This window comes from Notamacropus eugenii, chromosome 3 (genome assembly GCF_028372415.1).
Source record: "Notamacropus eugenii isolate mMacEug1 chromosome 3, mMacEug1.pri_v2, whole genome shotgun sequence".
Taxonomy (NCBI): Eukaryota; Metazoa; Chordata; class Mammalia; order Diprotodontia; family Macropodidae; genus Notamacropus; species Notamacropus eugenii.
Genome location: NC_092874.1, coordinates 358,424,917 through 358,497,005, shown reverse-complemented (window position 1 = coordinate 358,497,005; position 72,089 = coordinate 358,424,917). Strand labels below are relative to the sequence as shown.

General features: G+C 35.7%; 1 pseudogene; it reads right to left on the bottom strand.

Moving 5' to 3' along the window:
* Positions 1–14,764: 14,764 nt before the first annotated feature.
* On the bottom strand, positions 14,765–58,289 carry LOC140532187 (putative deoxyribonuclease TATDN2 pseudogene; annotated as a pseudogene).
* Positions 58,290–72,089: the final 13,800 nt, after the last annotated feature.

Below are 72,089 nucleotides of genomic sequence, written 5' to 3'. Positions count from 1 at the left end.
TCATGATGTTTGCTGAGTGTTGTAGCTTCTGGTACTTTCAGTCAGAAGGTAAAGAACTTTGTGTTGAGCTGATGTGTGTAGGAACTAAAAGCAGGTTTTTGTTTTTTGTTTCCCAGATCAACCCTGGGGTTAGCTTGTTAGGTGTGTGGGAGGGGTGGTCTGGTCACAGGAGATCTCCTCAGCTGACTGAAGTTTAGTCTTCAGGCTGAAGGTTTCCAGGGCTGCTGCGCTGATATCTGGCTCTCAGTGGTTCTCATCGGCTCGGTTTGGCTGGTCTCCTGCTCTGCTGGTTCCGCCCTCCACTCTCGGGCTTCTCAGGTCCCTTCTGCCTTGCTGCGCTGACCACGCTGCGCTGTGCACTGGGGCTCACCCCCGCGGAACAGATCCTTCCCGCGGACCTTCCAGTCTAACCTGGGCTCCGAATCTGTCAAAGTCTGTCACCCACTGGGTTCCTCACCTCCAAAGTTTAGTCAGATTCTCCTTTCAGAGATATCCAGAGGAGTTTGTCCAGGAGCTTAGGTGGGTCGTTGCTTTCACTCCACCATCTTTGCTCCGCCCCCTACAACTGTTTTTTATTATCTTGCTCACGGAAGTCTTTTAGTATCAAATGAGATGCCTAAATGATTAAATAGCCAGTGTCATATAATGGGAAGATTATTAAAATTGAAGTTAGGCAACATACTTCCTATCTTCCCTACTTGTTATCTCTGTGTTGGGGGCAAGTAAATTAACCATTCAGCCTTGATTTCCTAATATACGGTATGGAGGGATTGACATTTAACTTACATAACATAAATAGCTTTTATCTGTCAATCTCAAGTTGTCATAAATATGAGAATAATTATAATAAGAATAGGGTATAAAATATAATATAAATATGCTATCAATGTTTATGTTTTCAATATAGAGACATAGAAACAGGGATGCTGAAATTAAAAGAGACAGAAAGTTCCTAAGCCCTCATTATCTTGTCTTTATTTTATACCCAGTTTCCATGTCCCAAACCTCTGGTACTTTGAGTTTTTTCTTTTATGGCTGCAAATAATGTGACAAAAATCGATATGGATTGTAGAATACAAAAGTAAAAAATTGAAAGAAAATCTTCCAGTGTTTCTCATGAAATATAGTTTGTTCTTAGTTTTGTTCTTTGTGCATCCTTCTCTAGTTTTCTTTTTCTGTCTCCTGATATCTCCATCATCACTTCTTTCTTTATTTCTACCTCTAAATTTTTAATTTTTAAAAATTGTTATAAGGATATGATGTGAGTCCCTGAGATACATACTAATTTTTAGATGTTCCTCTCACTCTGCTTCAGTTGGTGGTCTTTTCTAAGTTGACTTTAACATTATTGTGTCCCTGTCATCTGTAAATCTGAGATATGAGAGTAACTTTGCTATACATAACCAAATGAAAACACCATTTTTCTCCATTCTTATTAACCTATGTTAAAATAATTGAGTTAAAGCTAGCTAATAAATTTAAAATATACTAATTGCTATAGATAAACATAGTTTTTCATTTAAATTATCAACAGAAACCTCAAACCTATCCCTTCAGAAGGAAACTTTTTTATGTGAAGGCTGGATGCCAGCCATAGATGCAATATAAATTAATGCCAAGAAAGATCGTTTAAGTGCTATTATTAAGGAGACCATGATTGATGGAGTTTGTAGCTGGTAATGTGATTCCCCTTTGGCTGCTCTGTGAATATAGGCAACAGATCAATATCTCATCTGCATGAGATTACAGCCACTTTTGACAGTAGCAATAAGAGGAGATTTAAAAAACAAAGACCAACACATTGAGCTGCAAATTATAATTGCTATTGTTATTTTAAATGTAATGCAAATAAATAATTATTTTCTTTGAGGAAAATGATCTGAACAAATTTCTTTTTCTGTTTCATTATTGATCAGAATGCTAATTTTTCTCTCTCCTTTTGTTCATTTTTCTAACTATTAAAGAACAGTAACCAGGAACTGGGATGATGACTGCAGTCCATAAAAAAATCACAGCTGGCTCCATGAGAAAGGTATATGATTTTCACTATTTTGTATTTGGAATGGCCTTTGAAGTTCACTTTAGAAAGCCTTGAGGGCTTGCCAGGTTGCAGAAATCCTATTTTAACTATTCCCTGCCTTATTTAGAGATTTTCTGTTTTAAATCAGAGTTGGATTAAATAGAAGTTGCTTAGAGTTAGTTCGTCAAATGTCTTTTCCTTCTCTTCCTGTCAGCAAGGCTCCAACATCCTGAATTTGGATTTAAGCAATGATGAGAGTGAGCTTAAAAGGAAAACTAGATAATTTCATCATCTTCTGCCTCCTTATCATTTTGATTCACAAAAAGTAAAGAAAAACATTTTTTTTAGAAGTTATCATACTGAAATCAAATAAACCCCAAACTATGTTTGATACAGAGAAAAGTCTGCTACCAGTGTTGCCCCAAAATGTATTCCATGAGTTTAAAGAAGATGAACTTGAATTTCATGAGTTTTAGTTAGTTGCAAAAATCAATTTTTTTTTCTCTTACCTGTTCAGTAGTCTACCAAACATTAAACATAAAGAACAGTGGTAAAATGGAGGTATGTACCTAGCTGAATTCTATCAAACAAAAATCCTGACAATAATGAAACAACAATAATGTTAGATAATAATTGGGAAAATATATTAATTTACTTCAGTTCAACAAACTTTTAAGCAATTGGTATGTGCATAGCATCTTGAAAAGTGTTAGGGATGTAAAGAAGAAAAGAAAATGTATTGTTCCTGCTCTAAAGGAGAGGGTTTTGGTGGGAAAAAACAAACAAACAAACAAAAAACCTTCAAGATAAGTAAGTATAATTTGTGACCTAAGAGACCTTTGCCCAAAATGGCTCCTGCACTCCAGGGTTTAGCATAGTACCTGGCACATATAAGTTGCTTAACAAATGTTTGTTGATTGATCCTGGTTTCCTATGCATTTGGGGGAAGGCTTACCCTCAAAGAAAGTGAAGTAATATGAATTTTAACATATATTTTGGTTTATTATGATCCAAACCATGAGTATAAATTCAGGGAAAACCTCTACAACAAGGCTTAGGTATGGTTCATACCTAGTCTTCTCAAGAGTGGTAAACAAGATCTTTTCCAGAAAAAAAAAATGGTACAATGAACAACAAAGAAAAAATCAGGTATAAAATATCTATTTCACTTCTCTTCTCCACAAAATGTTTAAAATAAATCAGAAAAGCTACAAAAATGTGCATTATCAAATATAGTCATTTAAAATTCAATATTATCTTTGTAATTTCCAAAAAAGATAGAAGCACTTCATGGTCCTGCGGAACAAATATTTCACTTTCACTTTTGTTATGCACTTTCTAAACATAAAATCCAAATCTCCTGACAGTCAGGCCAGTCTCGTAAGGTTCAGGATGATATGGTTAATGAATGGTGATATTCTCCTTCCTTATGCACTGATGTTGCAGAAAGCATCTCCTGCTATACATTTGGACCTCACTCAGAAAGAAATGAGTTCTGAATCTCAATAAGTAATCCCAAAGGTTAGAAATACCCAACTCAGTATCACTAGTTGCTGGCTACAGACCTATGTGCAGGGGAAACAAAACTTTAAAACAAAAACACCAAAGAATAAAGCCATGACTCAGGCTTAAGTAGGCAAGGAAATGTTATTACTCCCATGTGTTAAAGCTTTTAGCCATTATGGCACTAGGGGTGGTGGGGGCAGTATAAACATTCCTCTTTTCACTAGAAGAGTCCCAAAGCAACACATTCAAAAGAGAGATGAAGCCTTTAATTTCATGTCTTTTTATTGCTTTTGGAGAGAGTAGTTTTTCTTGTTCAGTTGTCCGTAATCATCACCAAAATCCCAGGGACCAGCAATGAGTTTCTGCACAATTCAATTACTTATAAAAAAGCCTGAGCACATGTTGTGAGGAAATGTTCCAGGAGATCCCAGTTGCCTAAGTATTGTAACTCAGAATATGATAGATGAAAAATATGATAGAGGTAATTAAGTGATGTTATGGATAAGAGCACTGTATATAGAGACAGGAAGATCTGAGTTCAAATTCTGCCTCAGACATTAACTGCCTATGTGACCCTGGGCAGGTCACTTAGCTTTTTTCTTGACTTAGGAACTTCATCTGTAAAATATGTATGATAATAAGACCTACCACCTACTCATCACATTGTAAGGATAAAATGAGATATCTATAACCTACTTTACAAAACTTAAAGTTTACATACACACACACACACACACACACACACACACACACACACACGCTTGCATGTGGTAGCTTACTGCAATGACTATTATGGAGACACCAAAGTGCTATTGAAAAAATATGAAGAGGCAGAGATGACAAATACTCTTGCTTGATTCTTACAATAACTCTGTTAAATCTAACAGAGCCATTATTATACTTTTATGGGTGGAGAACCTGAGATTTAGGTAAAGCAACTTCCCCAGGATTCTATAAGTAATACATACCACATGATGGGAGAGGGGGACAAAACAATGTTTATTTTTTTTACGTTTCCCCCCTCTAACATGAGGGCTTCTTAAAAGAACTCTTCCCTCTAACTTCCTTCATTTTACATGAGAAAGTCTTTAACTTTATGTCAACAGATTTTTTATCTAAACTTTTTTTTCTGTTTTTATGTTAGTTAATCTTTTCTTTCATTCATGTTGTATGTGTGAAAGGCAGCATGTTCTTAGTACCAATATCACTGTAATTGTGTTCTGACTCTAAGCATCCTCTTTTAGGAATTAAGTGGAAGTAACAAGGTTGTCTGAAAAACAAAAACAAAAGCTACTTAACATGATCAGTGTGACAAATGGAAACTCTAATACAGCTCATGAAAGAAGTATAGAACCTCATGGGAATATGTTTCCAAGTCCTCAAGTTAGCTATTAATGAGCATTTTTATAAGTGATTTCAAGTCATTGGTTTAAAAACAGGATTTTTATTTGGATGAGCCTTTAAATAATGCATTTCAAACTAATTATCAAAAGCAGTAAATTATTCTTCCTCATGAAAATTATATTGGATTATCTCCCTGTGCTGTAGTATTATATGACTTTAAATTGGCTAAAACTTTACTCAGCTTCATTCACTTCTGTGGACTATTTATTTTGATGCAATAAGCTCTTAAATTCCTGGCAAAACAAGTAGAATTGAAAAGAAGGGATTATGAAGGCATAAAGCTTAGCAAGAATAAGGTTCAGAACATGATCAGGAAATTCATTTCGAGAAAAAGATTTACTTATTAATATCAAATAACTTTCAAGCAGTTTCTTAAATAACATAATGAACTTTTAAGTGAAATTCACAGTTAAATGGTAAGGTTTTCTATTTTCTTTGGAAAAAAATTTTTTTTTTCAAAATCTCCAGACACATATCTGAATTCATTTATAAAGAATTAGTGACCCAGCATTAAATTGAAATTGTAAATCATATTTTGCCCTCTGGAAATTTTAGCTTCAGACTGTGATTTGCAAATTGAGAATTGGAAGGACTTGTTAATGTATCTATTCCTGAATATTAATGAACTGAATGAAAAGATACCTTGCTGAGGACTCATTAGCCAATTAAAGTATCACCTATCTTTTTGTGTACTGGCCAATAATTTCTGATGAGTTTTTAAGAAGAAAGGAAGGTTTATTATATATGGGATATATATTGTACTCCATCTCCATAGATTATATGGATATAGAAATATACACTTATATATATGTATATATGTGTATATATATATAGTACATGTATTTATGTGTCTGCATAAATACTTGTATAGATATATATTATATGCCTATAAAATATTTTTGTGGGAAGGAGAATAATAGTGTCCAGGAGAAAAACATTATCTGAAGAGTAAAACTATTTACAATATATAACACATCTGTCTAAAGAAAGTAAAAATCAATGACATTTGTCAAGAATTAGAGGCACAATTTAAATCTTTCTTGTTGTAAAACCGTCTTTCTTAAGCATAAGGATTTTGTTATAATTTTTTTTGTTTGTGAATAACCTAAGTTTTTTTTTAAATTATTCATTTATTTATTTGAGGGTTACATTTCTTGGAAATTAGTCAAAGATTTCAGTTTGATAAGGTGTTGTTGATTCTCTTGATTGCTTTCTGGCATTAGTGCCCTTTTGCTTTCAACTGGCCCATTCCTTTGAATTTGCCCTCCTATTTTAAAAACCTGTACTTGAAAAGTCCTTTCTATTGATTTTAATGCTTTACTTGCTAAGAAAAAATAACATTCCTAATTGGGGAAACTAGCACAATACGGAGTATATGTTTTCTGGTCTCTTTGACACCTGCAGGGAGCATTATCATTTTACTGTATTTTATTTCATGAATAGTAGGTAGCCAAAATCCATTTAAGAGTCCAGTTAACTTTTGAATAAAACTTAAGCTGAAATGAATTCTCTAGGAATTTGAGTCTCACTAATGAGTTTTAAATTTGCCTGATAAATCCTTTTACAAAATTAACTTCGGTATATCCTTTAGTTTAACTATATTTTAATAAGCTAAATTAATTTTTCTCTATGACATTTTAAAATACCATATTATTTTCTTAACGTGTAAATGCCTTCACAGTTTTATGTGGGATGTTTGTACCAAGTGTTTGACAAAAATGCAAAAATGAATTCCTATCGAGGAATCTCCCTTTATCAGCGCAGTTCAGATGCCACCTCCTCTGCAACTTCTAATCTCAAAGATTTGCCTGGAATTGCTAAGAGGTTGTTAAAAGTCCACGTTCATTTAGTATCAAAGGCAGAACTTCTACCCACTCCATCCTCCGTTAAAGTACGAGTTTGTATCCACTATATTGGACATGCAGCCTCTCTGAATCTTTGTATTAGTTTTGGGAAAAGTAATACTATTTGGATTATTGAATCGAGTGAGCTTTCTCATATATTTTGTCAAAATCTCCTAGTTAGCTTTTTACTTCTTGATTTACTTTTCTTCCTTTTCCTAAAAGGAATATTTTTTTTTTTTATCAAAAAGGAGTTCATGAAAAATTTTCAGTTTGAAAATTTGCATTGTTTTTGCATTATTGTCATTTTTGTTAAAAAGAGTTTTATCGTGCTTTAGTGAAAATAGCAAACTTTGTATATCACTTTATGGTTTGTGAATTACTGCATGTGTCATTTCATTTGATACTCACTACAATCCTTTGATGAACGTGTATTCTTATGTCCATTTTTCAGATGAAGAGTCTGAGACCATGAGTGGGGTTAAGTGATTTGTTCAGCGTCATACAGTTATTAAGTGTCTGAAGCAGGATTTAAATGCAAATCTTCCTGATGCCAAGTCAATACAATTAACCATCTGACTTTTCTCATAACTTTTTGAGCGAGTACAAAATTAAAATCCCAATTTTGCAAATAAAGCATTTGAAGCTGAGACAGGATAGTGACTCTCCTATGGCCACATAATCATTATGCTTCAGAACCAAACTTCAGACTCAGGTCTTTTGCTCCTAATACTGGGCTCTTTCCATTATGCTATGTTGTCTATTTGATCTGTAAGATTTTAACTGTCCTCATCCCCAAATCATCCCCAAATCATACTCCTCCTTATACAACTAAATGAAAAGCATAAATATCCCCTATCAGAAATTATACTAAACAAGAGTGAAATGAGCAAAACCAAAAGAACATCATTTATAGCTACAGCAGTTTTAAAAACAACTTAATAGGAATGTTTGTATAGAACCTATATAAAATTGTATGCAGACTCAGGGTGGGAGAGGGGAGGTAGGACAGGGGAAGGACTGGGAAAAATTTAAGTTATATGGAAGTGATTGTAGAACTCTGAAAACAAATAAAATAATAACAACAAAAAAAAAAAACAACTTTGAGCAACTAAGTCATTTAGACTACTATAAATACCCAAATCAATCTAAAAGATCCCATGAAAGAAGATGCTGTTTGAATCCAGAATGGAATATTTCTGCAATGTAAGAAATGATAAGTTGGTTGATTTAGAACAAAAATGGAAAGGGTTGAACTTATGAAGGAAGATGTTCTCCACCTTCAGAGAAACAAATGATAGAATGAAATAAGCATAGTATGGTCTTACATATATGAATATTACTGTGTCTCTGAATATATCTCTATGTTTATAGATATCTATGTATAATATCTAAATATCCACACTTAATCATAGCCTCCTTTAGGATGGAGAAGGGAAGAAAGGGGAAATAAGTTAAGTGTGGTGCTTTAAAGAAAGTGCTTTCTTTAAAAGAAAGCCAACAAGGAAAGCAAAGAAAAGCTGGGAAGCTTTGAAAAAAAATATGTAGTATTTCTTACATAGGTTTTCTAGAAATGGAAATTTATTGTTTTATATTGAATCCCTTTGTATGATCTGCTGTGAACACGGCAATGTTTTTTTTTCCTTTTTCTCATTTTTAACGGTATGATAAAAAATTGCAAATATATATGTTCATTTGATAATATATATATTCTCTTGCCAATGAAGTAAGTCTGGCCAATTTAATTTTTTCCAGTAAATTAAACCTTACCCATATGCTTTCAGCCCAACTTGATTTGTTTTATGCTTTTAACACTTGCACCAGGACTTCTTTTAATTATCTCAAAGGTGTGGAAGTAGAGTGGTAGATATAGAATGAGACATAAAGGGGCGGTAGAACAATGTTCTTCACTACAACATGATTAATTATAGAGGAAATAGAGACTGCATCTGAGATTTCATTGCACAGGGTGCATTTGAGTTAAAAAAAAAAACCCTCTAAAAACACAGGATAACATCTTTAATAACCTATAGGCTTACAGTACTATTTAGACAACAGAGAGAGCAGGTGACTTGCCTGAGATCACATAGACAAGATGTGTCAGAGGCAGAATTTGAACACAGATGTACTGATTTAAAAGTTGATGATTATGCTATGATGCTTCTCAGTGATGTATTATCATGTCTCGAAACAGCTGAATCACATATTTCTCTGAGAGAAACATGCTACTAGCTTCATTTTATTTTTTGCACAAAGGTTTTCACTCTCAGGTTTACAAATACAAGATATAGTTTTAGTTTTGATGCCATGTCTCAAGACTGTATGGATTTTGTGCAATTCCTTATTCAATTTTTCCAACACTTGGACAGCTTTTCCTTGTCAAAGCAAACAGGAGATCTTGCATTTCAGTGTTTATCAGAACAATTCTTTAGTTTGAGATTTTCACAAATGGTTGCTTAAAAAGTATTATTAATCTGTTTCTCTATGTACTTATTCTCATGACAGAAAGAGGTGAAATAAGCTTACAGTATAAAAGTGTTCCATGCATTTTAGCGCATTATGGTTCCAGGAATCAAAGTATTACAACAATTGATTTATATTTTTTTTCAAATCCCATTGCATCAGTAGTTTTGTCTGACAATTCACCTTCCTTTTCCTTTAGTTCATGTATTTTAGGAAAGAAAGTAAAAAGCAACAACCTCTGCTTTCTCAAATAAGAGAGTGAGGATTTCTGAGGTTTTAAAAAGTACAAGAATATGAAAAATATTAGAGGTAGGAAAAATTATTTCATGGTACAATGTGAATGTAGCAATGCTTGTTAATGTGATGAACAGATTTAATGACTTTGTGTTCCAACTACTACATTTTCTATCACCTGAGTACTATGCAAACGTCCCCTGTTAGACCTCCAGTCACAGCAGGAAAGAAGATATTGATGCAGTCTAGTTTAAATGAATATTTCAGTGATTTCCATATATAGGGATTAGTTTCAATAAGACTGTATTCTTGAAATGACAGATAAAACTTATGTATCATTGAATAAATTATTCTCAATGGAAAATTCAAGATGAAATTCAAAAAAAAAAAATAGCCACAAGATTGACAATACAGATTTAACTGGTAGTTCACTTTTCCAGGACAGTGATAAGTCTAGAAAATTTAAGAAACATGTGAAACGTGTGGCTATCATTAATTGCTCAATATTTTCATGGCAGAATGGAAAGGTTAATAGATGTAGAACCAGATATGTGAGCACTTAACCTTAACGTAGATCTCAATTTTCTCAACTGGAAGATGTCATTTGGATTAGACAGTCCCTTCAGCTTCTAAATCTGTGATAATCTAATGACCAATTTCTTAGATTCTAAGAGATTCTTACTTGAAAAGTATTTGTCATGACCAGAGGTAGACAGGCAGAGGTAGACTGCTATTTATATTTTGTTCTTGAAGAGAACCATGATATTAGGGAGGTGATGCTTTGACACGAAAATGAATTGGATTTAAGTGAGGGAGCACTTTGCAAAGTTACCAGCCTCACTTTCTCCTCAGGAGCCAACTGGAGCCAGAAGAGATCTACATCAATGAGAGACCTTGACCTTTTCAATCTAAGGCCTGTAACAGGATTCAGTTTGACTGAGGCAACACTCATTCAGTAAGTAAGTAGATAGGAAAAAGAATGAATAATTAGGAGAAAAAAATAGATAATTAAGGAGTAAAATAGATTAACCTAGCATTTCTTTGCCTCGTAGCCCCCAACCCGTAGTCACAGATTTGGCACATTGCAAAGTGACTACCTAAACTTCAAAATAATCTGTGGGTCCATTTCCCCAAAATTACAGGTCATAAGACCTCACTAGTATGTTTACTTTACTTCTATTCATCTAGCAGGTCTCCTTAAATTTTTTCCACTCTTCCTCCCCTTCAGCACTTCTTAAATTGTGATTCATGACCCCATCATGACCCAGAGTTTATGAAGTATTGTATTCCAGGCTATACATTTAGTTCAAAGATAAGACATGCAGGAATGCCATAGTAAAGCAGGGACAGTAAAACATCTCTTCCATTAATATAATTTTGCATACAGCTTCACTTATGAAGTTCATAATAATCTACAGAAACACATCATCTTGCAAAATAACATCAGCCTTGAAACTCAAATTTTGCCCTAGTTCACTTAAATGTGAACATCAGAGGACTCTTCTCAAATCTTCCTTTTAAGGAAAAGACTGAGGGCATATGTCTCATCGTTTTCTATCAGATTGTACTCTGGCCCAACCTACACCTGACCCCTGCTTTTCAATTTCTTTATGTTATCTTTTACAACTATGAGCTCCTTCAGGGCAAGCACTGTCTTTTGCCTTTCCTGGTATCCCTGGTATGGAGCACAGTGCTTGCTACAGAAGCTATTTAATAAATATTTATTGACTGACTGAGCTGAGAGTTCACTTTCCCACAAATACACATAGCTTCATTGGAAAAAAAAAATGAGCACACCTCAAGTTCCTTATTGAGAAGCTACACACATACACAACTTGTGTGACCTTAGAAAATGTAGAGGCAGCTCACACCTCAAAAGTTTCAAGGCTGCAGGACCAAGAATGTCTTCCTGGCAGGTTTCTTATTCCCTTCTACAACTGGCCTTCATGAATGCTGATCTGATTTATGCTTTTATCTCAGCTTGTCTTTAATGACCACTGCCTCTAGCTTCGGACTCAGCTGAAATTCCATCCCAGAATATTGATTGACACTTTCAGAAAGGAGCAGGGAAGAAAACTCTTCATCAGCAAGGAATCTCAGCCCTTGGTATGCAAATTTCTTAGGTAAGATTCTAACTCTAAATGTCTTGCTCTTTTCTCCTCTTGGTATCTCAGTCTAACTCCATGGCTAGAGATGAGTCTCATATGATGTTGGCCAAAATGTCATTGCCAACGGAAGTTTGCACAAAAGAAAAAAGTCCCCTTTCTACTTTGTTTCACTCCTTAAGCAAACAAAAAAGCTATAAAGAAGGCACCCAGTGTAACAATAGGCACTCTGACATAAAGAGGGGCCTGGTATTACAGGATGTTTGATCTGCCTTTCTCAAAGGAAAGGCAAGTTTTGAGGGGTCAACAATAACTTTAATCAAACAAATACATCATTCACTTAGTTCAGGGGAAAAAGTCAACACTGAACTCCAGAGAAAATACAGAGAAATTAAGATCAACAGACAGTGCTTCCAGTTGCCTGACATATCAACAGACAGATACAACTGTCTGACTGTATACATAGTTATCAGGAGAGAAGCACCAAAATCTGGATTTTCAAAGCCAGGGGTCTTCTTAGCAGTTGTTCAAAGTCTCATCTGGCCAAACAAAACATTTTCAATCAGTGAGCCTCAAAGTAAAACCTCACTTCAATCTTTATATACTTTTTAGAGTCAGTAGGCATCACAACCCTTAAGAACCAGTACCTCATTAACAAACAGTGTGGGACTTACTAGAAATCTTCCCAGGCCCATTAGTGGGTCTGGAAGATCTTCTTCAGTAACATTATTCAATCAGAGTCACTTGATTATACTAACACACACAAAAGTATTATCAATACACCCAGGAAATGAGTTCTTTAATAAATCTATCTTTTTTAACTTGACTGCACAGTTGAATTGCTATCATATTTGCATCCTCTGATTTGAAACTCCCAGTCAATATAATTTACCCACACCTTTTAATATGTGGAGAGAAGGGCACTGAAATGAGACTATAGTCTTTTTTGAACCCACAGAATGGATTCTTTGACTTTACTTATACAAAGAGGTCACTCTGTGTCTCTAACCTTTTACTGGGTGCCTCTTGACATCAGAAACATTCTCATCCTTAAATCTCATTTTCTCTATTACCTGGTACTTTCACATAAAGACATTTCATTAAGTGCGTACAGCAGGCTCCTAAAGATTAACACATCCATTTTCTACACACATTCACAATGAATTAATGCATGAATGAATGAATGAATGAATGACTCTAGCCATTTGAAATTTAATGAAGACATTTTATTGGTTTTTAAATCCTTGATCATAGGAAATCAGAATTTTCTGACTCTCAGCTTCATTGTGAACTGAGGAAGAAGAATAGGGAAGGACAAGAAGGAATCTGAATTTAAAAGTAAGCCATGTTCTAAACCAAAGCATCACAGTGTTCCTCAGAATCTCAGGAGAAAATTCAAAGTAATCCAAACACTATATATGCATAAAAACAATAATAAAGTCAATTTTCTCAGTGGAAAAAAAAAACTGCCGATAAAATTGCATTTGTGTGCATGGATAAGTTTAGTTCACTGGATTTTTTTTTTCATTTTGGAAATTAGTTTGGTTTTTTTTTTTTCAAGATTGTACAGGTGTGATCTTACTTTAAAAAAATCTTAACACTTAATAACAAAGTGATATTTCTTCACTACCTCATTATTCTAGTGCTTGAATCATAAATAGTATCGTAAGAAGTAATAATAATCCTTTATATTCTTGCCATATATTGATATATGATAAACTCATGGCAACAGTCTAGCCTTATAACTACACTTTGTGGAATAACGCAATTTTCATAAAAGTTTTAGGTGGACCTCCACAGGATCACGTCTCTGTAAATTCACAAGTTAAGAGAAGAATTATTGTCTATGTTCTAGCCCTGAGTGATGATGAAGTTTCATCGTGTGATGAAGTTATCATGGCCTTATAGAATTGAGTGAGTATAGATAGTAGATGAACTAGGAAACAAGACAACTAAGATCTTAAAAACTTATTTGGTTTCCAATACTACCTTCATAGTGTCCTTGCTATGTCTGTTCTTAAGTTTATGATCCGATGCAATCCAATTCTACTCTTGACATTATTTCTTCTACCTTCTACCTTATTTCTATGTATCTTCTCTGCTAGATTATCATCTGCATCCTAAATATGAGAGTGCTCCAAAATTTCCTCCTAAATCCTCTTTTCTTCAAATCTGTACTCACTCTCTTCTTGACTTTATTAATTCCTATGGTTTCAATAACCAATATATAAATAATTTTCAGATCTGTATATCTAGCAACAGTGTTTGTCCTTATCCTTGGTCACACATCACCAACTGCTTCTTGGACCTTTAAAACTGCATTTCCTCTTGGCAACTCAAGCTCAACATATTTGAAACAATACTCATTATTTTTTTTCTACCATCCAAACACATCCCTTTCTCAAATTCACCATCTCTATTAAATATATTACCATTCTTCCTCTCACCCATTTTCAAAATCTCTGTGCCATTCTTCACTCCTCTCTTTTCTACACTCCTACTATACAGCAAGTTGCAAGATTTTGTAGATTCTATCTCTACATCCTTGGTGTTTGTCCTTTTCTCTATTCGCATCATAAATACTACTATACTGACAAATAAATTTCTCATTATTTCACAGCTTCATAGGTCTCTCCTCTCCAACCCATTCTTAACATAACTGTTACAGTTATTTTCCTTTTTTTTCCAACATAGGAAGATGACTTCATTGAAAAACTTTATGCTGCTTAAACACAGATTACATTTTGTGGAGATTCAGTTCAGCAACCTTCTCTGTACCTTCAGGGACCCCGCCTTCCTCCTCCCCTCAGGCATGTTTCAACTAGCTAGCTAGTTTCCTCTTTGCCCTCTGAATAAATTTTCCTTCTATACAGGAGCTGAGGGTCTGTGCAGGGACTTCTAAGAAAACTTCCCTCCCTCCTTTACAATCTGGGTACTACTTCCACAGTCAAGGTACACCTTATGATGGGGAAAGGCAGCAAGACTTGTATGTGCCCCGTGGCTGGGTCTCCTGGAAAGAGACTAGAGAAAGAGGAGGATGATTGTAAGCCACCAAAAGTTCACTCAAGGCAAAGTTGACTTAAAGGATAATTCTAAGTTTACATTCTCTGGACTGGAATAGAATGCAGTCAGAATTTTAGAAAATAGAGTTTGGTGTAGATTTATGAAAACCCTAACCTCCCCTGCTTCCCTTAAAGACTGTAAAGGTGGCTGGTTTTTTGTTGTAAGATGGCCAAGGTCTGGGAGAGTGGCTCATCTCTGACCTTAGCAATCTCTCGAATTGTATGGAGGGCCAGACCTGGGTGGGCACACTGGCAAAGGTTTTTGGACACCTGACGAGGGAGGAAGTAGGGAGCGTCGATTTCCACATTGATCCTCTCCAAGGGAATCTGTCTCAATGCTTCCCTGGGTTCCCAGGCAGAAGAATAGATCACAAGGGCTGTGAATCCCACAGAAAGATTGGGAAAGTGCTTCAACAAAGGTTCAATGATGGAACACCTGCCAGTGAAGCAGTGCCAATAGATTTTAAAGTTTGTAGGCACAAATTTCTTCATGATTGAGAGTAAATCTTCATCTGCTTGTTGGCAGTGTATAGCCAAGGGTTTCTTCACAGCCACAGCTAACTGCAATTGTCTTTCAAATACCTTTCACTGATCAGAGACAGGAGAAATACATTTATAAGAATAGTCCAGTCCCATTTCTCTAAATGCAACAGTCTTGAGATGCCTCAGAGACTGAGGGAGGTTTCTTTCTTGACTTTCATTGTAGTATTGGGAAAAATGAGGGTGACAACCAAATGCCCCCCACACAAGGTTCTCTTTCAGTAGATCCTCCAATAGCTAATCTATCAGGGTACTAGGGTCACAGAAGTCAGCGATGCAACTCTGGAATTCCTTTGGGAAGGAGCTGCTACAAATCTTCCTAAACATTGAAAAAGTACCTTGGAATAACAGCTTGGAATAAGACATGTCCAAATGACAGTGGATATCAATGAAGCCCACTGAACCTTGGCTCCCCCTGCTTCCCTGGTAGGAGGAACTTGTGTGCACTTGAGAAAAATGAGGAACCTCTTCAAGCAATGTTCTTTTCTTCCTCACCTTTTCATCTTCCCAAATCTGAGAAGAATGAAGTGAAGAGGATGTGAGGGTCTTGCCTTCTGCCACGTCCAAGTCCTTGAATGTATTCCTGTGTTTGCTGTTAGCAATTTCAGCAGAGTCATCCTTGGACTGGCTCATATTCCCATTATTTTTGAAGCATCACCAATGCTGTTGTTGGAGAGATAACAGAAAGGCATAAGACTACCAGCTCAGTAGCTGGCATAGTAATACCAAAGGCTGCCATACAAGTGAACTGGGTACATGACAAAATCAGGAGTGGAGGATTCCACCACTCTGGTTCCTGACACTACAAAGATGTTCAGAAAAACAGAATTTCCTTGGGAGAACCTGAGGGTGGAAATACCTTCCATATTCTCTGTATATGACCAGTAACTTTTTCTGAAGGTGGCTATCACCACCTCCCTCTCTTTAGACTTCTGTCCTTCTGACTGGGATTCTGTACTTTTTTCCATTACTGTCCTCAGGTTACCAGGTGGCTTTTCACTTGCGTTGCCTTGAGAGTCCCTAACCATCCTTATGTTAGGGAAGTTTCCTCTGGCTGCTTTAACTTCCTCCTGGCTGCTTTCTGGCAGGTGCTGCTGCTTTTCCTTAACTGGAAAGGAAACCACAACACTATTCTTGCCAGGTTCTTCTCTGCTCCCAGGGCTGGAGTCATCATTTTGTTCTGGCTCCCAGTCTCTTTCTTTTTCTTTCTTGGTATGGATTTCCCCAGAATGCCCTGGAGAGTCTTCAGGTAGATCACTGTGGACCCTCGGTCCTTCCCTCTCCTCTTTAGCTTCTAGATTACCCCTGCTTCCTGCACAGAATGACTTTGACTCTCAGCCTCTGCTACAAACTTGGAGGCGTAAGATTCATCCTTGGGTCCAATCTTACAGTGAGGGCTTGGTCCTGTAAGGTGCACATCTCTTTGGTGGAGGGGCCACTGGACGGGGGAGAGTTTTCTAGGGGAGACATGAAGCCTTCAGTCCTCAGGAGCAGCAGGGAGTGGCTACTGGTCCCCACCCGCCCCTGGGAATCACAACAGCCAGGGGTGACAGCTGGGGGTCCCCTCTTCCTTGACTAGGACCTCTGGGCTGGGCAGGGGGGAGGGTCTCCCAAGGGTGGGCGGGGCCCGGCAGGAGGGTGAGGTCTGTCATCCGAGGAGGCTCAGGACGCCCTGGAGGAGGAGGGGGCACAGGGGACAGCAGCCCGAGGCTTGGGCCCCAGCAGCTGCACTTGCTCAGGAAGCAGTCAGAGCCGCTGCCTCCAGGGTACTTGACCTTGTGCAGCCAGCTGGACGCCACGAAAGTTTAGCATGGGACCAACAGGTTAACCCTGGCTCAGGTCCCCTGGCGGCTGGAGGATCGGCCCAGGGTCCTCCCAGCAGGAAGGCTGCCCCTCGGGGCAGAGGGTGGCTGGGGAGAGTGGTGAGCCCCGTGGGAGAAGCCGCCTCCCTCCACCTGGGTTCCAGGGTCCCACTCTCCCTATAGTTATTATCCTAAAGCACATCTGACCATGTCATTCTCCTGCCTAGCTTAATATTTTCTGTCCAATCCCTACATTCAAGTGTAAATACCTTTTACCAACTGACATTTCATTATTCATTATCATTCATTATTCACATTACTCCCCTTAACACACTCCATGGTGCAGTGAAATTGTCCTTTGTGCTGTTCCTCACATACACGATACTCTGTCTTCCATTCCTGTGCATTATTCCTCTATCTGGAATGTATTTCCACCTGACTTTTATGTCTTAGAATCCCTAGTTTTCATCAACACTCAGCTCAAATGTGATTTTCTTTGTAAAAGTTCTTTTGATCCAGATCTGCTGGTGAAACACAAATCTCCACTTACATTTTTTAATCAATTATGTATTTCAAGTATAAGTATGTACATTTATTTTCCTCAGATATATTTTAAAGATTTTTGTTTGTTTGTTTTTATTTATTTTGACCTATGTAACCCTAGAGCCTAACAGAGTACTAGATACATAATGATTAATGCTAGTTAATTGTTTGAATTCAAGAATCATATATCAAGTACCTAGTCTGAGAAGTATTAAAGAAACATAGACAATAATCAAATAGTCTCAGTCCTCAAGTAGCTTGCATTTCATCTTGAAGAAGCACCATTTATATAGGAATCTAAGTTCAAAAAATACACATTGTGCTTTCTGGGGTGACAGTAGTTCAGATATTGGGAAGACAGAATGACTTTAAAAACGAAAACAAAACAAACTAAAGCAGGAATTTATATTTGGTCCTACAAACAAAATAGAGAAACTTAAGTTTCTTGATCAGGGAAATGACTCAGTCAGATCTGTGTATTAGAAATACTGTTTTAAATGTTATGTGGAAGAAGGTTTCGAAGACGGGAAAGCCTGGAATTAAGGAAGAACAAATTACATGACTCTTTCCTTCTGAAGTAGTCCTTGGGTCAAACAATATTTTACATGATTAAAATATTATTTAAATGGTTTAGAAGGATCTAAAGTTGTATCATCATCTTACCAAACTTCTGATATTAGCATTATATGTAAATATCTCCTGACAATTTCTTTATGATCTTACAGTTAGAATAAGCTTGATTCTTGGTGCATAGATCAGCCAGTCAAGGGTTAACGTGGAGCCTGTATGAATTTGGGAGTTAAGTGATAGACCAACATTGTGTTCATTTTCTGACAGTACACCAATCATTCGTTGCAAAGACATAGAAATACGAACATATCTAATTACGAATTCAAATGCATTTATATGAATGTTCAAACTCATATGAATGTGAAAACATTTAAATAAATGCATCAAGTTTATTTGAATTTTAGACCACACTATACATGTTTATTTGAATATGTGATGTTCAATCAATCAAATAAATGCACTGAATGGGTTTGTTTCATTCCACGATTGCACATTCAAATAAATGTCTAGAGCATTTATAGGAATGTAAAAAGTGTCAACAAACAAGACTTTTTTTCCATTTTTCTAAACACCTAAAAAGGCCAAATCTTCTGACTCTAGGGGTATGTGCGTGACCTGACTACAAACTCATGAAAGGAATTTCCATAAACCACTGCTGAAAGTAAGTTTTAGTACCTAATGGAAACACTACATATATAATCAAGACAAATACGTCACAGGTAAGGCAATCTATTCATTTTGCCCTGTTTAAAAATGAGTATTGATCTACAATGTGACTTCAGCAATAAGTATAAGTTCTGTACATAGCTGTATTGGAAATGGAAATGTGGTCATTAAGATCATACATTGTCATGAATAGTTGTGCCTAAAACATAACTAGATAGCAAGATAGATAGATAGCAAGATAGATAGATAGCAGGATGGATAGACAGATAGATAGATAGATGATAGAGAGAGAGAGAGAGAGAGAGAGAGAGAGAGAGAGAGAGAGAGAGAGAGAGAGAGATAGACAGATGATAGATATGTGTGTGTGTTTGTCCTTTGTTGATGAAGAAGACCATGCCATCAGAGAAATAATGACCTGACTTGCACTTGACTTTGTTTTGAGTGAAACAGGACTGTGCAGGTCAACAGTCTCTCTCCTCCCCGAGAGCCATCTGCATCCAGTGACCAGATATTCATCAGGATGACTGAAAATAACTCAGGACAAGGATATTGGGGTGACTAGCCCAAGGTCATGCAGCCAGTGAGTATCACGTGTCTGAGGTGAGATTTGAACCAGGTCCTCCTGACTCCTGCACTGGTGCTCTATCCACTGCACCACCAGAGAGAGAGAGAGAGAGAGAGAGAGAGAGAGAGAGAGAGAGAGAGAGAGAGAGAGAGAGAGAGAGAGAGAGAGAGAGAGAGAGATCTTTATCCTATGGGATTGGAGATTTCCCTTGGCTAAGCTTTTCAAGTCAGTAATCTAAATCTTATCATTTTGAACTTCCTTTTCTGCAAACCCTACCCCTGTTCCAATTCAGAAGCCTGAACCACACTTAATTATTGGTATGAATCCTCAGAAATAATATTTCTGAAATATGTTTGTAAACCTCAAATTCCACTTTGAAAGGAAATTTTACTGTATGGACAACTTAAATAGTCTTGAAGAGGTATATCTTCTATTGTCTCATGGCTAGGTCAATCTAAATTACTCTGTATTAAATGGGATAGTCTCCAAGATATTTTTTATTATATTTTATGACTCTCTCTAAGTACCATCTAGATGGCTTCATGGTATTGTAATATACAATTACTATTCTTTAAATTTGTATAGTACTTTACAAAATAGATACAGACATCTTCATGTATTCCATACAACATATACACACATATAAATTTAGATAACTATACATACACATATTTATATGTATATGTATTTATATGTATATTTGTTTGCTTGCCTGTTAGTTTTCCCCTTTGATGTTAAGCTTAACTTTACCTCTTTCTAATTTTATAATGTAATTCCTGGTTCTGTCATCTGAAGATGAACAGAACAAGTGTAATGCATATGCAACAGGGCAGACCTTCAAATTCTTGAAAACTATTATTGTGCCTTCACTGAGTCTTCTCTCATTCAAGCAAGAATTCTAAGTTCCTTAGAGTGGTGAAATGTTTTACCTAAATTCACATGACTAGATACTAGATGGTGGATTCATGATCATTTTCATTCTTGTTGTGATGTTGATTCACTTCCTGCTCTCCCCATATTCTAATCTACAATGTCTTCGTGATGGTAATTAAATGTTTAACTGGAACTTGCCCATCCATTTCATTGAATAATAATCAGACAGAAATAGCATAATGGAGTGTTTTTCATTTTAAACACAAAATGTTAAGACGGTAGAGTGAAAGCAACTACCAACCTAAGCTCTAGGACAAACTCCTTCAGGTAACCCTAAAAAGAGAATCTAAACAAAATTTGGAGTGATGCAAACCAGTGAGAGACAGACTGTGGCAGATTTCCAACCAAGGACTCGCTGGAAGGTTGATAGGAAGGATCTGTTGCATGAGAATGGAAGAGTGCACAGTGCACAAGGCACAGGCTGCACCAGCATGGACCCTGCTATAGCAAAGCTGAGAAGAAAGCCTCGGGTGCATTGGAGCAGCATCAGCGTGATTTCTAAAATATATCAGCCCAGAATGGGAGTCGAGTGGAACTGAGCTAGAGAGAACTGCAGAATCCCAAGTGACATCAACAGCCACTCCTTAGACTATCAGCCCTCAAATTAAATGTCTGTAAGTCACCTACGTAAACTTTTGGGAGCCAAGATAGCACAGTGATTAGTAATTGCTTCCCCCTCTCTTTGTTGACCTAGAAAACCCAGAGACTATTTCTACAGGAAAAGTCTTAGAACAGTGGTATCAGCTGAATGGGTGAACGGTCTCTTACTCATGAGGCTAGGAAAATTGCAAAGGGTGGTCCCGCTTGCTGTATCTTGCTGTATCTGAAAGGGACAAGTACAGGATCAGAGCTATCCCAGACAGCCCCACCTCAGTGAACCAGGAGGAGATCCTGAGCCCTAGGGGAGTGGAGCTTGCAATCATCAACACCAGGACCCCAGGTGTGTCTCAACACCCCAGGGGTCTAGGGAAGACACTAGTGCAAACAGAGTTCACCAAACACTGAGCCTGCCTCTGCTCAAGAGAGGAGACCTCCTGTGGCCAGACCACCCCTCCTGCATACTTAACAAAGCTAGCTGCAGGGAAACTCAGAAAAACTTCACCTGGCTTCTGCTTTGGCACATTAGCCAGCCCAGCACCAAGTAAGTTACACCATTCTAGTTTCTAGCTGAAAGAACCAGAGGCTACAATACACAAAGCCTCAAGTTCTAAGGACAAGACAGGTGAGACAGAGAGCCCTGTGCCACAGAAGCAAAGATCCACTTTAAAAGACAGGAAAAGTTTGATCACCATGAGCAGGAAGGAAACCAGAAAAGCTAAGACCATAGAATCTTTCTCAGGGCACAAAGACCAAAGCACAAATACTGAAGAGGGCAGCATTGAGACTATACTCACATCTGAAATTTCAGAATGGAATACGAACTGATCTCAACTCCAAAGAGCATACTTGAAAGGGCTCAAGAAGGATTTTAAAAGCCAAATTAGGAAAGGAGAAGAAAAACTGGCAAATGGTTTTAAAACTATGAAAAAAGAAATCAAAGAAGAAATTAAAAGGACAATTGGATAAATGGGAAAGGAAGTGCAATACCTAAGAGGAGAAAATAACTCCTTAAAAGGAACAATTGGACAAACAGAAAAGGAGATGCAAAAGTAAATTGAAGAAAACCATTTGATAAAAATTAGAATTGGGAAAGTAGCAGCTAATGACTCTATGAGACATCAAGAATCAGTCAAATGGAATCTAAACAATGAAAAGATAGAAGAAAATATAAAATATGTCATTGAAAAAAAAAACTATTGACCTGAAAAGTGGATCCAGGAGAGAAAATCTAGGAATTAGTGGGCTACCAGAAAGTCATGATGCAAAAAAGAGCCTGGAAAATATCTTCCAAGATATCATAAAGAAAAACTGCCCAGAAGTCCTAGAGCCAAAGGTCAAAATAGTCGTCAGAAGAATACGCCGTTCACGTCCTGAAAGGGATCCCAAACTAAAAACACAAAGGAATATCATTGCCAAATGTCAGAACTGTCAAGTGAAGAAGAAACTACTGCAGACAACAACAGCAACAATAAAAAAACAGTTCAAATATCAAGGAACTACAGTCAGGATCACACAGGACTTTGAAACTTCCACATTAAAAGATCAGAGAGGTGGGAATATGACATTCTGTAAGCCAAAGGAACTGGAGCTAAAACCAAGTAGCAATTACTCATAAAAACTGACTATAATATTTCAGTCAAGGAGACGGACATTCAATGAAATAAGGAAATTCCACACCTTCCTGATGAAAGGTCCAAGCTGAATAGAAAATTTAATCTTCAAACACAAATCGCAAAAGAGACATAAAAAGGTAAATGGGGGAAAATTGTTATTCAATATGGGCAAACTGTTTACATCCCTATTAGGGAAGATGATACTTGCTAATCTTGAGAACCGTGTATTTAATATGATATAAAAAAGGGATATACATAGATAGAGGGAGTGGATATAAAGTAAATGATGTGATGATAAAAATGTGATTTAAGTGTGTGAAGAGATTGTAATGGGATATGTGAAAAGCAGAAGGCAGACAAAGGTAAATTATATCTCAGGAAGAGGCACACAAATATATTACAGAAAAGAGAAAGAGTGGAGAGAGATGAGCATTTTTTTTATTTACTCACGTATGATTTAGTTTAAAGAGTGAACAACAAACTCAGTTAAGTCTAGAAATCTAACACGTTCTATAGGCATTAGGAGAGAAGGAGGAAAGAAAAGGGAGGTGAAGCTAAAAGAGAGGGAATAAGTAGTAATGGAAAGGGGGAGTAAAAGTGAGATGGGTTGAAAGAAGGGGGGAAGCCTGAGAGAGGCAGTATGCAAAAATTGAAACTCTATTGTGGAGGGGAAGGGAAAAGGGAGTATTAAAGTAACAAAGTAGGAAAAAGAGGATGGAGGGAAAGGTACAGATAGTAATCACAACTGGGAAAGTGAATGGGGTGAATCACCCATAAAATGGAAATGGAGAGTGGCAGAGTCAAGATCATGGAATGAAGGAAAAAATTCACCTAAGCTCTTAGACAAACTCCTTAAGATACCTCTAAAAATAGAATCTGACAGAATTTCAGAGGAACAGAGTCACAGCCCAGGAGAGATTGAAAGGTCAATGAGACAGATCTTTTCTGTGAGGCTGAAGGAGCACACAGCACTCAAGTTGTACCAGCGCATCTCTGTATCAACAGGACTGAGGAGGAAGCACCAGGCGATCTGAGGCAGTGGCTGTACTATGAAATCTTGGACACATCATATCAGTACGGGAGTCCAGCAAAACCAAGTAAGTGAGAGCCACGGAGACTCAGGTATCTGCAGTGGCTACACCAGAGACTATCAGCCCACAGATTAAATGTATATAAGTCATGTACTTGAACCTCTGAGAGAAAAATGGTGAAGGATTGGTAAATTCTCTCTCCCCCTGACCTTGTTGTCCTTGAAAGTACCATAAAACATTTCCCCAGAAAAATCATGGAACAGTGAGATCAGCAGAAGGGTTAAGAGTCTCGTAGCACCTGAGGCTAGGAAAATCACTAAGGAGGGTCCCTCTGGCAGTCACAGAAAAGGAACATTGCAGGACTTGAGATGTCCATACAGCCTCACCTCAGCAAACTTGTTGGAGATCAAGAATCCCAGTGGGATGGAGCCTGCAACCACCAACACCAGGACCCCAGACATGCCTCCCCAACCCAGGGGAATTGGGAAGGCACTAGGGCAGCTGAGATCACCAACTAATTAGTTTGCTGATGCTGTAGCTCAGCAGAGGAGACCTCCTATGGCCAGAAAACCCTTCCTCCACATTTAACAAGCTAGCTCTGGGTTTCCAGATTAAATCCAGGGAAACAAAAAAAGACTTCACCTGGCCTCTGCTTTCTCACGCCAGCCAGCTCAGCACCAAGTAAACTGCAGCATTTTAGCGTCTACCTAAAAGAACCAGAGTCCACAACACACAAGTCCTCATTATCATGAGTAAGAAGCAGAACAGGAAAGAAAAGAGCATAGAATATTTCTATTCCAAAACATGAATATCAAAGAGGTCAGCATTGAGACTGTACTCCCATGTGAATCTTCAGAAGGGTCTATGAACTAGTCGCAACCACAACAGGCATACTAGGAATACCTCAAGAAGGATTTTAAAAGCCTAATTAGAGAAATAGGAGAAAAACAGGCCAATGATTTTAAAAGTATGAAAAAAGAATTCACTGAAGGGAACATCTCCATAAAAAGGAAAACTGGACAAATGAAAAAGAAAGCAAAAAACCTAACTGGAAAAATTGGAGAAATGGAAAAAGAAGTACAAAACTAACTGGAGAAAATAATTCCTTAAAAGGAAAAATCGGAGAGATGGGAAAAGAAATGCAAAAGTTAACTGAAGACAAAATTTGATAAAACTTAGAATTGGGCTAGTGGAAGCTAATGACTCTATGAGACATCAAGGATCAGTCAAACAAAATCTAAAAAGTGAAAAAACAGAAAAAAATGAAAAAACTTCTAATTGGAAAAACAACTGACATGGAAAATGGTTCAGGAGATAAAATGCAAGAATTACTGGGCTACCAGAAAGGCATGATGTAAGAAACGCTAGACAATATCTTCCAAGAAATCAGCAAGGAAAACTGCCCAGGAGTCCTAGATGCAGATGGTGAACTAGTCATTGAAAGAATCCACTGTTGACCTCTCAAAGGGATCCCAAACCAAAAACACCAAGGAATATTGTTGCTAAATTCCAGAATTATCAAATGAAGGAGAAAATACTACTGGCAGCCAGAAAGAAACCATTCAAATATTGAACACACAGTCGGGAACAAATAGGACCATGCAGCTTCTACATTAAAAGATCTAAGGAATTGGAATATGATATTCCATAAGGCAAAAGAGCTGGAGGGGGGTGGGGCCAAGATGGCGGATTAGAAAGACACACATACTCTAGCTCCGAACCCACAGCCCATAAAATATCTGTAACAAAGAACTCCCAACAAATTCTGGAGCAGGAGAAGCCACAGAACAACTGAGCAAAAAAGATTTGTGTTCCAGAGAGCCCTGAAAACAGGCACCAAAGGTCCGGAGCTGAGCACAGCCCTGCCTTGGCCGCTTGGCACTGAGAGGAGCAGATCCGAGCAGGCTTCAGGGACAGAATCATCAGCAGCCATGCGGGTCTCTCCACCCATGGGCCCGTAAGGTTGGTGAGAGGGTCTTCTCGGCTTGCCGAGAGGGGAGTGGGGTGGCCCCATAACACAGGGCACCTCAGGAGGCAGCAGTGGAGGTGGAAGCAGACCAGGGCTCCCCAAGACGGCAGGAGCCAGGATCCACTGTTGAAGGTGTCCACATAAACACCCAGAGGGAACTGAGTCCTTGTGGTGGCCCTGCCCCGACCTGAGTACCTGAACTTTATCTCACACTGAGTAGCAGCCCCATCCCCTCCAAAAGCCCTGAGGCTGGGAAGCAGCATTTGAATCTCAGACACCAAGAACTGGCTGGGAGGAACTGGAAGCAAAGTGGGTGTGAAGATAATATTGAGAAGTCAAGTCACTGGCTAGGAAAATACCCAGAAAAGGGGAAAACAAATAAGACCACAGAAGGTTACTTTCTTGGTGAACAGGTATTTCCTCCCTTCTTTCTGATGAGGAAGAACAATGCTTATCATCAGGGAAAGACACAGAAGTCAAGGCTTCTGTATCCCAGCCCACTCAATGTGCTCAGGCCATGGAAGAGCTCAAAAAGGATTGTGAAAATCAAGCTAGAGAGGTGGAGGAAAAACTGGGAAGACAAATGAGAGACATGCAAGTAAAGCATGAAAAACAAGTAAACATCCTGCTAAAGGAGACGCCAAAAAATGCTGAAGAAAATAACATCTTGAAAAATAGGCTAACTCAATTGGCAGAAGAGGTTCAAAAAGCCAACGAGGAGAAGAATGCTTTCAAAAGCAGAATTAGCCAAATGGAAAAGGAGATTCGAAAGCTCACTAAAGAAAATTGTTCTTTCAAAGTTAGAATGGAACAGATGGAGGCTAATGACTTTCTGAGAAACCAAGAAATCACAAAACAAAACCAAAAGAATGAAAAAATGGAAGATAATGTGAAATACCTGGTGGGAAAAACAACTGACCTCGAAAATAGATCCAGGAGAGACAATTTAAAAATTATGGGCCTACCTGAAAGCCATGATCAAAAAAAGAGCCTAGACATCATCTTTCATGAAATTATCAAGGAAAACTGCCCTGAGATTCTAGAACCAGAGGGCAAAATAAGTATTCAAGGAATCCACAGATCACCACCTGAAAGAGATGCAAAAAGAGAAACTCCTAGGAACATTGTGGCCAAATTCCAGAGTTCCCAGGTCAAGGAGAAAATACTGCAAGCAGCTAGAAAGAAACAATTCAAATATTGTGGAAATACAATCAGGATAACACAAGATCTAGCACCTTCTACATTAAGGGATCAAAGGACATGGAATAGGATATTCCAGAAGTCAAAGAAACTAGGACTAAAACCAAGAATCACCTACCCAGCAAAACTGAGTATAATACTTCAGGGGAAAAATTGGTCTTTCAATGAAATAGAGGATTTTCAAGCATTCTTGATGAAAAGACGAGAGCTGAAAAGAAAATTTGACTTTCAAACACGAGAATCAAGACAAGCATGAAAAGGTAAACAGCAAAGTGAAGTCCTAAGGGACTTAATAAAGTTGAACTGTTTACATTCCTACATGGAAAGACAATATTTGTAACTCTTGAAACTTTTCAGTATCTGGGTAGTGGGTGGGATTACAGACACATGCATGCACACGCACATACACACACACACACACACACACACACACACACACACACACACATAGAGACAGGGTGCACAGAGTGAATTGAAGAGGATGGGACCATATCTTTAAAAAATGAAATGAAGCAGTGAGAGAGAAATACTTTGGAAGGAGAAAGGAAGAAATGGAATGGGACAAATTATCGCTCATAAAAGAGGCAAGCAAAAGACTTATTAGTGAAGGCAAAAAGAGGGGAGGTGAGAGAAAATCATGAAATTTACTCTAATCACATTCTACTAAAGGAAGAAATAAAATGGACACTCATTTTGGTATGAAAACCTATCTTACAGTACAGGAAAGTGGGGGATAAGGGGATAAGCAGGGTGGGGGGGATCCAGGAAGGGAGGGCATGGGGAGGAGGGAGCAATTTGAGGTCAACACTCATGGGGAGGGACAGGATCAAAAGAGAGAATAGAAGTAATGGGGGACAGGATAGGATGGAGGGAAATATAGTTAGTCTTATAGAACACGACTATTATGGAAGTCATTTGCAAAACTACACAGATTTGGCCTATATTGAATTGCCTGCCTTCCAAAGGGAAGGGGTGAGGAGGGAGGGAGGAAGAGAAGTTGGAACTCAAAGTTTTAGGAACAACTGTCAAGTACTGTTCTTGCCACTAGGAAATAAGAAATACAGTAACGGGATATAGAAAGTTATTTGGCCCTACAGGACAAAAGAGAAGATGGAGACAAGGGCAGAGAGGGATGATAGAAGAGAGAGCAGATTGATGATAGGGGCAATTAGAATGCACGGTGTTTTGAGGTGGGGGGAGGGGACAAAAGGGGAGAAATTTTGGAACCCAAAATTTTGTGAAAATGAATGTTAAAAGTTAAAGTTAAAAAGATTAAAAGTTAAAAAAAAATAGCTGGAAATACAAACAAGGATCAATTTCCCTGCAAATTTGAGCATAATATTTCAGGCAAGGAGATGGAAATGCAAAGAAATAAGAGATTTGCAGACCCCCTGATGACAAGGCTAGAAGTGAATAGAGAATTTGATCTTCAAACAGAAGTCCTAAGAGAGGCATAAAAAAGTAAAAAGAAGAAAAAAATACTTGTTGCTCAATATGGATAACCTGTTTATATCCCTACAAGGGAAGACAATACTTGTTAATTTTGAGAATTGATATTTATTATGAAATATAGAAGGGATATACATAGAAAGAGGGAGAGGGTATAAAGTAAATGATGTGATGATAAAAATCTTATATAAGGGTGTAAGGAATTGTAACAGGAGACATGAAAATGAGGAGGAAGAAAATAATAGATTACATCAAATGAAGAGGCACAAAGTTATATTACAGTAGAGGGAAAGAGAGGAGGGAGAAGAGCAGTGTTTGATATATATTCTCATCTGATTCGGTTCAAGGAAGGAAAAACAAACTTAATTAAGTATATAAATCTAATTAGATCTATAGGCAGTAGGAGAAGAAGGGGGAAAAGGGAAGGGAGGTTAAAAGAGAGGAAGAAGTAGTAAGGCTAAAGGGGAGTAAAATGGAAGGGGGCTGAAAGATGAAAGGGAAGACCATAGGAGGTGGTGGTCAAAAACTAAAAGTATATTATGGAAGGAAAGGGAGAAGGGAGAACTAAAAGCACAAATGGTGGGAAACAGGGAAAGACAGATAGTAGACATGACTGCGAATGGGATGAACTCTCTCATAAAATGGAGCCTGATAGCAGAATGTATTAAAATCATAATCCAACAATATGTTGTTTACAAGAAACACATTTGAAGCCGGGGGATTCACACAGGGTAAAGAGCAAAGGATGGAGCAGAATATATTGTGCTTCAGCTGATTTTTTAAAAAAGCAGGGGTAGCAATCCCAACCTCAAAAAAAGCAACAGACAAAATAGATCTAATCAAAAGAGACAAGAAAGAAAACTAGATCCTGCTAAAAGGCACCACAGAAAACAAAGCAATATCATTACTAAACATATGTGCTCCAAGTGGTATAACATCCAAATTCTCAGAGGAATTCTTTAAGGGAGTTACAGGGAAGAAATAGAGTGTCAAACTATAGTAGTGGAGGATCTCAATCTCCCCCTTTCTTAACTTGATAAATATAACGTCAAAATAAACAATAAAGAAGTTAAGGAGGTGAAGAAAACTCTGAATAAGGTAGATACGATAGATCTCTGGAGAAAACTGAAGATAGAAAGGAATGCACCTTTTCCTCAGCTATACATTGCACATATACAAAAATTGACCATGTAGTAGGCCATAAAAATCTCATAATCCAGTGCAAAAAAAGCAGAGATACTCAGTGCATCCTTCTCAGATCATAATGCAAAAAATTATAAGTAATAAAAGGCCATGGAATGATAAACCAAAAATTAATTGGAAACTAAGTCATCTAATCCTAAAGAATGAATGGGTTAAACAACAAATCATAGAAACAATCAAAAACTTCATTTAAGAAAATGACAATAATGAGACAATCTATCAAGTCTTATGTGAAACTGCAAAAGCAGTTATTAGGGGAAGTTTTATACCTTTGAATGCCTATATTAATCAAATAGAGAAACTGATGATCAATGAATTGGTCATGAAGCAGAAAAAGCTAGAAAAACAACAATTTGAAAATCCTCAAGTAAATAACAAATTGGAAATACTGAGAAGTGAAGGAGAAATTAAGAAAATTGAAATTAAGAAAACTATTGAACTAATAAATAAAATTAAGAGTTGGTTTTATGAAAAAACAATAAAATAGAAAAAAACCTTGGGCAATTTGATTTAAAAAAAAAAGAAAGAAGAAAAGCAAATTAGCAATATCAAAAATGGAAAGGGAGCATTCACCTATAAAAGGGAAAAAATTAAGCAATCATTAGAAATTACTTTGCCCTACTATATGCTCATAAATTCTACAGTCTAAATAAGATGAATGATTATTTTAGAAAATACAAATTGGCCAGATTAACTGATGAGATCGTTGAAAAGTTAAATAACTCCATCTCAGAAATGAAATTGAACAAGTCATCAATGAATTCCCTAGGAAAAACATCTCCATGTCAAATGCATTTAAAAATGAATTCTATCAAACATTTAAAGAACAGTTAATTCCAGTAATGTACAGACTATTTTGGAAAATTGGGGAAAAAGAAGACCTCCCAAATTCTTTTTATGATGCAAAAATGATTTTGATACTTAAACCAGAAAAATCCAAAACAGCAAGAAAATTACAGTCCAATTTGACAATGAATATAGATGCAAAAATTTTTAATAAGATTTTATAGAAAAGCATATAGAAACTTATCACGACAATAATACCTTGTGATCAGGTAGAATTTGTACCAGGAATGCAAAGCTGATTCATTATTAGGAAAACTATTAGCTTTATTGATCCTATCAACAGCAAAACTAACAGAAAACACTTGAGTATGTCCACAGATGAAGAAAACGCTTTTGACAAAATACAATACCCATTCCTATCGCAAACATTGCAGATCATAGGAATAAATGGAACTTTTCATAAACTAATAAGCAGTATCTACCTAAGTCCTTCAGCAAGCATTCTATGCAATGGAGATAAATTAAATGTACTTCTAATAAGATCAGGGGTGAAAAAAGGATGTCCATTATCATTGCTATTATTTGATATGGTACTAGAAGTGTTAACTGTAGCAATAAGAGAAGAAAAAGACATTGAAAGAATTAAAATAGGAAAGGAAGAAACTAAGTTATCACTCGTTGCAGATGATATGATGATATACTTAAAGAATCCCAGAGAATCGAGTAAAAAAAACTACATGAAATAGTAAACAAATTTGGCAAAGTTGCAGGTTACAAAACAAACCCACACAAATCTTCTGCATTTCCATATACTACAAGCAAAGCCCAACAGTATGAGATAGAAAGAGAATTCTCATTTAAAGCTAGGGTAGACACTATAACATATTTATGAGTCTACCTACCAAAACAAATTCAGGGAATATGAAAACAAGTGCCAAACACTTTTCGCACAAATAAGTCAGATCTAAGTAAATGAAAAATATCAGGCACTCTTGGGTGCTCCGAGGCAATATAATAAAAATGAAAATTCTACCTAAATTAATTTAAATATTCACTGTCATATCAAACAAACCATCAGACATTTATTTTATTTAATTTTATTTGTTATTTATTTATCAAAATATCAAGGAAATTAATCAAAAAGAATGCAAGGGAAGGTGGCTTAGTTATACCAGATCTCAAATTGTATTATAAAACAGCAATTATCAAAACCACTTGGTACTGGGTAAGAAACATAAGTATAGACCAGTGGAACAGATTAGGCACTCAAGATACAGGAGTCAATGAATATATCAATCTTTGCTTGTTTGATTAATGTTTGATAAACCCAAGGACCCCAGCTTCTGGGAAAAGATGTCACTGTTGGACAAAAATTTCTGGGAAAAGTGGATAACAGTGTGGCAGAAACTAGATATAGACCAATGCATGACGCTGTATGCAAGAATAAAATCCAATTGGGTACATGATCTAGATATAAGAATGATACCATAAACAAATTAGTGCAGCAAGGAATAGTGTATTTATCAGATTTATGGGGAAGGGAAGAATTTTTGACAAAACAAGATATAGAAAACATGAAGTACAAAATGGATAATTTTAATTACATTAAAATGAAAAATTTTTGCACAACCAAACCCAAGGCAACCAAGATTAGGAGGAAAGCAGAAAACTCGGAAAAAAATTTTGTAACTAATGTCTCTGATAAAGAATTCATTTCTAAAATATATAGAGAACTGAGTCAAATGTACAAGAATACACGTCATTCCGGAATTGATATATGAACAGGCAGTATTCAGAGGAAGAAGTTGAAGCTATCTATAGTCATATGAAAAAATGCTCTGAATTGCTATTGATTAGAGAGATGCAAATCAAAACAATTGTGAGATACCTCATCACACCTATCAGACTGGCTAACGTGACAAAACAGGAAGATGACAAATTTTGGAGAAGATATGGGAGAGTTGGAACACTAATTCATTGTTGGTGGGACTGTGAACTGATCTAACCATTCTGGAGAGTAATTTAGAAGTATTCCCAAAGGGCAACAAAAATGTGCTTGTGCTTTGACCCAGTAGTATCGCTTCTAATACTGTATCCCTAAGAGGTCATAAAAATAGGAAAGGGTCACATATGTACAAAAATATTTATAGCAGCTCTGTTTGTGCTGGCCAAAAACTGGAAATCAAGGGGATGCCCATCCATTTGAAAATGCCTGAATAAATTGTGGTATATGAAAGTAATGGAATATTGTTTTGCTATAAGAAATGAAGAACACAAAGGTTTCTGAAAGGCCTGGAAATACTTATATGAAATGATGCTGAATGAAAAGAGCACAAGCAGAACAACTTTGCACATAGCAACAACCACAGTGTGGGAGGAATTTTTCTGGTAGACTTGTACTGCTTTGCAATGCAAGGACTTAAATCATTCCCAGTGCTCTTTTAAGGCATAATGCCTTCTGCATCCAGGGAAAGAACTATGGAATTCGATCACAGAACAAAGTAGATCATTTTCTTTTGTATTATGTTTTGGTTTGTTTTATGTTTTCTCCCATTCATTTTAATTGTTACATGCAACATGACTAAGGAGAAAATGTATTTAATAAGAATGTATGTGTAAAACCTGTGTAAAACTGTATAGCATTTTAGGGAGGTAGTGAGGAGGTAAGGGAGAAGGGGAGAAGGGAGGGAAAAAATCTGAGATATATGAAAATTATTTTAGAACACTGAAAACAAATAAAATAATAATAGCATTAAAAAACAGAAACGGATAGAAGAATGGACATAAAACCATAATCCAATATCTACTTTATATGGTTGAAATTTGTAACAAGGGGTACAGAGGGGATAAAAGTAAAAGCTTGGGCCAGAACATATTGTGCTTCAACTGATGTAAAAAAGCAGGGGTAGCAATCGTAACCTCAGAAAAAGCAAAAGCAGAAATAGATTTAATCAAAAGAGATACAGAAGGAAACTATATACTCTTAAAAGGCACCACAGAAAATGAAGTAATGTCATTACTAAACATATGCTGCAAGTGGTTTAGCATCCAAATTCTTACAGGAGTAATTAAGGGAGTTACAGGAAAAAATAGACAGCAAAATTATGTTATTGGGGCACCTCAACCTCCCCCTCTCTGAACTTGATAAATCTAACTTCAAAATAGACAATAAAGAAGTTAAGGAGGTTAATAAAACTCTGGATACGATAGATATGATAGATCTCTGGAGAAAATTAAATAGAGGTTTAAATGAATATACCTTTTTCTCAGCGGTATGTGGCATATATACAAAAATGACCATGTATTAAGGCATAAAAACCTCACAATCCAGTGCAGAAAGCCAAAGATACTCAGTGCATCCTTCTCAGATCATAATGTAATAAAAATTATATGTAATAAAAGACTATGGAAAGATAGAACAAAAATTCATTGTAAACAAAATAATCTAATTCTAATGTATGAGTGGGTTAAGCAACAAATCACAGAAACAATCAACAACTTCGTTCAAGAGAATGACAATAATGAGACTATCTACCAAATCTTATGATGTACTTCAAAAGCAGTTCTCAGGGGAAGTTTTATATTTTTTAATGCCTACATGAATAAATACAAAACAAAAATAGTTTAATGAATTGGGAATGCAGCTGAAAAAGTTAGAAAAAAGAACAAACTTAAAATCCCCAAGTAAATACCAAATTAGAAATACTGAAAACCAAAGGAAAGAGTAATAAAATTGGAATTAAGAAAACTACTGAACTAATAAATAAAACTAAGATTTGATTTTATGAAAAAAAATTGTAAAATTGATAAAATTTTGGACAATTTGATTTTTAAAAAAGAAAGAATAAAGCCAAATTAAGAATGTCAAGAATGAAAAGGGTGAATTCACCTCCAATTAGGAGGAAATTAAAGCATCATTTCAGAATTAATTGCCTTGCTGTATGCCCATACGTTCGACCGTGTAAGTGAGATAGATGATTATTTGAAAAAATGTAAGTTGCCCAGATCGGCAGAAGAAGTTGAATACTTAAATGACCCCATACCAGAAAAGAAAATTGAACAAGTCATCAATGAGTTTCCTAGGAAAAAATATTCAGGGCCAGATGGATTTACTAGTGAATTCTGACAAAGGTTTTTAGAACAATTTATTCCAATGATATATTTAGTAGTTGAGAATATTGTGGAAGAAGGAACCCATTCAAATTCTTTTTTTTTTGATACAAATATGTTTCTAATACATAAACCACGAAGAAGCAATATAGACAAAGAAAATTATAGACAAATTTCTCTAATGAATATAATGAATTTCTCTAATGAAAATAAAATTTTTAAATTTTAAAAAAGATATGAGGAAAGAGTAGAGCAATTTATCACGAGGATAATATGACATGATCAGGTCGGATTTATGCCAGGAGTGCAGGGTTAGTTCAATATTAAGAAAACTATTAGCATTATTGATCGTATCATCAAAAAAAAAACTAACAGAAAAACACGATTACCTCCATAGATGCAAAAAATGTTTTTGACATAATACAACAGCCATTCCTATTGAAAATACTGGAAAGCCCAGGAATAAATAGAACTTTCCATAAAATAATAAGCAGCATCTACCTAAAATCATCAGCAAGCTTTATATACAATGGGCATAAGCAAGACGTATTTCCAATAAGATCAAGGATGAAACAGGAATGTCCATTATCACCACTGTTATTCAGTGTGGTACTAGAAATGTTAGTTTTAGCAATAAGGGAAGAAAAAGAAATTGAGAGAATTAGAATAGGCAAAGGAGAAACTAAATTATCACTCTTGGCAGATAGTCTGATGATAGACAGAGAGTATCCCAGAGAATCAGATAAAACAGTACTTGAAATAATAAACAACTTCGGCAAAATTGCAGGTTGCAAAATAAATCCAAATAAATCATCTGCATTTCTCTATATTACTAAGAAAGCCCAACAGCAAGAGATAGAAAGTGAAATCACATTTAAAGCTATGGTAGACACTATAAAATATCTAGGAGTATGTTTGCCAAAATAAACCCATGGACCATATGAACACAATTACAAAACATTCTTCAGGCAAATAAAACCAGATCAATGGAAAAACATCAGTCTCTCGTGGTTAGGCCAATCTTATGTAATAAAAAGGACTATTCTACCTAAATTAATTTACTTATTCAGTGCCATATTATTCAGGCTACATGACAATTGTTTTCTAGAGATAGAAAAAAATAATAATAAAATTCATCTGGAGAACAAAAGGTCCAGAATATCAGGGGATCTAATAAAAGAAATGCTAGAAAAAGTGACCTAGCCCTATCAGATTTCAAACTGAATCACAAGGCCACAATCATCAAAGATTAGTACTGGCTACAAAATAGAGAGGTAGACCAGTGGAATATGGGTATTCAAGACACAGTAGTCAATGAATATGGCAATCTACTGTTTGATAAACCCCAGGACACTAATTTCTGGGAGAAGGACTCACTGTTTGACAAAAATTGCTTGGGAAACTGGATAACAGTGTGGTGGAAACTGGGTATAAAACAATGCCTCACACCATACACAATGATAAAATCCAAAATGATACATGATTTAGGTATAAATACTGACAGTTTAAACCAATTAGTGATGCAGGGAATAGTGCATTTGTCAGATTTATGCTGAATGGAAAATTTTTTTGACCAAAGAAGAGATAGAGAACTTTATTGATTACAAAATGGATGATTTTGATTACATTAAATTGAAAGGTTTTGCACAAACAAACCCAATGCAATCATGATTAGGAGGGTAGCAGACATCTGGGAAGGAATTTTTGCTACCAGTGTCTTTGATAAAGGCCGCATTTCTAAAATATACAGAGAACTGTGTCAAATGTACAAGAACACAAGTCACTCCTCAACTGATAAATGGTCAAAGGATATGAACAGGCAGTTTTCAGGAAAAGATATTAAAGCTATCTATTGTCATACCAAAAAATGCTCTAAATCACTATTGATTAGAGAGATGCAAATAAAAACAACTCTGCAGTACCACATCATGACTATCAGATAGGCTAACATGACAAAACTGGAAGATGATAAATGTTGGAGAAATGTGGGAGATTTGGAACACTAATTCATTGTTGATGGAGCTGTGAGCTGATCCAACCATTCTGGTAACCAATTTAGAACTACGCCCAAAGAGCTACAAAAATGTAATTACCTTTTGACCCAGCAACACCACTTCTAAGACTGTATCCCCAAGAGATCATAAAAATGGGAAAGGGTCCCACATGTGCAAAAATATTTTTAGCAGCTTTCTTTATGGTGGCCAAAAACTGAAAATCAATTGGGAAATGACTGGACAGGTTGTGGCATACGAATGAAATGGAATACTACTATGCTATAATAAATGATGAACAGGAAGACTTCTGAGAGGCCTGGAAAGACTTATATGAACTGATGGTGAGTGAAAGAAGCAGAACCGGAAGAACTTTGTACAAAGCAACAACGTGTGGAATTTTTCTTCTAGACTTAGTCCTTAATAGCAATGCAAGGGCCCAAAAATTCCCAATGGACTTTTGAGGCAAAACCCTTTCCACATTCAGAGAAAGAACTATGGAATTGTGTCGCAGCATAAAGCAGGCCATATTCTCTTGTGTTATGTTTTGTTTTGTTTTATTGTTTCTCCCATTCATTTTAATTCTTCTATACAACATGACTAAGGTTAAAATATATTTAATAGGAATGTAGGTGCAGAACGTATATAAGATTTCATGCCATCTAGGGGAGGGAGTGAATATAGATGAGGGAAAGAGCAGGAGAGAAGGGAAAATCTAAGGTATATAGAAGTGATTATAAAGAATGGAAAACAAATTAAATAATTTAAAAAACACCAAATATTTCCACCAAAAATATCATCACTCAAATTTACATAATATAATTAAGTCTTACCTAGTTCATTCATTCCTAGACTTTATTTATTTCTTAGCCAACATTTGTTAATGGTCAGAAATTCTAAACAATAGTCATAAAAAAACCACTGGATTTTAATTTTGAATTATCTAGCTTTGTTTGACTTAAAGTAATTTTGTATAATTAATTAAAATTTAAATAGTCTGAAAGCATCACTAACTTTACTTGTACATCTGGCTACAAAAGTACTTAATCATCTGGCCAATTTAAATATAATTTCTGTGTACCGTTCTAATGATTACCTTAGTTATCTGCGGTTAAATTATTTTTCCCTTCACACATATTAGGTCTATGTTAATTCGTATGACTGTGAAATGAAATGTATGGCTTATTGTAATTAAATTATCCTCTTTTTACATGAAAGATGGATTGTTATTTATTTGTTTTTGAGCTTACGATTAAATAAAATTGGAATTTCTTCATTACTACTTTCAAGATTATCTTTGAGTTTCTTCAATTTTATTTGTCCAGTTCTATAAAATAATCTATTTGTTTGATTTGTATGACATAACAAGTAGATTTTATGATTATGTAACAATCATAAAAATCTACTTGTTATGGTTAAGAAATAAAGTTTATCCACAAAAGATATTATGTAAACATGACTCAGAAGTAATGCGTATAGTTGCATAGAATTTGGAAGTGTATGCAAGCTCTGAGAATTTTTATTTCTACTTTGACTTTTATAAAGAAATCTTGGGTCTCAGAGTAAAGTTACATCTCCTTGCTGGTTCTATAGGTAATGCTGAAGAATTGAGGGTGATTCTTTAATACGAGTGACTTTATCTTTCACTGTTTTGATTCTCTACTCTACCCCGACTTCACACAACTCCCCCAAAAATGCATTGTTAACTGAGAATTAATTTAGTCAGTCATCCTTAACTAAGTCATAAGAAAGGTATTATTTACTAAGGTTGTACAATAAGACAACATGGCTGAAGTCTAAGACATATTCTTTCACAAGTATCTACAGAATGAGGAGAGTGTTGGCTTGAACTTAGAAAATACCTGTGGTAAATGGGTGATTCCCAATTCTTGGGTGTTCTATATCTTTTCTCCTTTCCATCGTGAATTCAAAAAATTCTCCTGTGCCATGGCATAGTCTTTTATTCTGTGTTCCTTGTCAGATAATAAATGTACATTCAGTATATCCTTGGCTCCCAGTGGAGAAATTGCTTTCAGCTGATCCAGAGATGGATCAATGAGATGTTGGGAAGTCTGACATAGTTTTATGGGAGTATACATTTTTTCAAGGTCTTCTTCTTCTTATTTTTTAGGGGTGGGGTAGGGAGGAGACCTAGATCAAAACTTGAATCCAGGACCATTCCTTTTCAAAGGTATTTCCTTTCAAAAGGATTGAGTGATGGCACCTTCTGCCTTCCCAAGCTTGCCACCCATGAGAACTCTTGATAGCAATTAATTTGATGCTGATATACAGATCCCAGGTTATACGATGAAATCCCTCAGGATTGGAAAGTATTTACTCTCTAGTGTCATTTCAAATGATCCTGTTTGTTGTTGTTGTTGTTTTCTTAAGACTTTTCACAATTAAGTCTATGACTAAGAATGATTATTTGACTGAGCAACTAATCATAAGTGATGAAAACAGGGGACAGAGACAACATGGTAAAGCAGAAGCAGGTACCAGATAGAACTCTTCCTGCAAACCCCTCAAAAAATCTGTAAAAATGATCCTAAACAAATTCTAGAGCAGCAGAAACCACAAAGTGACAGACTGAAGCAAACTGCCAGCCCAAGACAGTCTGGGAAGGATCTATCACACCACAATGGAAGTAGAGCTCAGTTTGGCATGGGTCTTGCCAGGGTCGACAGATCAGGAGTAGGCTTTGAGAGGCTGAATCGTGGAAGGTATCTGTGGATTCCAGACTTCTCAAACCAAAAACGCTAAAGAGAGCTTCAAAAATCAGTGGGAAGGATCTCTCAACTGGACGAGAGGAGAACACTGTCTTGCCTCACCCCACCGCAGGCCCAATCCCAGGGAAGTTGCTGCCCCTGCTAAAGTGGAGGCTGCTTCTGGAGACATCCACTCAACAAAACTCAAAAGTCAAGGAATGGGCTAGAAAAATGAGCAAACTGGGGAAAAATAAATAGTTAATAGATTCTTACTTTCTTGGTAAAGAGGTATTTTCTTTCACCATTGGTGAAGATGGAGATCACAACATGCAGCGAGAAGAAGATAACAAAGCCAAAGCTACTGCATGTAAAGTCTCTAAGAAAAGTTTGAATTGCTCTCAGGTCATGGGAGAGCACAAGAAATATTGTGAAAATCAAGTGAAAGAAGCAGAGAAAAAATTGGGAAGAGAAATGAGAGTGATGCAAGAAAATTAGAAAGTTGAGTCATTAAAGGAAACCCCAAAAAATGCTGAAGAATATAACACCTTTAAAATTAGACTAACCCATGGCAAAAGAGGTGCAAAAAGCCAATGAGGAGAATAATGCCTGATAAAGCAGAAAGAGTCAGAAAGAAAAAGAGGTCCAAAACCTCCCTGAAAAAAATAAGTCTTTAAATATTTGAAGGGGGCCAATGAAAGCTAATTATTTAATGAGTAATCAAGAAATTATAAAACAAAACTAAAAAAATGCAAATATAGATGACAACGTGAAGTATCTCATTGGAAAAACAATTGACGTGGAAAACGGATCCAGGAGAGATCATTTAAAAATTATTGGACTACTTGAAAGCCATGATCAAAAAAAGAGCCTAGACATTATCTTTCAAGAAATTATCAAGAAGAAGGCAGAGCCAAGATGGTAGAGTAAAAGCATAAACTTGGTAGCACCCTCCCCACAAATCCAGCAAAATATTTGTAAAAGAAAGATTCTAAACAAATTCTGGAGCTGCAGAAACCACTGAAACGCAGCGTGAAGCAAATCTCCAGCCCAAAAGTCTGGAAGATCACAGGGAAGAGTCTATTATGCCATGCTGGGAGAAGAGGAAGTCCAGTATGGGCCACGCTCAGCACACACAGGTCCTCAATAGGCCTTGGGGGAATGAAATCTCGGGCACCTGTGACAGTTTCCAGATATCACAACCCCAAAACATTAAGGACAAATTGGAAGGACAGTTTAAAAAGCCTTTGGGACGTTTGAGAGAGAGTACAGTGGTCTGGCCCTAGGCCCAAGATTGCTGAGGGGTTGGAGGAGCCCATGGCAATGCCAAAGGGCCAGGGGCAGTGATAGTGGAAGCTACTCTTTCTCTACCTCAAGGCTTACACATTGTGGGGGTATCTGGTGGCTGGAAGTACAACCTGCAGCCAAATTGGAAGCAGAGAATAACCATGACAAAGAGTTCAAAAGTCAAATGAATAGACAGGAAAATGAGCCAAAAATTGGAAAAAGAATAAGACTATAGAATCTGATTTTGTGACAGGGAACACCAAAATATACAAAGAGAGGACAACAAAGTCAAAGCTTCTCCATCCAAAGTCTCCAAGAAAAGTAGTAATTGGTCTCAGCCCATGGAAGAGCTCCAAGGAGATTCTGAAAATCAGAAAGAGAAGTAGAGCAAGCAAATTAGAGTGATTCAAGAAAATCATGAAAAAACGAGTCACCTGCTTGTTAAATAAAACCCTAAAAAATTCTGAAGAAAATAGCTCTTTAAAAATAGACTAACCGAAATGACAAAAGAGATCCAAAAAGCCAGTGAGAAGAATGCCATAAAAAGGGGAATTGATCAGGTGGAAAAGGAAGTTCAAAATTAACTGAAGAAAATAAATCTTTAAAGATTAGAATGGAACAACTGGAAGTTAATACCGTTATGAAAAATCAGGAAATTATAAAAAGAAGGTAAAGGAATGAAAAAAAGCAGACTGTGAAATATCTCAATGGAAAAAAAACTGACCTGGAAAATAAATACAGGAGAGACAATTTAAAAACTTTTTGGGGGCGGAGCCAATTGGTGGAGTGAGAGCAATGACTCACCTAAGCTCTTGGACAAATTCCTTTGGATATCTCTGAAAGGAGAATCTGACTAAATTTTGGAGGTGCAGAATCCAGTGGGACATAGACTGTGACAGATTAGGAGCCCAGGTTAGACTGGAAGGTCCACGGGAAGGATCTGTTCCACGGGGGTAAGCCCCAAGCACACAGCGCAACGTGGTCAGTGCAGTGGAGCAGAAGGGACCCAAGAAGCCTGAGAGCAGCAGGCGGAATCAGCGGAGCGGGAGACAAGTCAACTCGAGCTGGTGAGAGCCGCTGAGCGCCAGATATCAGCGCAGCAGCTCCTCAGACCTTCAGCCTGAAGATTAAACTTCGGTAAGTCATCTACTTGTACTTCCGGGAGCCAGGATGGCAGAGTGATAAGTAAATGCTCTCTCCTCCCCCTCTGACGACCGTGAAAAAACCATAAAATATTTCTTCAGAAAAATCCTGGATCAGCGGGAACAGCAGAAGGGGCAAATAGTCTCATAATACCAGAGGCTAGGAAAATAGCTAAGGGGCATTCCTCCTACTGTTGCAGAGGAAAACTGAAAGGACAGAGGTCCCAGGGCAGAGAAAACTTGCACTAGGACCCAGGCAAGCCTCAGCGCCAGGAGAGGAACCAGGAGGGGCGGGAACACGCATTAGCATCTAGGCATGCCTCACCCCTCCAGGGGAAAAGGGAAGACAATAGGGAAGTTGGGGTCACGATCCCCTGAGCTTGCCTTTGCCTCAGTTCAGCTGAGAAGATCTCCTGTGACCAGACCACTCCTTCCACACATTTAACAAGCTAACACCAGGGTTGATCCAGGAAACAAAAAACAAAAACCTGCTTTTAGCCTCCACACACATCAGCTCAACACAAAGATCTGTACCTTCTGACTGAAAGAACTAGAAGCTACAACACTCAGCCAACATCATGAACTGGAAAAAGCAGACGAAAAGTGAAAAAAACCATAGAATCTTTCTATGGGGATAAGGACCAAAACACAAACACCAAAGAGGTCAGAGCTGAGACTGTACTTCCATCTCAAACCTCAGAAGGGACTATCAATTTCTTGCAAGCACAACTAGATTACCTGGAACAGCTGAAGAAAGAAATAGAAGAAAAACTGGCCAATGATTTTAAAATTATAAAAAAAGAATTCGCTGATGAGAACATCACTTTGAAAAGGAAAATTGAACAAATGGAAAAGGAAGTTCAAAAATTAACTGGAGAGAATAATTCCCTAAAAGGAAGAGTTGATCAAACAGAAAAGGAAACCCAAAACCTAATTGGGAAAATTGATTAAATGGAAAAGGAAACACAAAACCTAACTGGGAAAACTGGTCGAATGGAAAAAGAAGTACAAAAATTAAATGGAGAAAATAGCTCCTAAAAGGGAAAAATTGGTCAGATGGAAAAGGAGATGCAAAAGTTAACTGAAGAAAACAATACGATGAAGATTAGAATTGGGGAAGTAGAAACTAATGACTCAATGAGGCAACAAGAATCAGTCAAACAAAATCTAAAGATTGAAAAGATAGAAGAAAATGTAAAATATTTAATTGGAAAAACAACTGACCTGGAAAATAGATCCAGGAGAGAAAATTTAAGAATTATTGGCCTGCCAGAAACCCATGATGAAGAAAAGAGTCTGGACAATATCTTCCAGGAAATCATCAAGGAAAACTGCCCAGAAGTACTAGACTCAGAGGGCAAAATAGTCATAGAAAGAATACACCGTTCCCCTCCCGAAAGGGATCCCAAACTCAAAACCCCAAGAAATATCGTTGCCAAATTCCAGAGCTATCAAGTGAAGGAGAAAATACTACAAGCAGCCGGAAACAAACAATTCAAATATCAAGGACATACAGTCAGGATCACACAGGACCTTGCAGCTTCTACATTAGAAGAGCGAAAGAATTGGAATTCAATATTTCGTAAGGCAAAGGAGTTGGGACTTCAACCAAGGATCAACTACCCAAAAAAGTTCAGCATAACATTTCAGGCAAGGAGAAAGTCATTCAACGAAATAAGGGATTTCCAGAGCTTCCTGACCAAAACATCAGAACTCAATAGACAATTTGATCTTCAAATGCAGGTCTCCAGAGAATCATAAAAAGGTAAACAGGGGGGAAAAAACAGAAACAAAAACTTGCTACTCAATTAGGGCAAACTGTTTACCTCCCTATAAGGGAAGATGATACCTGTTAATCTTGAGAACTGTGCAGCTATTATGATAAAAGGGATATATGTAGAGGGAACGGGTATAAAGTAAATGATGTCATATCAAAAATATGATTTAAGTATGAGAAGGGATTGTAATAGGAGGTGTGAAAAGGAGGAAGCAGAAAATGGCAAATTATATCACAGGAAGAAGTACAAAACTATAGAAGAGGGAAGGAGGGGAGGGAGATGAGCATTGTTTGAGAGGTACTCTCATCTGATTTGTTTAAAGGAGGGAACAGTAATCTTAAGTAGATAATCCTAACTAGCTCTATAGGTAGTAGGAGGGGAAGGGGAAAGAAAGGGGAGGGTGGCTAAAAGGGAGGGAAGAAGCAATAAGAGTAAAGGGGAGTAAAAGGGAGGGGGGCTAAAAGAAGGAGGGGAAGGCTGCAGGAGGAGGGGGAGAAAAGTGAATACTATTGAGGAGGGGAAGGGAGACGGGAGAGCTAAAAGCACAAATGGTGGGAAAGAGGATGGAGGGAAATACACAGATTGTAATCATAACTGTGAATGTGAATGGAATGAACTCTCCCATAAAACGGAGACGGGTAGCAGAATGGATTAAAAGCCATAATCCAACAATATGCTGCTTACAAGAAACACATTTGAAACGGGGAGATACACATAGGATAAAGGTCAAAGGATGGAGCAGAATATATTGTGCTTCAGTTCATGTAAGAAAGGCAGGAGTAGCAATCCTAATCTCAGACAAAGCAAAAGCAGAAATAGATCTAATCAAAAGGGATAAGGATGGAAATTATATCCTGCTAAAAGGCACCATAGACAATGAACAATATCATTACTAAACATGTATGCTCCAAGTGTTATAGCATCCAAATTCTTAGAGGAGAGGTTGGGGGAGTTGAAGGAAGAAATTGATAGCAAAACTGTACTAGTGGGGGACCTCAATCTCCCCCTCTCTGCACTCGATAAAGCTAACCTCAAAATAAACAAGAAAGAGGATAAGGAGGTAAATAAAACTCTGGATAAGGTAGATATGATAGATCTTTGGAGAAAATTAAATGGGAATAGAAAGGAATATACCTTTTTCTCGGCAGTACATGGAACATTTACAAAAATTGACCATGTACTAGGACATAAAAATCTCACAATCCAGTGCAGAAAGGTAGAGACAATCAATGCATCCTTTTCAGATCATAATGCATTAAAAATTACATGTAGTAAAAGGCCATGGAAAGAGAAACCAAAAATCAATTGGAAACTAAATAATCTAATTCTAAAGAAGGGTTGGGTTAAAGAAGAAATCATAGAAACAATCAATAATTTCATCCAAGAGAATGACAAGAGTGAGACAACATACCAAATCTTATGGGGTACTGCAAAAGCAGTTATTAGGGGAAATTTTATATGTTTGAATGCTTACATAAATAAAGTAGAGAAAGAGGAGATAAATGACTTAGGCTTGCAGTTGAAAAAACTAGAAAAAGAACAAATTGAAAATCCCTAAGTAAATACCAAATTAGAAATACTGCAAACCAAAGGAGAGATTAATAAAATTGAAATTAAGAAAACTATTGAATTAATAAATAAAACCAATAGTTGGTTTTATGAAAAAACTAATAAAATTGATAAACCTTTGGTCAATCTGATTAACAAAAAGAAAGAAGAAAATCAAGTTACTAATACGAAAAATGAAAGGGGTGAACTCACCTCCAATGAGGAGGAAATTAAAACAATAATTAGAAACTACTTTGCCCAACTTTATGCCCACAAATTCGATAATCTAAATGAGATGGATGAATATTTTAAAAAATAAAAATTGCCCAGATTAACAGAAGAGGAAGTTGAATACTTAAACAACCCCATCTCAGAAAAATAATTTGAACAAGCCATCAATGAACTCCCTAGGAAAAAATTTCCAGGGCCAGGTGGATTCACAAGTGAATTCTATCAAACATTTAAAGAACAGTTAATTCCAATACTATATAGACTATTTTTGAAAACTGGGGAAGAAGGAGTCCTCCCAAATTCTTTCTATGATACAAATACGGTTTTGATACCCAAACCAGGAAGAGACAAAACAGAGAAAGAAAATTATAGACCAATTTCCCTAATGAATATAGATGCAAATATTTTAAATAAGATTTTAGCAAAACAAATACAGCATCTTATCACGAGATTAATACATTATGATCAGGTAGGATTCATACCAGGAATGCAGGGCTGGTTCAATATTAGGAAAACTATTAGCATTATCGATCACATCAACAACAAAGCTAACAAAAACCACATGATTATCTCAATAGATGCAGAAAAAGCTTTTGACAAAATACAACACCCATTCCTACTAAAAACACTGGAGAACGTAGGAATAAAGGGAACTTTCCATAAAATAATAAGCAGTATCTATCTAAAACCTTCAGCAAGCATTATATGCAATGGGGATAAGCTAGATGCATTCCCAATAAGATCAGGGGTGAAACAAGGATGTCCATTATCACCACTATTATTCAATACGGTACTAGAAATGTTAGCTGTAGCAATTAGACAAGATAAAGATATTCAAGGAATAAGAATAGCCGAAGAAGAAACTAAGTTATCACTCTTTGCAGATGATATGATGATCTACTTAGAGAATCCCAGAGATTCAAGTAAAAAATTACTTGATCTAATAAACAACTTTAGCAAAGTTGCAGGTTACAAAATAAACCCACACAAATCTTCTGCGTTCCTATATATTAGCAACAAAGTCCAACAGCAAGAAATAGAAAGAGAAATCCCATTTAACACTTGGGTAGACAGTATAAAATACTTCGGAGTCTACCTGCCAAAACAAACCCAGGGATTATATGAACACAATTACAAGACACTTTTTGCACAAATAAAGTCAGATTTAAGTAAGTGGAAAAACATTAGTTGCTCATGGGTAGGCCGTGCTAATATAATAAAAATGACAATTCTACCTAAATTAATATACTTATTTAGTGCCATACCAATTAGACTATCAGACAATTATTTTCTAGAGTTGGATAAAATAATATCAAAATTCATTTGGAAAAACAAAAGGTCCAGAATATCAAAGGGACTAATGAAAAGAAATGCTTGGGAAGGTGGCCTAGCACTACCAGACCTCAAACTGTACTATAAAGCAGCAATTATCCAAACCACTTGGTATTGGCTAAGAAACAGAGAGGTAGACAAGTGGAATAAACTTGGTACTGAAGATGCAGTAGGCAAGGAATATAGCAACCTTCTGTTTGATAAACCCAAGAACCCTAGCTTCTGGGATAAGAACTCATTGTTTGACAAAAATTGCTTGCGAAAATTGGATAACAGTGTGGGGGAAATTAGGCATAGACCCATACCTGACACTGTACACAAGAATATAGTCCAAATGGGTACATGATTTAGCTATAAAGATTGATACCATGAATAAACTGGAGAAGCAAGGAATAGTGTATGTATCAGATCTATGGAGAAGGGAAGAATTTTTTACTAAAGGAGAGATAGAAAGCATTATGAAATGCAAAATGGATAAGTTTGATTACATTAAACTGAGAAGTTTTGGCACAACCAAACCCAATGCAACCAAAATCCGGAGGGATGTAGTAAATTGGGAAAGAATTTTTACAGCTAAGCTCGGGGATAAAGGCCTCATTTCTAGAATATATAGAGAACTGACTCAAATGTATAATCATACAAGTCATTCCCCAATTGATAAATGGTTAAAGGATATGAACAGGCAATTTTCAGAGGAAGAAATTAAAGATATCTATAATCATATGAAAAAATGCTCTAAATCACTATTGATTAGAGAGATGCAAATCAAAACAACTCTGAGGTACCACATCACACCTATAAGATTGGCAAGCATGACGGAACAAGAAAATGATAAATGCTGGAGAGGATGTGGGAGAGTTGGAACACTAATTCATTCTTGGTGGAGCTGTGAGCGCATCCAACCATTCTGGAGAGCAATTTGGAACTATGCCCAAAGGGCTACAAAAATGTGCATACCCTTTGACCCAGCAATATCGCTACTAGGACTATATCCCCAAGAGATCATAAAAATGGGAAAGGGTCCCACATGTACAAAAATATTTATAGGAGTACTCTATGTAGTTGCCAAAAACTGGAAGTCAAGGGGATGTCCATCAATTGGGGAATGGCTGAATAAATTATGGTATATGAATGTAATGGAGTACTATTGTGCCACAAGAAATGATGAACAAGAAGACTTCAGAGAGGCCTGGAAGGACTTACATGACCTGATGCTGAGTGAAAGGATCAGAACCTGGAGAACTTTGCGCTCAGCAACGACCACAGTGTGCGAGAGTTTTTTCTGGTAGACTTGGAATTTTGTAATAACGCAAGAACTTCTTATAAAAAAAAAAAATCCCAAAGGTGGTTCTCAAGGCAAAATGTCTTCCACACTCAGAGAAAGATATGTGGAAGTCATTCGCAAAATGTAGCTGATCATGTTTGTGTATGTGTATGTGTTTGTGTATCATGTTTTGATTTGTTATATGACTTCTTTCATTTATTTTAATCTAATTACATAGCATGATTATAGTGAAAATATACTCAATAGGAAAGTATATGTAGAACCTATACAGAATTGCATGCAGTCGTGGGGAGGGAGGGGTGTTGTGGGGGGTTGGTGTGGGGTGGATAAAATTTCAATTGTATGGCAGTGATTGTTAAACATTAAAAAATAATTTAAAAAAAGAGTAATGTAAAAGCAGAAAATGAATCAAAATAGAAACAAAAACTTCTTTGAAATCAAAGGATTGCAGATCAAACCTACTGAATGTAAAATTTACACAAGCAAAGCTATAAATGAATTTATAATCAAAGTCTCTTTTGTTGCAACTCTAGCCTGAGTGGGGGTATACAAACCATATTGTGAAGTCCATATCAGTATTAAACATCTATATCCCATTTTCAACTCTCACTGAAGAGTGTAATTATCAGAATAAAATTGTAACTTTCCCTTACAATTCCAGGAGTGGGATCCCAGACTTCAAATTCCAATATTTTTTGCTTGAGTCCTTAGTAAAACTTTTTAATTCAATTACGCCACTTTCAGGATGTAAGAACTTATTAACTAATCAAATTAAGAACTAATCAAAAAAGTTGGGCAGTATAGCTCAACTCCCTCTAGCACTACTCAAAAACCTAAACTACAAGACCAATTACTCTCCTGGAAATCTAAGGAAAATTACTGTCAAACATCTTTCTCGCTTAAGATCACAAATTCTTCCCACATCCAAGTGAACAGGGAAGAAAATGTCACATAGAAATGAGCCAGTATGAAATACTCAGCCCTAGACTCAGATCACTAGTTTGGAATCTTCCAGCAGGAGCAATATTATTGACTCAAGCCATGATTCCAACGAAGCAATGGAACATGATTGCTCAGAGTGAATCAAGGGGAAGGTTGGAGAAGGCAATATGTACTTAAATAGTGCCAACTAAATGCCAACTACTGTGATAAATTCTTTACAAATATTATCTCCTTTAGTACTCACAATAACCCTGTGAAATAAGTGTTATTATTATCTTCATTTTATAGTTTAGTAAATTATAACTGTGAGAGGTTAAATGACTTGCCCAAACCTTTTGGATCACGCGACTGAGGTCAGATTGGAACTTATCTTTGTAATTCTAGGATAAACTAAGATTAAGGGATTCCTCAAAAGAGAAAAGAGCATCAGTTGCATTTGCAAACCCTGAGAAAGTCTTCTACTTGAATTAACAAGATATCATAGACCAGTAATGGGTTTGTTCATAGTGAATCACAGACTTCTCTCTGGGCCATGGGAAGTAACTAGTATAGGGTCTGACAGATGGGACAGTTAAAGGATTCATTCTCTAGGGCACTGAGAAGGACTTGGCCAAGATCTTTGATTTTCAAGAAAAAATATCTTAAACCGAGCCTCAGGCCCAAAAACACTGCTATAACAACAGTACCCTGGGAATATTTTGGGAACTTCGACTGGGGCCCACAATACACACATACACACTCATATACATATGTACACAAATGTATGTATGTATATACATATATATGTATATTCAAAATGTGATGAGGTGTGTGTGTTTATTCCGTTCTGCTTTACCAAAAAAGAATAAAATAAAGATGTGCCTCTAATTAGGAAGTGGCTGCACAATTTTTGCCATGTGTATATCATGGAGTTCTATTTTCTTAATGAAAACAATGAACGGGTAATTTCAGAGAACCCTCAAATGACTTGCATGAATTTGTGTAAAGTACAAGTAGTACAATTTACAAAAATAGCAGTAATGTAAATAATGTCTTTGAAAGCCATATATTCAGACCTCTAATCAACACAATGGTCAATTATGATTGCAAAGGACAGACAATGAAGCTTTTTACTAACCTCCTGATACAGAGGTGATGAAGTCTAGCTGAAGACTGAGACAGAGTTTTTTTAATATGACAATGCAGGAATTTATTTTGTTTGAATATGCATAGTTCTTGTAGGTATTTTGATTTGTTTTTCCTTTTTTCAACATGGTTGGAGTATGTGATGAGAAGAAGAGAAAAAATATTTTTCTCCATTATGAAAAGTAAAATTCAATTTGAAATATAAAATTAGAAAAAGGCACTGACTTCTCTTATCTTTGAAGTACAAATACACACTTAAAGAATAAATATCTTTTTCAAAAGAAATAAATGTCCAAATACACAGCTGAAAAATATACAAAAATTTGACTGTCAATTTTATTTTACATATTTTAAGCCTAATTTTTTTTGTATTATTGAGAGAACATTGGTAAATTTTAGAAAACTCCATATATGAAAATAAAGTACCTCTATTTAAAAAATATGAAAGTGTACTAAAGCAAAATACAAAATTTAAATGTACCAATAATTCAACTGATTTAAAAAAAAAAAAACTGTTAAAAGAAGTTTACAATAAGAAACTTCTACATTAATGTAGGAAATGAGGCATGTTGAAATTCAACTTGTTTCCAAAACAAAAAAGAAAATTGTTTAAAATGTTATTTTAAGTAAAGGAGACACTAAATTTAGACTCATCCTACCAAAAAGAAAAAAAAAAAAAAACTTCGCCTAGAACTAAGAAAGCGTATAGTTGGAGTAGAATTATGTATTAATCCCCTTTCTACCAGAATTAGAGAACTGTACTAAATTTATATCAGTCACAGGGGAATATTAGTTAAAATAATGAAGAAGGATTAGAGGCAAGCGCAAGTGATACCCTAGTTGGAGAGTGTTCTAATGATTAAATATGGGACTGAGACAGTCAGTCTAAGATTTCTACCAGCCAAGAATTAGCACTATTTATTTTTATCTATAATCCTGAAATTTAGAAGTTCATAGTAAAGTTCAAAAACTTTTCCCGATACTGGTCAGAATAAGCTATGCTATATAGAAAAACAGAAGTGTTCAATTATAGGACTAAGCACGATTCAGTTATTCTATAATAAAATGGCGACGAGTCAAGATCATGGAATAAAGTGAACATTTTTGCTGAGATCTCCCAAAATATCCCTCTAAATAACATTAGAAAGCACATGGAACCAAATTTGAAAATGGAAAATCAACAAGTCACCATTTATCATTTTTCTAACCCAAAGCAGCCTGATGAAATATAAAGCGATATTTATTGTCACTGGCATATGAACTGACTGGAAGAGTAGTATGGTAGAAGAAGAAGTGCTAAGTACACTGTGTCAATAAGGGGACTGAACCCAAGGCCAAAGAGATCAGGGATTCTCTGTGCCAGTACTGGCATCATCTGTCAGGTACCATTTGGCAACTCAGTCACCCATTACCAGTTCTGAGTCACAGCTCCAAGGTTGTTTTTATAAAGTCATTTCTCAGTTACATCCAACATGCCACGACTCCATTTAGGGTTTGAAGCAGAGATACTGGAGTGGATTGCCATTTCCTTTTCCAGCTCATTTTATAGATGAGGAACTGAGGAAAACAGGTATGAATGAATTGCTTAGGATCAAATAAGTTAAGTGTCTGATACTAGATTTAAGTTCATGAAGGTGAGTCTTCCTAACATCAGCTCAATACTCTGTAATGAGTCACTTATCCACCCCTTATTTCCAGGGTGTGAAGAGTAATTGCAGTTGTTAGGAAGCAGTGACACTTCCCTGGAAAGGATCAGACAACACACCATGGGAGTGGGAGGTGTCCAAAACTTTCTTCAGATCACACCACCTTGGAAATACCAAAACCTTAAAAGATCCCAGACCTAGTAGGGAAAGCAATAGGCCATAGAAAAGGAGGATCAGGTTAGACACCCCACTCTAACCCAGAAAAGAGCACATAATAATTTTATCATAAATTTCGAAGTCCAAAAGTAGATTGGAAAATTGAGCAAACTAACAAAAAATGACCAAAATCTATGACGGACAAAGGAAAGCTCAAGACATCACCTCAAAAGAATGAGAAGATAGTGAAATCATTTCCAAACAAAGCCCCTGAGAAAAAAATGTCAGGTGGAATCAAACCTTAAAACAATTCCTCAAAAAGCTAAAGAAATAAAATTTTAAAAGAGCAGAAAATGTTTTTAAATGAGGTAAAGCAAATCCTACAAAAATGATAATGTTATCTCAAAAAATGTATTAGAAAGTTTTTGACAAAATACAAGTTATTCCAATTAAACACACTAGAAAACATAAGAATAAATGGAGCTTTCCTTTAAATTTTGAGTAATATAATTCTAAGACCACCAGCAAGCATTATATGTAATAAGGTTGAGATAGAAGCTTCCCCAGTGATAACAGGGATGAAATAAGGATGCCCATTATCACCGCTATTATTTATTATATTACTAGAAATGCTAAATGTAGCAATAAGAAAGAAAAAAAGAGAAATGGAAATAATAAGAATCGGTAATGAGGAAACAAAACTATCACTGTTTGCAGATTATATAAGGATATACCTGGAGAATTCTAAAGAATCTACTAAGTAATTAGTTGAAGCAATTAAATTCAATTAAATAATATTAAATAAATTAACTATCTCAAAATTGTAGGATACAAAAGAAACCTACATAAATGTTCAACATTTCTATATATTATCGCAACGTTCAGCAACAAGAGATATAAAGAGAAATTACATTAAAATACTTGTAGATAAAATAACCTATTTGAGAGTCTGCCATGACAAACCCAGGGACTATATGAACACAATTACGAAATCCTTTACAATAAAGTCAGAAATAAACAATTGAGAAAATATCAATTTCTGAGGGATAGGTTGAGCCAATATGATAAAAATGATAATTCTATCTAAAATAATTTACTTCTACAGTGCCATACCAATCAAATTAACAAAAAAAAATGAAGAACTAGAAAATATGGTCATAAAAATCATCTAAAGGAACAAAAGATCAAGAACACCAAGGGAGTTTATGAAAAAAAAATGTGTAAAAAAGTGGTTTAACCATACCGAATCTCAATTTGTACTATAAAGATACTACTGTACTACTGGTTAAGAAATAGAATGATGAATTGTTGGAACAGATTAGGGACAAAATACAGAGTAGTAAATGATTGTATCAATCTACTGTGTGATAAACTCAAATTTCCAAGCTTTTCCAACAAGACCTCCCTATTTAGGAAGTAAAAGATAAACCTGGTAGGAAAACTGGAATGTAGTTTGAAGGAAACTCGGTACAAACCAACATTTCACACTGTATACAAACATACATTCAAAATGAGTATATTATGTACACATAAAGCTGGAAACCATAAGCAAATTAGGGAACCATGGAATAGTTTGCCTTTCAGATTTATAAATAACAGAATAATTTATGACCAGTTAAAGATGGAGAGCATCATGAGATAAAAATGGGATGGTTTTGATTACATTAAATTAAAGAAAAGATTTTGCACAAAGAAATCCAATACAGTCAAGATTAGAAAGACAGCAGAAAGTGAGAGGGGAAATATTACAGCAAGTTTCTGTTATACAGACCTCATTTTTAAAATATATGGAAAACTTAGTCAAAAATATAGCAATACAAACCATTCCACAACTGATAAGTGGTTTCAGACAAAGAAATTAAAACTATCTTTAGTAATAAGAAAAGATATGTTCTAAATTACTGAAAATTAAAACAACTCCGAGTTACCACCTCATATCTATCAGATTAATTAATGTGACAGAAAAGGAAAATGACAAATGTTGGAGTGGATGTGGGATAATTGAGACACTAATGCATACTTGATGACATATTAAAGTAATCCAACAGTTCTGGAGAACAATTTGCTGCTATGCTCAAAAGGCTATTAAACAGTACATATCTTTTAATCCAGAAAAAATACTATTAGGTCTGTGTCCCAAAAAATTAAAAAAAAAGTAAAAGAACCTACATGTACAAAAATATTTATAGCAGCTCTTTTTATAATGGCAAAGAATTCCAAATTGAGGGGACACCCATCAATCGAAGAAGGCCTGGACAAATTTTGTCATTTAATAGAATACCATTGTGCTACAAGAAATGATCATCTGGTGATATCTATATGTAAAGTAATCATTTGAGTTGTTGAAAAAGAGTGCTTGCTATAAGCAAAGTGTTATCTTAACAAAACTCTTAGTTTCTTCCCTGATTCCATTTTTACTCCAATGCCAAATTTGCATGTCATTCCAGTTATCTTTTGATTTCCTACTTGATCATTTCAATCTACTATATTGAATGTGAGACTTTTTGGGAGGGGAAGGGGTTATTATTTGTAGAAGATGTAGGTTGTCATAGAACTGATCATCTTTGGCCTATTCAGTAGTTCAGGCATGGACCTTTGATGTTAAAACAATTTGCCTTGGATTCAAACATTTATCATTCTATCATTTTTGAGATTATACCCAAGTACTACTTTTCTCATTCTTTTATTGAATATGAGGGCTACTTCATTTTTTCTAAGGGATTCTTGACCATAGTAGCATATGTATAGTGATCACATGAATTAAATTCATCCGTTCCTGACAGGAGACAGGACTCATTAGAAACGAACCTGATGTTGGGAAAGATTGAAGGCAAAAGAAAAAACAGGTGGGCAGAATATAAAATGAATAACAACAACAAACATGAAGTTGGACAAATTTTGAGAGATGCTAGAGTATAGAAGGGTTTTGAGTGCTCTGGTCCATGGGGTCATGATGAGTTGGACATGGTAGCAAATATGAGAAAGGAATGGAGGGCTTGCAACATTGTACAACAGAAAGCAAAGTAATTAAAAATACAACCAAGAATGACCCACTTTCAAAACTGAGTACATACTTAAGGGGAAAAATGGATTTTTTTTCTTTTTAAAAAATTATTTTATTTTAAATTAATGTGATAAAGTAAGCATTTCCATAGCATACCATAATAATAATGATAATAAAATTGCACATAAAACTACAAATATATTATCTCTACTTGCTAGTCCACTTAAATATATTATAAAATTATCATGTAAATTTCGTTTTTTCTCCCCACCCACTTTATAGATGGCTAAACTCATACATAATTTAATTTTTCAAATCTTTTTTCTGGATTCAGATAATGTTTTTCTTCTTATGTCCATTTTAGCTCATTTGGGTATTTATACTAATCAAGAAGAATTATTTTCACAGAGTTGTTCTTAAAACAATATTGCTGTTACTGTATACAATATTCTCTTGATTCTGCCCATTTCACTTTTCATTATTTTGCACACTTTCTCATGTTTTTCTAAGATCGTTGAGCTCATCATTTCTTGTAGCACAGTAGTATTCCATCACTATCATACGCCATAAAGTGTTTAGCCGTTACCCAATTGATGGGCATGCCTGTAATTTAAGAACACATAAGTTCTTTTCAATCATATTTGGAAATAGATCAAGTAGTGGTACTGCTGGGTCAAAGGGTGTAGGCAGTTTAATAATTCCTTGGACATTACTCTAGATTGCTCTCCAAAATGGTTGACTCAGTTCACCATTCCATCTATGTGTCCCAATTTTTCCACATTTCTTCTAACGTTTGTTGCGTTCTTCTTCAATCATTTTAGCCACTCCTGTATGTGTAAAAAAGATATCTCAAGGTTGTTTTAATTTGCATTTCTCTAATCAACATTCATTTAGAGGATTTTTATGTAAATACAAATTGTTTTGACTTCTTCATTTGGGAAATTGGCTGTCCATATCCTTTAACTATTACTTTGTGAGTGACTTGTGTTCCTATAGATTTGACAGACTTCTTTATACTTTTGAGATATGAGACATTTATTTGAGGAACCATAGACAAAATTTTCCCAAATTTTTATTGTTTCTAGATGTTTAACTAATTATTATTTAAATTACAATGGATATTTAATGAAATAGAAGACTTCCAAGCATTCTGGATGTAAAGACCAGAGTTTAATTTATCATTTGATGTTTAAATACAAGATGCAAGGAAAGCATAAAAAGGCAAAGAGAGAAATCATAAGCAATTTAATAAGATGAAACGTTTTACATTTCTATAAGGGAAGATGCTACATGTAATACTTAAGAATATCATTTTCATAAAGTCAATTAGACAGATTCTATTTAGCTAGAGGGATATGAGGTCATTATTTTGGAATAATTTCAAAAGAAAAATGGGAGGGTTAGAAAGTGAGATATACTGGGAGAAGGAGAAAGTGAAATAATGGGGAAATTATCTCACAAGAAAGAGGTGTAAAAAAAGTTTTTACAAGGGAGGGGTAAATGCCAGCATGGGGAGCAAACAATGCTTGAATTTTAGTCTTATCTTAATTCTTCCAAAGAGTGAATAAGTAGGAAGGAAAGGGAATAAGATAAAAAGTGGGGTTTGGCAAAATAGTGGGTTAGATGAAGGAAGGCAACAATGAGAAGGAAACCAGACTTTTGAAGAATGAACAAGGTAAAAAAGAGAGAGAAGGATAAATAGAAGAAAACAGGATGGAGGGAAAGACACAGTTAGCATTCATAGCTACTTATGTGAATGGATAGAACTCATCCATAAAACGGAAGAAGATAGGGGGATTGACTAGAAAAAAAAAAGAATCCAAAAGATATTGTTTATAAGAGTCACACATGAAATAAAAATACACACACAGAGTAAAAATAATGAGGTGAAGCGGAATCTATTTTGGTTTTGCTTAAGTTAAAAAAAAGGCAGAAATTGGAAACAGGATCTCACACAAAACAAAAGCAAAAATTGACCTAATCAAAAGATATAGGCATGGAAGAACATTTCCTAAAAGGTATCATAGAAAATTAATTAATATCAATACTGAACAGATAGACACAACATGGCATAATACACAAATTTTTGAAGGAAAAGTGAAATGATTTACAGGAGGATAGAGAAGAGTTACAGGAAGAGTTAAATGTATTGTAGAAGGATAGAACCAGTAAAACTATGTATGAGATATAAGAAGAAATAGTGAAGTTAAGAAAATGAATAAATTATTAGAAAAATTAGGTATGATAGACATGTTGAGAAAATTGACTGGGAATAAAAAGGTGTATACCTTTTTCTCAGCTGTACATGGCACCTTCACACAGAAATGCACACACACACAAATACACACCCACTCACATACACACTTACTATGTATTAGGACATAAACACCTCACAAACAAAAGCAGAAAAAGTCAAAATTTTAAATACAATCTTTTTGCACTCCAATACAACAAAATTTACATTCATTAAAATTTTGAAGGATAGATTGAACATAAATTGGAATCTAAATAATCTAATGAAACCTAAGAACAAATCATAGAATCATAATTTCACTAATGATAATCACAACAATGAGACAATTCAAAAAAACTGTTAGATGCAGTTAAATCAATACTTACAGAAGTTTTATTTCTCCAAATGCTTAAATTAGTATAAGAAAAACAGAAAATCAAGAAGTTGGACAAGCAACTAAAAATAACTAGAAAAGAAAAAATCCACAAATAAACAGCAGAATAAGAATCCTGAAAATCAAAGAAAAAATTGTCATTTTAGGCTAAAAAAAAAACACAAAACATGACATAACATAGCAATATAAAATTAAGAATCTGGTTTTAGGAAAAAATAATTGTCTAATTTAATTTTTTATTTTTATAAAATTTATTTTATTTTTAAAATATGGATTAGAATAATCCTTTCTATAATAGAGTACAATAAAGAAAGATGATTGCACATGAAACTGCAAATCTGCTATACACAACTTGCTACACCTTTCAGATTCACTGTTGCCAGCTGTATATTGGCTCAACTTTCCCTCCAAGTCAGCAGCAAACTGTTCACGCTCAGAGAAGAACTCTAATTAGTTGACATTAATTCTTCTGGTAGTCATTTTGCCTTGGGAGTGGGGGGTTTTGATGAATGTGAACATTTAGCTTGGAAAGGATAGTCTATAATCAGTCCAGCACTCTGCACCACACATTGCCTTCTCACATCTTGTCTGTCTCTTCTCCTTACGATCACATAATGTATTAGATGTCAGTATTTGCTGTGAGGGTGTATCCATGAAGCTTTATTGCATTTAGGTAAACGGAAGACAGTGTTGGTGATGAGAAGGTCATGTGATGCACAAGTCTTCAGCAGTAAATGTTTTCAATTCCATTCCTCCCAGGACTCCCTGCCAAGTCTGGTAGTCTGAATCTACTCTACTATTAAAGTCACACAGTATTATACATTTGTCCTCTTTTGGCACATTGACACAAAATGTCTCTAGGTCTTCATAACGTTTTTCTTCGACTTTATCAGGGTTTTTCATGGGAGGAGCACAGGCACTGATGATGGTGGCATGGTGTTTTCCTGTGAGTGGCAATTGCACTGTCATGAGCCTGTCACTAACTCCTTTTGGCAGGCATACAAGCTTGCTGATTAATTTAGTTTTGATTGCAAAACCCTTGGCAGCTTCACGGCGCTCGCCTTCACTGCACCCACACCAGAAAAAGGTATATCCAGCTCCAACTTCAGTGAGCTGGCCTTCATTTGTCAGCCCTGTTTCACTGAGGGCTGCTATTTGGATGCGATATTTGTTGAATTCTCCTGCAATGAGAGCAATTCTTCTTTCAGGTCTACTGGATTTTGGGTGGTCTATTAGTGTGTGTACGTTCCATGTGCTGATGGTGAGTGGAATCATCTTTGAAGATGTTTTCCTGCATTTTTTGTGTTTCCACCACATAGTAGGATTCCCTGGCTGCTGCGGTAGTCAGGCCAGGTTTGAGTAGGGCACATTTTCTAGCCCCCTTCCTCATAACAGGAGGTGAGCAGTGAGATCCTTAAAATGCTGCTCAGACAACCAGGGGGCTACCAAGTCCCACTGCTGCTTCCAGTGAGAAACCACCCTATGACCTGGGCGGCCGGTGTGCTGGGTTGTGACTAGAGCTCCCAGTGTATCCACACCTGCTGCTTCATCTCTTGCCTGTTGCCACAGGACTTTGAGGCATAACAGTGAAATGGTATGAGTGATGCCTTTTGAATCGTGTGTAAATTGGATTTAAGTGAAACAGAGTTGCACGAAGTCGTCAGCCTCACTCACTCCAGCTGAGTCATCATGCAAGAGAGAGTCAAGACAGCTGGTCAGGATGCAGTGAATGACCTTGGCGTCTTCCGTGTCTAACCAAGCTCTAAGCATTCCACATCTCCTGCTTCATCTGCCTTCATGGCCTTTGGAACAAATTGTTCTCATTTGCCCATTCCACCAGACGAAGTTTTCACATGCTTGAGATAGACACCCTCCTAACTCAAGGTGCAAAATATACGCTTGCCAAAAAGACTATTTTATGGAGAACTTGCATGGGGTAGGCCATCACATGGGGACCAGAAGAAATGATACAAGGACACTCTTAAGGTCTCTCTCATGACCTTTGAATTTGATTGTGCAATATGAGAGACACTGGCACATGATAGCTCAGCATGCTGTGCCCACATAAGAAAAGGTGCTGTGCTCTTTGAGCAAAGCAAAATTTAGACGGCACAAAGTAAACACAGGATACACAAATTTGGGATATCCACCTCAAAAATTCAAACGGACTATCTGTGCCCAACCTGTGGTAGAACATTCTGAGCTCTTATTGGTCTGGTCAGCCACAGTTGGACACATTGAAATTTCACTTTACAATGGTGATGTGATATCATTTTGGTCCTTGTGATATCATTTTGGTCCTCTTCGAAGATGAAGGACAACAATCACCTTTCATATATACAACAAAATTAATATGCAAATTATTTTTCCCTTTTTTATTTCCTACCCCCAGATTGTTGCTATTATAGACAAATAGGTTAATACATATATACATCCACATACATCTACCCACAATTGGGATCAACAGCTATAGATAGATATAAACACATGCTCACATATACATATGTGTGTATTTATGTGTGCATGCATGTATGTGTGTATGCATATATATTCATTTATTCTATACATCTATTCATAAATTCTTTCTCTAGATGCAGATAATGTCTTTCTTCAAAATGTCCTTTGTAATTAATTTGGGTATTTATAATAGTCAAAATTACTTATCTGCACAAATATTCTCTTAAATAATATTTCTGTTACTGCATATGAGGCTTATTTGGTTTCTCCCATATCACTCTTCATTATTTTAAACAAGTCTTTCTCTCTTTTTTTCTAAAACTTTTAAGCTCAGTATTATAGCACAGTGGTCTTCCATCACAATCATATGCCACAAATTATTGAGCCATTCCCCAATTGCTAGGCATCCCTACAATTTCCAGTTCTTTGCCACCACAAAGAGAGCTATTATAATTATTTTAGAATGTATAAGGTCATTTCCTTTTCTCCTAATCATCTTTAGAAATAGGTCAAGTAGTGGTATTATGGAGTCAAAGGGTAATTGCAGTTTAATAACTCCTTGGATATAATTCCAGATTACTCTCTAAAATGGTTCAGTCAGTTCACAATTCCTCCATCAGTGAATTAGCAATCCAGTTTTCCCTTATTCCCTCCAGCATTTGTTGGTTTACTCTTCAATCATGTTACTTACTCTGGTGGGTATAAAATGATAACTTAAGGTTCTTTTAATTTTCATTTTTCTAAATGATAATGATTGTTATCTAAATGATAACGATTTAAAGCATTTTATATGACTATACATTGCTTAGATATCCTCATTGGAAATCTGTCCATTCATATCATCTGATCATTTATTAATTTACTAGTTTAATTTTAAAAGGGAAAGAAGAAAATGAAATAACCAATATCAAAAATCAAAAAGAGTGAATGCACAACAAATGGATTAGAAACAAAAATAATTATCAAGATTTATGTTGCCCAAATAGATATCAATAAAACAAGCAATCTTACTGAAACAAAGATGTAGAAAAATATAAATTGTCTTGAATATCAGAAGAGGGAAAAATAGTATTTAAATAGCTACATCTTAAAAAAACAAATTAAGCAAGTTATAAATGATCTCCCAACCACTCCCCCACAAAAGGGAAAGGGGACAAGATCAAATCTATATTAAACTAATTTCACCAAACATTTAAAGAATTATAAATTCCTTTGGAGAGCAGAACAGAACAGTATATACGGTAGTGGTTATGAAGCCAGGAAGACATGAATTTAAATCCAGTCTTAGATACTCACTAGCTGTGTGAGCCTGGGCAAATCACTTATTCTTTCTGCCTTAGTTTCTTCATCTGTAAAATGAGCTGAAAAAGAAATGACTAACCACTCCAGTGTCTTTGCCTAGAGAACTCCAAACGGACTCACATGCAAATGAAATGACTCAAAAAATAACAAATAGCTAAATGACTCAGCAATAAAAAAAAGTTCCAATATTTAATCAATTGCTTGAAAAAAAGATAAAGGAATCCTTTCAAATTCCTACTTTGACTCAAATATGATCTTGATATTTAAACCAAGGAGAACAAAAGCAGAGAAGGAAAACTGTAATGTTCTTAATTTACATTAATGAAAAATGTTTAAATAAAATACTAGAAGAGAATTTATAGCAACTTCTCCCAAAGACCATTCACCATGACCAGGCTGGTTTTTATGCCAGGAATGTAGCAGTGTTGTTTCAATATTAGGAAAACAATTAAAAAAATGATTAGTGATATCAACAATAAAAACAAAAAAAAAAACATAGTACATCAATAGATGCAAAAGTGTTATTGGCAATATGCAACATATATTCCTATTGAAAATGCTAGAAAGTATAAGAATAAATGGAAGTTTTCTAAAAATAATAAATGGTATTAAGTAAAATCAAGGGGAAGCATAATCTGTAATAGGGATAAAATAGAAGCTTTTCTATTTTCTATTCTATTTTATAAGATCAGTGGGGAAGCAAGGATGTCCATCATCACCATTATTATTCGATATTTTACTAGAAATGTTAGCTACAGCAATGATAAGAAAAACATAAAGAAATTAACATAGGCAAAAAGAAATAAAATTATCACTTTTGCAGATGATAGGATGCTGTACCTGGAGAACTCTGGGAGTTTACTAAAAAATAGTTGAAAAAATTAACTTTAGAATAGTTGCAGGATATAAAATAAATCCACACAATTCATCATAATTTTTATATGTTAGTTATCAACAAAACCCAGCAGAAAGAGATGAAAAGAGGAATTTAATTTAAACTAACTGCAGACATGATAAAATTCTTGAGAGTTGACCTGACAAGTCACGGACATGAAAATAGAAATCACTATACGCAAGTAAAGATATCTCAATAATTGTAGATATGTTTGTTTCTCATAGGTAGGCAAAGCCAATGCAATAGAAATATATACCACCTAAATTAATTCACTTATTGAGTGATACACTCATCAAACTACTGAAGAGTTACTTAGTAGAGCTAAAAAAAAAATCTCCAAATGAATCAAAATGTAAAATGCAATAGGCTTCTAGACAGAGAAATGATGGTCTCTGATTAATTTATGTACGCATGCATACATTCATATGTAGACATATATACAAACGTGAATCATTATCTTGCTTTTCTTTATAATGTGGATTATGTGGAAATATGTTTTTCAGGATTTCAAACGTAAAGCGGGCATGATGTTTCTTACCTTCTGAATGAGTTGATCAGGGGAATGGGAAAGCATTTGGAACTGAAAATAAGAATAAAACTTTAAAAGCTAAAAAAGGTATATAACATATTTATTGATAGTGTGTTAAAAGCAGCTCAGTTTATATGTGAGGCTTCCCAATCTAACACCAGCTCCACATTCATTAGTAAATTTTTATGTGTACAATTCCTGAGGAAAGAAAAGTTACCAAGGCCCATGACTTCACAGTTTTGAACTGACCTAGATATGTTCCATAAATATATCCATACATCACTAGGATGGTACTCATTCTCCCTGAATAGATATTATATATTTTGATTGGATGTGGGCACTCAAGTTTTGATTGGAATTTTATGTTATAATTATTTAATCTTTCTTGCTTTATATTTTGATTGAGGTAGTCAAGTCAACAGGTTAGGCATTATATGCATAAAATATACACACATATATTCACACATACATATACATACATATGCACACACAGATATTCATGCATACAAATACACACTCATATATGTGTGCATATGTGTAAGTATGTATAATTCAACTATGGAGCTCAGGAATTAGAATATTCAGGAGTAAAAAAAAAAATGACTCATCAGGGTAACTTTTAGGGCTTTGGGAAAATAGTTTTAGAATCATAGGACCTCCTATCAAGAAACTTTATCCTGGCACTGTGCATGAAGATGAGTTGAGGAAACACAAAGAGAGAAAAGAGGGGGTAGAAGATAAGACACCCACCATCCATCTATCTATCCATCTATCTATCTATCTATCTATCTATCTATCTATCTATCTATCTATCTATCTATCTATCTATCTATTTCTTTAAAAAAAAGCCAGCCAGTTACTTTGTCTTGACCCTGCATGTCTCTTAACATTTTGGTGATTTTTTTTTCTTTTTCATTAATGACATGTGAAGAATATGTAACAGTAAGCACCCTGACATAAACAGGGGTATTGCTATCACAGGTTCTTAGATCTGCATTTCTAAAAGGAAAGGCAACTTTTGGGGGGGGGCAATAATAATTTTAATCAGGCACATGTATCATTCGTTTGCTTCAGGGAAAAAAGGCAGCACCCTGAACTTCAGAGAAAATACACAGAAATCAAGAGCAATAGACATGGCTTCAAACTGTCTGACAAAATCAATACATACCTCATAATTCAACAGAAAAATCCAACTTTCTGGCCATTATATACATACATAGTTATCAGGGAGAGAAGCACCAACATCTGGGTTTTCAAAGCCAGAGGGATCCTTAGCGACTGCCCAGAGTTTTGGCTGGCCAAACAAAAACGTCCAAAGAGGAAGCCCCAAACTAAAATACCATCTCAGAGTCTTTATATGCTTCTTAGAGCCAGAGAGCATCACAACCCTTGAAAGCCAGTGCCTCATTAGTAAAATATGTGGCCTTTCTACAAATCTTTGAGGTACACTAATTGGTGGTGAAGATCTTTAATCACATTATTCAATCAGAGGTACTTGATTACATTAAACAAAAAAATGCATCATCAATACAGTATATTAGAATATAGATTTTGCCCTCTTAGAGTATTAAAGAATACAAAATAATAAATTTTCCAACTTGAAAACATTCTGACAGTAAAATACTGATAACATAAGCAACTCTTTATGAAGATGATTCAAGTGATTTGATACACGTGAGAATTTGTTACATTTCAAATAATTTTCATAGGTTGTACTGAATCATTTATTGCCCCATCCTATTTTCTTCATAACAAACGTTTATTCTATAACTTTGTGAGCTTACGAGTATGCTATGTGAATTTGAGAATTCTTGATTATAGCATAAGGAAACTTTAAGTAATGATATGACTCTCACTCAGTGCAACCCAAGGCAAATCATATAAATTCTCTGAATTTCAGTCACTTAATCTATAAAGTAAGGATATCAATAATTGCCTTACCTGCTTCACATGGTGGTTGTGAGGAAGTGATTTATGAACCTTGAAGGTCTATATACAGGTGCAGTTATTAACAGGTGTGAACTATTATATTACATTAAGGAATCATATTTTAAAGACAACTTTTTAGAAGTATTTGGAACTTGTGAACAAGTTAACCATCCTTCATTTTCACATACACACTGAAATCATTTAAAGGATATGTGATTTCATTGATAGAATGTTGCTTTTAATACCACAGATTATTTCGTGTCAGGCCCTACTAACATATGTGAGGCTGGATGTATCCTCTCATAAGCTGATCTGAAAACCCACTTAATGCACTGGAGACCTCTACTGCATTTTGCTGACATCACAAAGATGAAAATGGTGTACTGCATTTTGAATTAAAGCTAAGAATATCTTTAAAACATTTATGTTAACTGGATATACTAGTACTCATACTCATTACCAGCTGTGATGTAAAGGAACATATTGGCCATGTATGAGTGGACTCCATTGCCCTGAGCATAAAGATGTTCACTTCTCAAGAAAAAGGAATAAATGTTTAAATTTTGTTGTTGTTTTCTCAAGGTTGCATGTATATGTGTCATGGCTTACAAAAATACGTGTGAAATACATACATCCATTCTTTATGCGTAGCCATAGTATAGACTTTTCTTCCCTTTATATTATAGGTAACCATGATTTAATTAGGGAAATGATTTACAGGCAAACACTTTAAACACGTTAGTTTATGCCATAATTGTTTTTTACTAGGTGTATTCTAAGGTCAAGACACTGTGTATATGTTAGGGATATTTTCAACTTTAAGTCTGAATTTCTTTTCTTTGTCAGTCTAAACTAAGCTTTTAACATTATTGTACTTTGAATGTAACCTTCTGTGTGAATTATATACTGGAGGTAATACTTTAAAATAAGTGGAAGATAATTATTCATTAATTTGGCATTCACTGAAGTAATATTAATCACAGTGAATTTATTTGAGATTCTTATAGGATATAATACATAATTCCAAAGGAATTCTACTATACTCCTAGTCTGTCTTCATAATTTGTGCACCAGGTAACTGCTTTTCAAGGCAGAATGTAATTTTGACTCTATCGTGAAGGATATAGTTTATTCTTATTCTATTCATATTATCTAATAATATATTGACTGCAGATGAATAAACTGCTCACCTGAATCTAGCGAATGTCATTCTTTAATCTTGTGACACCTACAGTGCACAATCTGTGATTTAGAAAAGTTGTAAAAACCAGTTGCTAAGCTTGGGTTATTTTTACCTTTTCTGGATGTTTGCAGGACAGTTTAATAATCATATTCAGGTGAGTGAGAGGTCTTTTTTTCAATTATCATGTATTTATTTTCTCTCTTTAACCCCTCTTCAAGCACTGAAAAGAAAAAAAAAAGAAGAAATGCAGAAGTCTTGTATCACATAAGAACAGTCAAGCAAAACATATTCCATATTGGTCACATCTAAGAAGACATTTCCTGTTTTGTATTTTGTTCCATGATCTCTGTGCATGAGATGGATAAATTTCTCTGGTTTCTTAAGGTGTACTATATGTTTACTTTGATGAGGGGAAAAACAAACAAACAAAATCAAATCATCACCTCCAATTCCCTATAAAGTTAAATCCTTTGGAAGACAAGTCATTTAGGTCAATAGGAAGAGTTAGGTGAGTCTGTTATTAACAAAAATTGATTTACACTTAATATACAAAATTGTAGCTTATATTTTCTATTTAAAGCAACAATAAAAGCAGCAACAAATTATTCCTCTGAGATTTATCCCTAAGGCTATTGACAAAGTCTCCTGTTCCTAAAAGTACATTTCTGACATCAGCTATAAATGCAGTGATTTGAATTGTATGCCAAGAAATTCTTATGTAGAATTTCAACAGGAGGGTTCAAGAAAAGCTTCTGCGCTCAAATGACTGTTTTCCTCAAATGTTTTTAAATTATGCATGAGTGTCTTTTGGATTCTACAGGATGAATTTTATCATTCTGATAGCTATTTAAGTATTGATGGGTTTCGAGGGTATCTTTTCCAAGCAGAAAATGACCACACTAAGTAGCTAAGAGTTCATAGAGACTTGTTAAGGGTACACACAGGTCTACTTGAGGATAATCTCTTTATTGAAGGGCTCTCAGTTATTTACTCTCTTAGTTAATAGAACTCTAAATGTAAATGCAAACAAGTAGGCCACTATTACATTTACTGTCTTAGAAACAAGCAAATTTTAGGATACCTGTTAGCGCAAAGAATTTAAGGCTTTTGTGAAAATCAATTTTATGCAGATAGAAAGAGTATAATGAAAAATATTAGCATAAAATTATTTGATATCTCAGCAAATGATTTTATAACACACTGAAAAGGCAGCATGGCAGTAGATAAAGAGCCAGTCAGTAGATAATGAGTTAGGAAGAACTGGGCTCAGTTCCAACCTCTGACAAATTCTGGCTGTGCAATCCCCAATGGGTCACTTCACCTCCCTGTACCTTAGAGAGCACTCTAAGTCTTAAAGACATAGGATAATTGCTGATCTGCTTTTATAGAGAGCATTTCCTTATGAGGAATGAATGCGCGGAATAGAGGATAACAAAAATTCAATCCAAAAGACACTGAAAATCGAAAAAAAAAAAAAGGAAGTCTATTCTTACTCTTTCCCACTTAAATGAATTAATGAATGAAAAGGACTTATGTAGTAGCAAACACAGGGGCAAGTAATGAGATAAAAACAGAAAAAAGAAACATAATCCCTACTTTCAAGGAATGTGCAATCTAATTCAAGGAAATACATTTTAAAAAGGTCCTTTAGAAGTGAAATGGAAAAAAAACTCTTTCCATGTGGGCTTTTTCTTCCCTCTTATATGAGACAGGGATGAAGTTGGAGACAATGGCGGATGTCATCTGATTGATATGAAATGAGAAGGGAAGAAGGAGCTTTAAAAGAACAGTCTCCATTTTAAAAATACAAATGTAAATACAAAATGCAAGGTCTTGGTCTCAATTTTCATATCTTCAAAGTGAGGAGTTTGCAATAAATTGCCTCTGCATTCCCCCTCACATCCCTACATCTGATCTTATGTTATGTTTTACATTGAGCTTGGCTTGCAAATATTTGTGATTCCTGAATCAATTTATATAATTGAATCAGCTCTTTCTCCAAGGTCTCACATTCCTCTGTTATTTTTCAATAGCTTCAATAAAGTTGGTGGTCTCCTAAAATTGTTAAGTACCTTTGCTCTGTTGGACAGCCCAGGTAAGCTTTTGAATGACCTGAAATTTGGAAAAGCATCAAGGTAGGACTATATAGAAGATAGAAAGACTTCATTTAAAAAAAAAATTCGTTCTAAATCATTCAGACAATACTTGTGTAGAAAGCAAAAATTATAAAAAATATATGGTAATGATCTGTTTTACAAGAACAAAGCAAGTACCTAATTCAGGTAATTTACAAAGCAAAATGAATATTAGAAGACTTAGTCAGAGAGGGACATTATAGTTCTAATGATAAACAGCAGTATATGAATATTCACTTTATAAAGACCAAGAAAGAATTCCCAAAATGATTTTTAAAGGAAATATCATTGGAAAAAATCATAACCTTCCAAGACAACATTGAAAATAAGATATATTTGTGCATTATAATAAATGTTTGTTGGTTAAATGACCTCGTGATCTGATTGTCACAGGTCTTAAATGGATATGTAAGTCATTATGTTGATATCTAGAATGTGAAGTTATTACTTAAGCTGCTTTTGAATATTTGTTGTTCTCTTCTGCCACCTGACTCTCTTCAACCTTCATAGGAAACTTACAAATTGTGGTATTTTTTTTTCTTGTCATGTTGTGGGTAGATGAACAAAGGGAACACCAAGTCATATTCTACAAACCAGTTTGTCCTGCAACTTAAGGGTGAGATAGATGAATTATCTTTCATTTTTAAGGATAAGAGGGTAGATCTGATGCCTCAGGCTTTGAGGTACTGAGTGAGGTATTAGAAAATCAATTAAACTTCCAAGCTCTTTTATTGTCCTTCATTTCACAGTTAGTTGAGTTTGGGATATCCAATACACAAGAGTCAGAGTGGCTAAGGACACTGACTACTCAAAGTATCAATTATGATCTACTGCTTGGCAATAAATTACATACGGTGAAAGGAATTTAAAAAAATAATAACTTCAGTTTGATCATTTTAGGCCTATCTCCTTATTGAAAAGGTTTACATGGTATAATTTAAATGACCTTAATGAGGTCAAGCTGACAAAAATGGGATTATCTTTCATTTACATTGGTCAAACAATTGTCATAATACAAAAATGTTAAGAACAATAAAAACAGACACTAGAAGACATAAATAGAGTACAAAAGAGAATGTGACCAATGGTTGGAATTTAGAAAGAAATGAGGGAAGGAAAGATAATGCTTGTATAGAGTCAAGGGATAAAGTTATATGACATAGGTCAGAAGAGTAATTGAAAAGGATTTAAAGGTGGGAGGGCAGAGCCAAGATGGTGGAGCAGAAGTAGAAGGACATACTCCCTCTGGCTCTCCACCCTTGGCTCTTAAAATACCTGTTAAAATGACTCTAAACAAACTGTAGGGCAGCAGAAGCCACAAAATGACGGAATGAAACAGATTTCCAGTACAAGACAGCCTGGATGGCTGACAGGAAGTGTCTATCACAACGTGCTTGAAGCAGAGCATAGATCAGTGTAGACTGCAGGGTATGGACAGGATTGGACCAGGTTACAGGGTGCTGAATCATGGATAGTTGCTGTGGGGTTCCAGTTTTCTCAGTCCACAAACCCCACAGACAGCTTCAAAGGTCACTAAGAAAGCTGTTTCATCTGGGTGAGAGGACAGCAGGTCCAGTTCCAGCCCAGTCCCAGGTTGGCAACAGCCACTGCTGCAGCATTGTATACTTTTAGAGTCCTCATCCTAAAGAACCTGGGGGAACTGAGTAGCTGATCTGGGTCTCAGTACTGAGTGGCAGTCCTGGGGTGAGGAGAAGCACTGACATGGTAAAGTTGGTGGCAGCTGTGGAGATGAAATCCTACTCACAATTCTGGGGTAGAAAAGATTGATTTTGGTTGCTCACAGACCAGAGCACAGTCCAGGAGAGGAGCAAACTGTTTTCCCTTTATTATGCCACTTTGGAGCAACTGAAAACTTACTGGTCCCTAGAGATATCTCAAAGAACAACTGCACAAAATCTCGGAAGTCTAGCATAGTACACCCTCCACTTGACAAAAGACTCAAACATCAAGGAACTAGTTGGAAAAATGCCCAAAAAGGGAAAAAATAAGAATATAGAAGGTTACTTTCTTGGTGAAAAGGTATTTTCTTCCATCCTTCTAGATGAGGAAGAGCAACGCATACCATTGGAAGAAGACAGCAAGATCATGGCTTCTACATTCAGAGCCTCCAAAAAAACATGCAATGGTCTCAAACCATGGAAGAGCTCAAAGACTATTTTAAAAATACAGGAAGAATATGGAGGAAAAATTGGAAAGACAAATGAGAGTGATGCAAAAAAATCATGGAAAGCAAGTCAACAGCTTGCTAAAGGAGGCCCCAAAAAATGCTGAAGAAAATAACAGTTTTAAAAATAAACTAACTGGAAACGTAAAATAGGTCAAAAAAGTCAAATAGGAGGAGAATGTTTTAAAAAGCAGAATTGACCAAATGAAAAAGGAGGTTCAAAAGTTCAATGAAAAAAGATATTCTTTAAAAATTAGAATGGAGCAGACAGAAGCTAATGACTTTTTGAGAAACGAAGAAATTGTAAAACAAAACCAAAAACTGAAAATAAATAAAATGTGATATATCTCATTTGAAAAACAACTGACCTGGAAATAGATTCAGGAGAGATAATTTACAAAAAATATTGGTCTACCTGAAAACCACAATAAACAAAAGAGCCTAACCATCATCTTCCAAAAAATTATCAAGGGAAACTGTCCTGATATTCTAGAACCAGAAAGTAAAAAGAAATGGAAAGAATTCATCAATGATCTCCTGAAATACACCCTAAAAGCAAAACTTCTAGGAATGTTTTAGCCATATTCCAGAGTGCTCAGGTCAAGGAAAAAATATTCCAAGCAGTCAGAAAGAAACAATTCAAGTATTGTGGAAATACAATTAGAGTAACACAGGATTCAGCAGCTTTTACACTAAGAAATCAAGGGGCTTGGAATATGATATTCCAGATAGTAAGGGAGCTGGGATTAAAATGAAGAACTACCTGTCCAAAAAATTGAGTATACTACTTCATGGGGGAAAGGGGAATTTAAATGAAATAGAGAAATTCCAAGCATTCCTGTTGAAAATTCCGGAGGTAAATAGAAAATTTAGCTTTCAAATACAAGAATTAAGAGAAACATGAAAATTAAGCATGAACAGAAGCCTTAAGGAACTCATTAAGTCTGAACTGTTTATATTCCTATTTGGAAAGATGTTATTTGTAACTCGAGACCTTTTTCAGTATTAGAGTGGGTAGAGGAAACATATATCTATATATACATAAATATATCTACACATATAGGTAGATATATAATATATATACATGCTGGTGTGTATGGGTATGTACATATGTATATATTATATATGTGTAGGTATGTATATGTACAAGGGTGTATATATGTATACATACATAAAGGGCACAGAGTGAGTTAAATATGAAGGGAGAGTACCTAAAAAATAAAACTTACTGTTGAGTGGAATGTACTAGGAGTAAGAGAAAGGAAGAGGAAGAATGCAGCAAATCTTGTCATATAAAAGAGGCAAGAAAGAGCTTTGACAATGGAGCAGAAGATGGGCAGATGAAAGGTAATAAATGAGTCTTACTCTAATGGGATTTGGTTTAGGGAGGGAATAACACATACTCAGGTGGATATGGAAATCTATTTTACCCTGTAGGAAGACAGAGGGGAAGGAGTAGGAGAGGGAAAATAATAGAAGGCACAGCAAAGTAGGGAAATGGATGATTAGAAGCAAATATTATGGTAGGAGGACAGGACAAGGGAGAGAATGGAGTAGACGAGGGACTGGACAGGACAGAGGAAAATGTGGTTAGTCTTTCCTAACATAACTATTATGGAAGTGTTTTGCGTGGCTACACATGCATGACCTATGTTGAATTGCTTGTTATCTCAATGAGGGAGGGTGGGGAGGAAGGGAGAGAATATGGAACTCAGAACTTTGATAGTGAAGGTTAAAAATTGTTCTAGTGTGCAACTGGAAAATAAAATGTATAGGCAATGGGGAATAGAAATGTATTTTGCCCTATAGGAAAATATAGGGGAGGGGGAATGGTACAAGGATGGGGTTACAGAAGACAGAAACAACTGGAGGAAGGGGTGGATGGGAGCATGCTCTTCTGGGGTGGGTGGTGGGGAGAAATGGGAAGAAAATTTTGAATTCAAATTCTTGTGGAAGTGAATGTTGAGAACTTAAAAATAATGAAACTATACATTAAAAAAACAAAATGCATTTAAAGAAGGAAGTAAGGAATGAGAATAGACAAACACTGATTAGTAAAGTTAAATTTGACAGTATAGAATATGAATTTTACTAAAATAGCCATGATGAAAAGGTCCATTAATTATCTAAGTAATAAAAAACAAATGTAGAAAATATTTGTATCGTTGGATGAAGCTGCTGAAAAAAAATATATCATATAGATTTGCTTTAGGAAACAAACATTTCACTAATGAGAATAAAAATCAGAGAGGATTTTTAAGAAGAAAGAGAAAGCAAAGACAAATATGGATAACAAATAGGAAAATAGCAGGATGCAGTACTTATGATAAAACCACATTAGTTTTCTTTTCTTTTTTTAAGCATCTAGGTTAAGTGAATAAAATACCAAAGGAAATGTTTTATTTATTAGAAAAGGTAATCACTTAATCATCACCTTGGTATCTATTCTCCCTTCAAAGT